General features: G+C 30.6%; 4 protein-coding genes and 1 non-coding gene across 6 annotated transcripts; 2 read left to right on the forward strand and 3 right to left on the reverse strand.

Moving 5' to 3' along the window:
- Positions 1-9056: 9056 nt before the first annotated feature.
- On the reverse strand, positions 9057-9600 carry LOC130935983 (uncharacterized). The gene has a single exon (XM_057865941.1). It carries the CDS (start codon positions 9551-9553, stop codon positions 9353-9355), a length of 201 nt encoding a protein of 66 aa, XP_057721924.1. The 5' UTR covers positions 9554-9600; the 3' UTR covers positions 9057-9352.
- A 5603-nt stretch (positions 9601-15203) lies between these two features.
- Positions 15204-19765, forward strand: LOC130936064 (probable glycosyltransferase At5g03795). Of its 2 annotated transcripts, XM_057866042.1 has the most exons (6): positions 15204-15447; positions 15898-16018; positions 16370-17228; positions 17336-17466; positions 17777-18125; positions 18821-19765. In XM_057866042.1, the coding sequence occupies exons 3-6, from the start codon at positions 16422-16424 to the stop codon at positions 19481-19483; spliced, it is 1950 nt and encodes a 649-aa protein (XP_057722025.1). In that variant the 5' UTR covers positions 15204-15447; positions 15898-16018; positions 16370-16421; the 3' UTR covers positions 19484-19765. The 2 variants fall into 2 exon arrangements, with proteins under 2 accessions (XP_057722025.1, XP_057722024.1); XM_057866041.1 differs by lacking the exon at positions 15898-16018.
- A 626-nt stretch (positions 19766-20391) lies between these two features.
- On the reverse strand, positions 20392-21759 carry LOC130934767 (uncharacterized). Its single transcript, XM_057864303.1, has one exon. It carries the CDS (start codon positions 21757-21759, stop codon positions 20392-20394), a length of 1368 nt encoding a protein of 455 aa, XP_057720286.1.
- A 5332-nt stretch (positions 21760-27091) lies between these two features.
- Positions 27092-28512, forward strand: LOC130934768 (uncharacterized). Its single transcript, XM_057864305.1, has 3 exons — positions 27092-27251; positions 27692-27903; positions 28009-28512. The coding sequence occupies exons 1-3, from the start codon at positions 27092-27094 to the stop codon at positions 28510-28512; spliced, it is 876 nt and encodes a 291-aa protein (XP_057720288.1).
- A 7788-nt stretch (positions 28513-36300) lies between these two features.
- On the reverse strand, positions 36301-36409 carry LOC130938525 (small nucleolar RNA R71). Its single transcript, XR_009069689.1, has one exon. It is a non-coding gene; the product is annotated as a small nucleolar RNA R71 (small nucleolar RNA).
- Positions 36410-57482: the final 21073 nt, after the last annotated feature.

Raw genomic sequence — 57482 nt, forward strand, 5'->3', positions numbered from 1 at the left:
AGAGAAGAATACTATATATTCATCAAAAACTATTTTCTGCAATTCAAATTTTCACTAGCAACACTTTCAGGTTTCTTTCTCTCTCTCAAAAACTTTTTTCTTTTTTTGTTGGTTTAGGGGATTATGTTTGTGAGCATAATGATTTAATAGTAGGTTAGTTAATTGATGAATTAATATTGAATTTCAGGGAAGAGTTTGAGACAGGGGAGTGTGAAACAAGGGATTCATGTAGTGATACCTTGAGCGATGAGAGTGAGTGTGAGAAGTTATGGAGTTGGGATGGGAGTTCCTCAGAAGAAGGTGGAATGAATAATGTAGAACAAGATTCTCATCAATTGCATTTTAATGATAGATTAGGCCATATCTTACTTCAACTTCAACAACTTTATTATGTTTGTTTATTGTTACTACTACTTCCTTGGAGTTTAATGGATAAGGTAATTTAATTTAATATTCAGGACATGTCTTGTAGCTTATTCTCCTCATTAAACCAAATTTTATTGATTTATTCTAATTATTTAAATGTGGTCTTGTTTGACAGTTGACTGAACAAAAATTGACAAGAAAGGAAGGTATAAGCTTTTCTTGTTTGAGGTTACTTGCTAAGATTAAAGCCTCGCTATCTTTCACTTGAAATTTCTGAAGGTTTTGATAAATTTTACCACCAATAGAAGCAGGAGGCTAATCTGATTTAATCTGCTCTTATTGTCAATTATCTCTATTTCCATCTCAATGTGTTCCTGTCCTAAATAACATTGTTCATCTTTTGTTGTTTAGGAAGCTTGCAGACAAGATTGTTGCTTCTGGTTACTATGTGGTTGTTTCGGACTTCTTTTATGGTGAATCCTATGATCCTCAAAATATTAATAGACCTTTAGGAGAGTGGTTAAAAGATCATGGAACGGTTAGTTCTTTTTAATGATTCAACATTATTTCTTTATTCATAATGATTCAACATTATTTCCCCATGATCCAAACCACAAGCTGCAAATCCACCATATCCTCTCTCATCCTATCCTCTTTCTCCAATGAAACCTCTCAGTTCCTGCTGTGATTCGATCCTCTGCTGATTGGAAGAACACTAGGAAGAACAAGAAGTGCAGAAAGAGGAACACTGAAAAAAGCAACATAACATGTCACCATAAACATGCTTTTTCTTCTTCTTTTCAGGATGTATGGTGTGGCCCTGGAATTGGATTCACATCAGATCATGCTTCTGCTTCTGTGGATTGTGTGGTGGCAAGGAAGAATGCTTCTTCAAGAAGGAACCTTGATGCTGTTGAGAGAGCAACACATAGGGAAGAGGTATTCTTCTTTCTCCATCATCATCTTCTACTTCAATTCTTACTGTTTTCTTTTCTATTTATTTAATTGATTCATTTATGTTGTTTTCTCTTCAAACACTGCATTTTCATGTTCATATAATTGTTGTGAATTGAAGCCTCTTCTCTTCCTCAACTCAATGACAGTTCTTGATTGCTTAATTGATCAAAGACTTGTATAAAATATCCAGTCACTGAATTGAATCTGAATCACTTGCTTTTAGACTTGTTTTGGTTTATTGTATTGTGTGCATTACATGTTTTAAATCTGCTATTGCTATTTGGCAGCGTCCATGATCTTTAAAAAGAACTAACCCTGAGAAATCTATGAAAGAGTTCCGAATTGTTGCAGGCAGATACTTGAAATTTAATCAAAAGTAACTGCAATGGTAACAACTCCTTTTTGGTTATTTTTTCTAATAATTGCCTTATTTGTTGTCTAAGTGTAGATCGGATATAGTAAGGTAGACATCCTCTGCTCAGAAAGTGGGAAGTAGCGAATAATTTTGACGGACCAAGAATCTCAAGAAGCAAGTATATTGCCATCATCACTAAGAAGCTCAAGAAAGAATGAAGCTATCCATAAATTAGGATATTGAATCTTGATGAGTCCACTAATAGTTATTTGTCATCTAGTGTATTTAGATTGTATTATTGCATGGAAATAATTGCTTCTTATTATAAAGAAAGCGTTTTGTACTTACTGGTGTGTTTTTCTATTTATACCATTAATAAAAATTTGTATTTATTAAATTTATATTTATTTTGTATGAAAATAAATTTATTTTGTAATTAGAAAAATAAAAGAAATTCTATTTTACCTTACTGACGGATTTACAGACGAATTTTCTGTCTGTAATTAGAGTGGAAGATGATTTTTCAAAGTTCAAATTACAGATGAAAAATCTGTCGGAAAATCTGTCTGTAATTACAGATGGAAAATCTGTCGAAAAATCCGTCTGTAATTACAGATGGAAAATCTGTCTGAAAATCCGTCTGTAATTACAAACGGAAAATCCGTCAAAAAATTCGTCGCCTTTGGAAAATTGATAGAAAATTTACAGACGGAAAATCCGTCGATAACTGGTAAAAATCTGTATGTAATTTTTCGACGGAAAAAAATTCGTCGGTAAATAATTTCCGACGAAACTTTTACAGAGAGACAAAATCCATCGGTAATTTCGTCGATAACTAAAAATCCATCTGTAACAAAAACTAAATTCGTTTATAAATCTGTATGTATTAATCCATTTTCTAGTTGTTAGTGTCAATTAAACTTTATTCTAAACTATAACATCAACTCTTTTCATAAACTTACATCAATAAAATTTTAAACATTATAAGCCTTTTAGTGACTAAAGATTATCTCCCATTTTTTTTTAGTTTTCATTGATTTGAAAATCTCATTACTATAGCTACAATTAATTTTGATCTTTTAAAATAAAAAATTGATAAAATAGTAAAATAAAGAGTTAATCACTATTAATTTTAAATTTGTATACCCCACTATTTAAGTTTAAAAGTGATTAAGTTCTCCCTTTATCAATTTACCAACTTTATTACTTTAATAGATCTTGATTCAACTATAATAATCCAACATGAGAACTTTTTTAATTCTTATTATTTCTCTAACAAAAACTCTATTATTTAACAATATTTTTAATAAGAACACTCACAAACTCTTTAAAAAAATTATTCTAATACATTATTCTTGAACTCTTCATTCATTAGCGTTAAATTGAATTTACCTTTCAAGTAAACAACTTACTCTTTAGTTTAAATTATTTTTTCTACGTAATTATTCTTATTTCTAATATTTATAAAGTAGTACTTTCTATTTATAAAATTCAAATTGATTAAAACTTTAAATTAATAACTGAATATACTTCAACTTGTTAAAAATATTAATTTTTTTAATTTTTTATTTTTATTAATATTGATAAATTCAATTTAAACTTTTATTTCACACTTAAATCTAAGTTACCATATTAAAACTAATTTGATCGCCAATTTGTTTACATAATTTTACCTGTTGTTATCTTACGGGTTTGTGATGAACATGTAGTATTATTACCAGTCAAAAAACATGATCATATATAATTATATACTATGCATATTCTATATATCTCTAAATTTTTCTGCTAACACAAATTTTATCATTTTAAAATTTTGATATGACTCTCAAATAAACTTCCTAATTTTTTTTCTCGCTTAACTTATATTTGACACAAATATATCTTTAAATTTTTCTGTATATACTTAAATTTGCAGGCAGGATTTTAAATTTTAGGAACCAGAGTATATATAATTGACAAATTAAAAACAAAATGAAAAAAAGTGTTGAGTAAATAAAGATCATTAGATTGATTTTTTTTAGAGAGATATTTATCTTTATATTTAATTGTTATAGTATGGATGATAATATTTTTTTAAAATATAATAAAACTAATGAATTTTTTAATTAATAATAATAAACTCTTAACTCTCTTAAATAAGAAAATTAAAAACACTTTTTATTTATTTTTTTGTTGCACACTTCAAATTAACACAGGATTAGTATTCATATATATATATATATATATATATATATATATATATATATATATATATATATTATTATATCTCGCATAGATAGTAATCAAAAGTCACATAATTATTTAATGGTGGTGACTTTTTTTAATGGATTTTAAATTTAACAAACATGTCTTATCAATGTATATATTGTTTTTTTTTATGAAACACACTCAAAAACATCATTTTGTCAAATAATACAATAGTTCAATACACAAAATATTACTGTTATTATTTGTCGTACCATGCTAAACGATTAATTAATAACCATTAATTACTTCATTATTATTAAAAATAATATTAATAATAATATTAATAATAATTTTATAAATTTATAAATATTTTTTAATCTCTCACTATTTACAAAATTTAAATGTCATACAAGTGTATGCATAAAGAATGTGTCACTAAGATTAAACATTTTTTAATGTAAATTTTAAAGTTTTAACGAAATAATAGGTGTTTAATTGATTAAGTCTATATTTCATATATTAGTACCAAAAATCACACACATTACTTATACCTTCAAAGTTCAAAAAATTATAATGTTAAACACTTATATGACCTTGTACTCATCCTGATTTCATAAATATTTACGAGAATAAACTTCTAAAATTTTTTATTAGAGCAGCACCACTCATATATTCATATAGGTAGAATCTTTTAATAAATAAAAATTTATCATTCCATTAAGAGTTTTAACTCTCTCTTAATTTATTATAAATAACACTAAATCCTATACTTTAGTGCTCCAATTACTAAATAACTTGTTATTACCCATTAAACCTTGAAACTAGTGGTCTACTAAAATAAGGTTGGCTTCCTACCATTTAAGAACAATAGGTTTTAATCCTATTTTAACAGTAGTCTCTTTGATTTTATCCTTTGACAAACCTTTAGTCAAATGGTCTGTTAAATTTTCTTGAGATCTTACATATATAAGTTATGGTAATTACACCATCATTTATTAGTTGCTTCACAAACTCATGTCTCAAACTTATATGTCTAGAATTTTTGTTACGAACCTTATTATATGCTCGAGACATAGTTGATTCATTATCACAGAAGATTGAAATGACGGTCATCTGTTGTGGCCACAACTTTATATCATATAACAATTTTTTTAACCATTTCGCTTCTTTATCTGCGGCTGATAAAACTACGATCTCAATTTTCATAGTAAAATTTGTAATACATGTTTGTTTTTCTGAGGTCCAACTTATTGTTCCACCACTTAGGGTGAAAATCTATCCTAAAGTGGTATCACTAAGATTTGTAATCCAACTTGCGTCGGAATAACATTCTAAAACTGCGGGATAATTACTATAATGCAATCCTAAGTTTATGGTTTTCTTAAGATAATTAAGAACTCTTATAATAACTTTTCAATGTTGATTGCTAGATTTTCTTGTAAACCTTGATAATTTGCACAAAACAAATGTTATATCAGGCCTGGTACAATAATTGCAAACATTAAACTTTCTATAGCACTAACATATTCTAATTATGCTATAGGTCTTCCTGTGTTTTTTTCTAATTTAAAATTAGGATCATAGGGTGTACTGAATTCTTTAATTGTGAGATGATCAAACTTTTATAATATCTTTTTGATATAATGAGATTGACTTAAAATAAAGCCAACTTAATTCTTACGCACCTTTATGCCTAATATTATATCAATTTTATTTAAATCCTTCATCTTGAATTTAGAAATTAAATACTCATTTGTTACACGAATTTATTCTAAATTTGTTCTAATGATTAATATATCATCAACATATAGACAAATAATTACTCCATAATCTTTACTCAATTTTAGATAAATATATTTATTCACACTATTATGTAAGAAGTCATTTGATAACACAACTAAATCAAACTTCTCATGTCATTATTTAAGTGCTTGTTTTAAGTCATACAAAAATTTAATTAATTTACAAACTTTTTTTTTTCATTTTCAGATAGTACATAGCCTTTCGATTGCTCCATATAAATTTCTTCATTAAGATTTTCATTTAGAAAAGCTGTTTTATCATCCATTTGATGTATATAAAGCTTATAAATGGATGCTTATAAGCGTTCTAATAGAAGTCATTCTTACTACATGTGTGTAGGTATCAAAATAGTCTAAACTTTTTTGTTGTCTAAATTTCTTAGCCACTAACCTTACTTTAAAGGTTTGTAATGAACCATTAGTGTTATATTTTCTTCTAAATGCCCACTTACATCCTATAGGCTTTGATCTTGGAGACAAAACAACCAAAACTCAAGTATTGTTTGATAATATTGAGTCAATTTCATCATTTGTTACTTCTTTCTAAAAAGCAAAATCCCTCGTAGCCTCTTTGAACATTTGAGGATCACCTCTATGTTCATCACAATAGGAATGTTATTTGTTACAGAATCTCTAGTTCCTTTGGTATAATCCGAGAAGAAATAAAATTTAGACCTAAGTCTTTTTTCTTTTCTCACTCTCAAGCTCTTCCTTGGTTCAATCAATTTTTTATCGCTTGGACATTTAATATTTTAATTATTTATTTCTTGTGAAACACTAGTATCATTTTGAGGATATTGTGAATTAGAAGTTAAATCATTGGTAAATTTATTTTTAATAAATTCTATCTCTCTTGATTTAACAACTACATTAGACACTAAATCTAATATTCTATATGCTTTAGAATTTTGAATATATCTTATGAAAGTGCCTTTTATGACTCTTAGCCCTAATTTAGTTCTCTTTTAATCAGAAACTCAATAAAAAGCTAAACACCCTCACACTTTCAGATAATTTAAATTAGGTTTTCTTTCTTCTCAAATTTTATAAGAAAAAATATTTCTATGTCTTGATGATATCTTATTATGAATATGATATGATGTCGATAATGCTTCATCGCACAAATTGTAAAGCAATTTTATATTTAGTAATATTGAATTAACCATATCCACTAAGGTACAGTTTTTTCTTTCGGCCAAATTATTTTGTTTTAGAGCATACGGAGTGAAAGATTCATGCACAATATCATATAGTTTACATAAATTATCAAATTCATTAGAAAAATATTTTCCACTTCAATCACTACGAATAATTTTATTTTCTTGTCATACATATTTTCTACTTCTATTTTATATTTTTTAAATATTTCAAAAGCTTCATCTTTATTTCTAAGTAAATATACATAAGTAAATTTAGAACAATTATCAATAAAAATTATAAAATATCTTTTTTTCTTTAGTAATATTACCATTTAATTCACAAATATCATTATGAAACAATTCTAATAAAGGTGTATTTCTTTGAACTTTAGAAAAAAAATTTTAGTAATTTTAGATTGTATGTAAATATCAAATTTTCTATTAAAATCTTTGTTACTAAGATCAATATGGTTATTTTTATACATATATTCAATTAATTTGTAATTTAAGTGCGCTAATCTACTATGCTATAAATCACAAGAATCAATAACATATAAAGAAACATCCACTTTATTAATACTAAGTTTAAACTTACTTTTACTACAATATCCTTTTTTTATGAATACATCATTCTTAAACAAGATCACTTTATGAGATTCTACCACAATTTTAAATCTTTTTTACACAAGAGACTAATAGAAATTAAATTTTTCTCAAATCTAGAATATGATAAATACATTTATTAAACTTAATTTCTTTTCAGATGTAAAATTCAATTCCACAGTTCCTTGACCACAAATTTTAACTGAGTTGTCATTGCCCATCAAGACTTCTCTATTATTCACTTTTTTATATATTTTAAATTAGTTGGGCCATTACAAATGTGAACAGTAGTCTCAAAATCTAACCACCACTAAAATGATTTTTCTTATGTTGCCATGTTGAGTTCTGTAACCATACCAATATGCATATTTTATACTTTTTCTATAACCATAGAATTAGAATTAGATCCTTTTTTTTTTTCACTAAGTTGGAATTCTGGTGCTTCTTTTTTTAAATCTACAATTTTTGATGTAATGTCCTTTCTTATGACAATGATAACACTTTCTTTATCTCTTCTTGTCTTACTTTAAATCTTTTGAGAATTTTTTTTCTTCTTATTGGTATTTTTACCAATATAATTTAATTAGAATTTTAAAAAATACACAATATCAAGTTTTTGAGTTTACTCTTCTATACGTATATACTTTAGTAATTTTTCAATTGCGAAGCTCTTACCAAAATGTAAAAATTTCTTCCTTTAATCATTACTTAAAATAATTGCTCCAACTTATAATGATTCAAGGATTACTACTTGTAGATTATAAAGTCTATTTACAGGAATTTGTAATTCATAAATTTAATCCACAACAAGCATAATATCATTCATAACAAATTTAAAATATTTTTTCATAATAAACTCATCTGTTCTTTGTTGTTCAATATTATACTTTTCTTCCAAAGACTTCCAAATCTCCAATAGTGATTAAATTGACATATAGAGAATATAGAGTCGGTCGGATAAAATATTGAGAATATAACTTTGATATGTAAAAATATCTTCATTACGTTTCTTCTTCAATTAATAATCTTTTTTCTCTTCTAGTGTAAAATTTTTAATAGTAATTACTGTAGTTTTTAAGTCAATTACATATACAAAATTGAAAACCAAAAAAAATATATTTTGTCTTTCTAACGGTTGAAATTTATTCTATCAAAGCGATGTAACATGACAAATTCTTGATTCATAATAATCTTGTGTCATATTCAAGTAACATCTCTCTAAAATTATTGAGTATATATAGTTTCAAGACATGACTTGATCGCTTTTTTTTAGAGAAATTTATCCCTACACTTAGTTATTATAAAATTGACGATAATACTCTCTTAAAATACAATAAAACTAATAAATTTCTTAATTAACAATAATAAAAATTCTTAACTTTCTCGAATAAAAAAATTAAAAACACACTTTTTATTTTCTTTTATTACACACTTCAAATAATGAATTAGTATTATTTGAATTAGTATTCAAATAATGAATAGTAATAAAAAATCACATAACTATTTAATAGTTATAAGTTTTTTAATGAATTTTAAAATTAACAAATATATCTTATCGATATATATATATATTGTTTCTTTTATGACACACTAAAAAATATTTTTTTATCAAATATTATACTATACTAAACGGTTAATAACCGTTAATTACTTCATTATAATTAAAAATAATATTAATAATAATATTACAAATGTGTAAATATCGTCCAAAGGTAAACTAAAATTATGGCTAATTCAAACAAGAAAACAATTTACAACTCACTATACTTTGTTATATATACAGAGACTTGTGAACAAAACTGGAAGCCCGTGCTAGTACCTAACATAATGACTTCTACTTAGTCTATTAACAGGGTAGGTCCTCTGTCAATGAATCAATACAAAAAAAAAAATCAAAATCATAAAAAGATGCAAAAAATGAATAAGTTGTAGTCTTGTAGAATCTATTGGATCTGGAGTGTTCTAGTACAGATGGTGCAATAATATCTGCGCTTGGTTTTAAAGTAGATAGGAAGAAAACAGAAACGCCATTGCTTCTGAACGTCCGTTGCTTGCACCATGCCTCCACAGTACGGACACGCCCCTGGCGCTGGTTGCCTCGCTAAAACCCTCTCGTCCTCGTCGCACACAAATACCAGACACATGGTGATGATGAAAGTAGCGTGTTATGTGAGTCTTTGAGAAAGAAGGGTTGTTTTAAGGGGGTATTTATAGATGGAATTTGAGTTTGTGGCGTGTGAGGAAGAGTATGGTTTCTTCTGGAAGAGTGAGTGGCAGCTGGTCAACGGCAGAGCGCGTATCTAGAAAATTCTACATTTTATTTTATATCGCAAAACTCTTTATGTAAAATTGATCGTAAAAAATTATTAAATAATTTAATAAATTTAATTAAATTATTACCTAATTTTAATAATTAATAATTATTAATTTCACACAAAAACATATAAATTTTCACCATACTACCAACTTAAATTATTATGTGAGACAGTGAGAGCTTAGTTTTATATAGACAAATGCAAATTCGTCTTACTATTATAAATAAAAAAATAAAAACAAAAAATAAAATATTTAAACTTTAAATTTTATATAAAATATAATAAATAAAAAATTAAAATTTGTTAAATTAATAAAATATATAACATTTTTATTTAATAAAAAAGATGATTTTTTTTATATGTATATTTTCATTTGTGGACTGTAGTTGCAGCCCATTACCCTTTTCCAAGCTTAACTAACCACCAAATAGTGTTTCATGTCCATGAAAAAAAAAGACCAAATAATGAAAATCGCCCAACAAAACCCCAATCACCATGACCTTTTTTTTTATTTGTTCGTTTATAATTTATAACTTCTATAAATTATTATACCAAAAACAAAAAGACTTCTATATGTATTTATACATTAAGAATAAAATTAACATCAAGGTTGATTTTATTTCTATTCCGACCCAACTCAACGCGATTCACGCACAGTTCAACAAACGGACGCTTGTCCCATTCCGTACGGATAAATGTCTTTTGCATAATACGAACAATGAGAGATTCGATAGCTGGCAAAAGCTATGAAAGGGGTTGGGTCCTAACGAGACAAAGGCCCATCCGGACGAATGAGCATAAAGAAGAGGGATCTACCTCTCTATAGGTACATCTAGGGGTAGCAAAACGGGTTGAACCCGTCAGGCCAACCTGTTAAATCCGCTAAAAAGGGCGGGTCGGGCTAGGATTTAGAGCCCGTCGAATAAAAAAAAATCCGCCAAATTGGCGGGTTTTGGCAGGACGGGACGGTTCGCCGGGCCGAACATTTTTATTTTTCTTTTTCTTTTTATTAAATAAAAGAGTAATTACTATTATAAAATTAATAATTATAGAATTTTTAAATTTTTTTTGTTTTTGTTTTTATTCTTCTTTTAGTTATTAATTTTATTTATTTTATTTTATAATTTCATATATTTGTTCAAATTATGTGACTTATTTTTTAAAATAAAGATGGTTCTATTGACAAATATTATTTTGAATAATTTTATTAAAGTTAAAAAAGATAGTAAAAAAATTATATTATAATTTGACTATTTTTTATTTGTATTTAATTTTTTAATTATTATTTTTTAGTTAATTTTAATGAATTTTATTTTTCAAAAAAAAAAAGAGTCAAGCGGGCTAGCCCGCCGACCTGCCAATCCGCCATAAAACGGAAGGACTAGCATTTTGAACCCATCTTAGTTGGTGGGGCAGGTCGACCCGTCCCGTTTATAGGACGGGCCTAGGTGGGGCGGGGCGGGCCGGCCCGCTTTGCCACCCCTAGGTACGTCACCATAACCCTAACTTAGTCACCTTATTGTATGAACATTTACTTTGGCATCGAAGTGTTTTTGTAGGTGGTCCCATCTACCGTCTAACCGACAAATCGCACACACAGCTCCTTCCATCCGAAGTTCACGTTCAGATTCTCATCAACATTCTAAGCACTTCGTCACCAATCAACTATCCGAACTCACGAACGATTTCCAAAAATGTGTTTGTTCTTTTTACGTTTTTACAATTTATTTAACTGCAAAATAGAAACAAATCTCATATATATTCCTCTTTTTCTCCTTTAAAATTAGTGTATGGAGCACGTGATATACATAAAAGAGTAAATAATTATTTTTAACCATGAAAGATTGAAGCGCTAAAAAATCTACCCGTTAAAGAACAAAATTAATGTTGTACCCATTAAAAATAAATTTTAGTTGACAAAACTAATCAAAACCTAAAAAATTATTTAGAATTTTTAAATTAACCGTTTTTAACATTTCACCGTCACCCTTACACAACCACACAATCTTTCTTTTTCCCCTTCCATCGCCATAACACCCACTTCTGATACCACAATCTTGGAATAAGAATAAGAACCTCCTCTCCCAAACTAAAAAATAGAAAATCCTAGCATGTCATTCCTCTCATTTGGCCATTGCTTTCTCCCTTTCTCATCGTTCATCATCTCGTTGTCAGCAAAGTTGTGTTGTTGACACATTGTTTCGCTCGTCAAAGAAGAAGTTCGTGAACCAATTGATCCTTCTCACGAGTTATTCGATGTTGTCATGAGAGATTTATCACCAAAGATGGTTAAAGACAATTTTTTTTACAACATTTTCTTTTGAGGTTTAGATTTTGGCCGTGTAGTTTTAGTTTTTTAGAGCACTAATTTTGCTGTTGCTTTCTTGGTTTATTTTTTTGTTAGAAATCTCTTATAATTTTTATTTTGTGATGGTTAACTTTGGTTTGAATTTTATGGTTTCTTACTATGATAGTGTTGTTATTAGTTTATCACCTCTATGTTTATTGATTTATTTTTATCTACCATATACTCGCTATAATGTTTGAAATATATGTCACATAATACACGCTATTTTTTTGCATCCAATATCATCAATATAATTATTTAAGAAAGAAAGAAGTGGGTATTACGGTGGCAGTGAAAGGGGAAGAAGAAATGTCGCGTGATTGTGTGGGAGTGATGGTGAAATGTTAATAAGGATAATTTAAAAACTTTGAATAGTGTTTTAGGTTTTGGTTAATTTTATCAACTAAAATCTATCTTTTATGGATACAGTATTAATTTTATTTTTTTATAGATAAATTTGTTAACACTTAAATCTTTTATAGTTAAAAATAATTATTTATTATACATAAAGGATTTTTATTAAAGAAAATTAAGTAAATATATTAATTATTACTATAAATATTTTACAAAATTATAACTAAAATCAAAGTTTAACCATTTCAATGTTAAAAACATTAAAAATAAATAGTATCACATTAAATTTTAAATCCTAAATGATGCTCTAATTCGCAATAGATTAATTTTTGCGATAGATTACTCTTCGATCTACCGAATTGAAAAATACTGCAGTTCATATTTATTAATATAATATTCATTCTTAAAATAAAAAATAATATGCTTAATGTTAGGGATAGAGCTAGATTACACTTTAGGGAAGAACAAAAATTAATTTTATAATATAGAAGAGACTGAACTAAATATTTTAGGGAGGCTAACTTCAAATTTCTATATACTTTAAAAAAAAATTAAAATTTAGAGGTGCTTGACATGAGGCTCTGCCTCTGCTTAATGCTAATACCTGTTAAAATTTTATATTTTATGATATAATTTTTAAGTTTTTAAACTGATAGACTTATGTCATTCCAAAAATTATTAGATTAGTTAATATATATTCTTTGGTAATATTTGTTGAACACTATCGTTGAGTATTTGTGTAAAGAAAAACTATGATAACTTTTGTTATTTAATAATTTATTCTATTGCTTGAAAATAAATTATTACCCCTTTGATTGGTAAATATATTTTTTTCTAATTTTTTTACAGTATTTTATTCTATAATATTACTATTAAAAAAATAAATGACCACAATATTTTATAACATGATGTATAAAATAATTTTTTATTTTAAAATTAATTTTGATTAATGAAATAAAATTTAAAATAATTTTTTATTTTCTTATTCAAATTTAAATTTGAATTTAGAATTGATTAACAATTCGCTATCTTTTAAATTTTAATAACAAAAATAAAATTAATTAAGTGTAAAATATTCAATATTTAATAATTTCAATCATCTAAATTTTAATTACCAAAAATTGAGTTAAAAATTAATTATAACTTAAACATTGATAAGATATATATATATATATATATATTAGTACGTAAAAATAATAATATCTAATATATAATTTATTGATAGTTATTTTATGATTCAAATTTTGTTTTGTGAATTTTGTAGTATGTAAAAATAGTAACTTTATTTTTTATTATTTAACAAATTATCTATAATGTTTTATTACGTAATTAACTTAATTAATAATTTTTATTATTAATTTTTTACCAAAAAATATCAATTTATATTTTTTTATATACTAATAATTATTAAGTAGGTATTTATGCTATTATATTTATTATCTTAGACAATGACTTAAATTACTTATTTTATATGTTAAATAATATAAATAACATCTTGTATGATTGTATCATAAATTTATTAATTTATCCATATGTAGAGAAAAAATTATGCAATAAATTATATGTTACAAAAATTAGTTAATTTACACATAAATTAACTATATGATCATTACAAAAAATTTATTTATCATATATAATCATCTTTGATATATGTAGTGTCATGTATATATTAGTATGATGTATTTTAATTATGTGAGTGATTATTATTATTATTTTTATATTTTTATTACATTAATAAATAATATTTAAAACTAAAAGAAAAAATAATTAAACTTTTTAAAATTTGAAATAAAAAATTTCTTGTAAGTATATCCAACTTTTATATATGCTAAATGTTATAATATTTAAATATTTAATAATATAGTATTTATTACAACAATAACTCAAAATATTAATCCAATATATATTTAGTCTGAATAAGATTCCAAGCATGCAAAATCAACTCAGGCCCATGGTTAGAGTTCTAAATCCATCTTAGGTTCATTATCTTAAGGCTCAATGTGATAAAGTACATGTGTCCCTTCTCAAATCGTCTTAGATTGGATCTTCGTTGCTAGTTATAATGGTAATAGAAAATCGTAAAGTATAACAGATTTCTTTCTCTGTCTCTCAATCCCATTTAAAAAAGATGTCCGTCCCTCTCTGATTTTTGTCGAAAATCCATATTTAATTATCTTTTCAGAAAACTCAAAAACTCATGGATATTTATGGATATTCTCTGAAAATTTTTGAAAAAAAAATAACAAAAAAATCGTAATATAATAATTATAAAATAATCAATTTAATATAATTTAACACCGTTTATAATGTATTTATTATGAAAATAATATTTTAAAAGAAAAAAAAATATAAAAACATCTTCTAACATAATAACATAACATATATAACTTTTTGGAATGAGACTGAGTGATGTAGTAATTTAATTTGATTTATTGAATTAAAAAATTAAAAAATAATTAATCAAATTAATTATTTAATATAATTAAATTATTATAGTTAATGAAAGTTAATAAATTAAAAATAAATAAAAAGATTCTCTCATAAATATGTTACGTTAGCTGTATTATTAAATGTAAAAAATTAATTTTAATATAATATAATAAATAATAGATATAGATAATTGATCAAATGAAGGAAAAAAATTTAGTACCTATGGAAATTATACCTAATTTATCTAAAAGTAGAAATAGAATTGGTGAATAGTGAATAGTGAATACTACGTTTTTATGTTTAAATTTTACGAGTGAAACTAGTAAAATCACCGACGAAAAACAGACACCATAGAAAATGAAAGTAAAATCAAGCTCTGCTGCTGACACCGGTTTTATGGTGGTGTTTTTCAAAGCAGCGTAACGTGTTTTCTATCTTCTGTGTCAGCTTCAGCTTCAGCTTCATCACTCTGATATTAAGTTTGTGAGAGACAAATTAATGTTGTCACGTTTATCATAGTTCATGTGTTAGAACTTAGAAGAGCTTCAAGAACTCTGTGGTAGTTCCAATGTAAGAGTCAATGCCAAGTAAGGTACTAAATATTATAATTCTCTTTTTTTTTTCTTTTTAATTGAAAATTCCCCAAGCAACTCATGTTGGTGTTTGTTTCTGGATATGCATGCAAAAAGGTAAAATCTTGGAACCTCCTAGGAGGTCCAAGTTGACTAAATTAAATTTTTTTATGATATTCAATTTAAATGGAATCTTTTGTATCTTATCTTCTTTTTCTCATAGAAGAGTCGCATATTGTTGTTTTCTCTGTTCATGAAGTTAAACTGTTCTTAAGTCCTTTTCATTTTTTCTTTTTTCGTTTTGTTTCTTCTGTTATTGGTTCTTTTTGTTCTTGATTATTTTCATGCCTTCAAGAACTGTTTGATGTTGTGGTTGTAGTTCGGAGTAAAAAATTGAGGGTTGAATTTCATTTCTTGCTTGGTGGATATGGTATCATCAAAATTGAACCTTTTCTTGTTGCATGTCACAGTAAACGACTAGTTTGTGGTTTGGTCAATGGTAGTTTCAAATTTTGGTTGGTTTTGACTTTTAAGTTTCAATCTTTCCCCTGTTTCTGGATTTTGATTTCTGCCTCCAAAGGAGAAGAAAAGGTGAGTTTCTCTTCCATTTTTTCATTTTGCTTCTTTGAGTTTCTAACTCAATTTTGTTTCAGTAGAATTTAATTTCCTGAATCATATGACAATAAAATTTGCTTTTTGAGCATATATATTATTTATTTGAAAATTCATAAACTGGTTTTGTAGAATTGAATTTATGTGTGGAACTCAGCAGTCAGAATCTTGGTCTATCTATTCAACAACTATGCTTGAATTTGAACAAAAAATAAAAATTTCTGGTGTCAACTTTCTATGATTTTTTTGCATTTCAATTTGAGTTTATGTTTAGCTACATGTGAGACTTTATTTTTATTTTTAAAGTTTTTGTGGTGTATTATTCCGCAGAGATGCTATGGTCATTCTAGACAACTGATAATTGTTGAAGAATTTTAGCAAAATGGGTCAAGAATTCTCTTCCTTCTTTCGGTTCGAGTCGAAGAGGTTGCTATGGTTCATTGGCATTACTTTTGCAACAATTGTAGCTTTCCAGTATCTTGAGCTTCCATATGGTAATGTTCTGCTCTCTCTATTCTCTGCCGGCAATATACCTACATCAGGAAGTAATAAAATCCAGGGCAAAGATCCTCCTCCGGTGCCGGAAGCTATTAACAATGTAACCATTTTCAATCAAGGAAATGTGACTGTTGAAAGTTCCCTTGAGACAGATAATAGAACTAGAGTGTCAGGGGCAAATGATAGTTCTCCGATTTTCGACTTGGAACCAAGAAACCAAGCAAACAGTTCTCTAGGACTTGGCGAATCTAACAAAAGTCCGACGGTAGAGGGTATTGAGAAAACAGGTAATGTATCTGTGGGATGGAAGGAAGAAAATCTTAGGCCTAGCAGTTATAACAATTCTATGGGTTTGGATCTTTTGACAAATCATTCTGGAGAAGAAAACGTTTCAAGACCAGAACATGAGTCTGCTAGCCTTGATGCTAATTCTACTCCATCTATGACAAATGTGAGCCCGAGAATTTCGACTAAGGGGACTTCGAATGATTCAAACATACCTTTATTTCAGAAAGACAAAAAGTCTAATTCCATGAAAGAAGAGAATGAAGGCAATACACAAGCTAAGAATTCTGCTACAGTCAGCATGCCTAAGGAGAATCACAATTCTCATGTGGCAGTTCCGGAAGTGACAACAGTGTCTGAAATGAACAAGTTATTTCTTCAAAGTCACGCTTCATATCGTTCTATGGTATGTGACTAAGAACTGTGAGAATTAAGCTTTATATTCATGACATTAGTATATATATTTGCATTCTAATATTCTCATGCTGTCTTGTGCCATTAATTGGTTGCTAGAGGCCAAAGTGGTCTTCAGGAGTTGATCAGGAGTTACTATGGGCGAGATCAGAGATCGAACATGCACCAATTGTAAAGAACGATCCAGATTTATATGGTCCTATTTATCACAATGTATCCATGTTCAAGAGGTAATTTTTTAAATTAAGATTCCGATGAAACCGGTTCACACTGATATCATCTCAGATTCCAATAACAATATTTTATCCAAGTTCTTTTCCTTAAATTAGACTATAGTTAATATATTTTTTTAATGACAACATGAACTAAATAGGGACCATTAATATTGTCTATAGTCCACTCAAACAAAACTTAGTACACATGAAATGAACTTCGTTTGGAAAATTTGTGCTTTCACCAGATGTATAGTAGGTTGGAAAATGTTTATTGATGTTTTTGAGCCTATATTTGTTAATTGCCATGTAACTGTTTAATTCTCAGGAGCTATGAATTAATGGAACAGATGCTGAAAGTGTATGTATACCGAGAAGGAGCTAGACCCATCTTACATACACCATTTCTCACCGGAATTTATGCTTCCGAGGGATGGTTCATGAAGCTAATGGAAGCAAATACAAGATTCATTACTAATGACCCGAAGACGGCACACCTGTTTTACTTACCTTTCAGTTCTCGGAAGCTAGAGGAAGCCTTGTATGTACAAGGTTCACATAGTCATAAAAACTTGATTCAGTATCTGCATAACTACGTAGAATTGATAGCGGGCAAACATCCTTTTTGGAACAGAACCAGAGGTGCTGATCACTTTCTTGTTGGTTGCCATGATTGGGTATGCTATCTGAACTTTAGTTATTGATGCATTCTATGGTGGCTACAATTACCATGACTGAGGTTTTGGCAACAGTTAAAAAGTGCAACTAAAATTAAGGTCATACTCTTTTACTATTTGAAAATCCTTTGTAATTAAAAAAAAAAAAAGATAGTCCAATGCACAAAAATCCTGCATCCGCAAAATTTAGTGGCAGTTTCCACAATTTAAACCCGTGACCTTGAAGTCACAGAGATAACTCAAACATTGCTTGAAAGTTCCTCTTCAATCATTTATAATTTAAAAAATAAAAAATAAAAAGTGTGAAACTAAATGTGTTGTCAAATAGTAAATAAGTATGACTTTAATTTTAGTCACACTTTTTAAGAGTTGTCAAGTTTTATAACCACTGCATCCACCATAATCATAGTCACCATAGTTTCTCTGTCAATTGCACTAGTCCTTAACTCTTTCTATTTTCTACAGTTTGTTACCAATCCTAGATAATGAAAGTAACCATTTTATGAATTTTCACATGGATAAATTATGTGACTATTGGCTTGGTCGTTGGCCGTAAGCAATGCGATTTATACCTAGATCATGCTGCTGCATGTGATTTTTCTGATTCAATCCGGCCGACTAGAGAAAAAGATTTTTTTTTTTGTATTACTTTCAAGTCTCAACCATTCTACATATGACACTTTTCCACTATGCAGGCCCCTTCCGAAACAAAGGTGGACATGTCTAACTGCATAAGAGCCCTTTGCAATGCTGATGTAAAAGAAGGATTTGTCTTTGGGAAGGATGTTTCACTTCCTGAAACACATGTCCGCAATGGCCTAAATCCCACTAGAGATCTCGGTGGAAAATCGCCGTCCAAGAGGAACATTCTGGCATTCTTCGCCGGCAAAATGCATGGTTATGTTAGGCCAATTCTGTTGCAGCACTGGGAAAACAAAGATCCTGACATGAAAATCTTCGGCAAGTTGCCAAAGTCCAAAGGTGACAGGAACTACATTCAATACATGAAGAGTAGTAAGTACTGCATTTGTGCAAAAGGCTATGAAGTGAACAGCCCGCGAGTCGTGGAGGCGATATTCTACGAGTGCGTTCCGGTGATCATATCGGACAACTTTGTGCCGCCGTTTCTCGAGGCTCTGAATTGGGAGACCTTTTCTGTCATTGTTTTGGAGAAGGATATTCCAAATTTGAAGAGTATACTTCTTTCTATCCCACAGAAGAGGTATCTTAGATTGCAGATGAGAGTCAAAAAGGTACAAAAGCATTTCCTTTGGCACAAGAATCCTGTTAAGTATGATATATTTCATATGATACTTCATTCTGTTTGGTATAACAGAGTTTTCTCTGCAATAACTTAGATTGATACAATTTTCTTCATCTTTGCCTTTGTGGTTGGTAGTTTGGGGAATATTTGTAACCAAATAAAAGGTTGATAAGGTCATTTATTGTGATTAGCTCTGTAGGTTTGGTCTTTAGTAAATAAAATAAATTTGTTTCCTATTTTGTACATCTACAAATGAGTGTATGTTAGACCCTCAAGGGGATAACAATTTCATTATAGTGGTGGTGTGTATTTAAATGAACACCTATTTTTTTATGTACAAATAACAATTTTTGTATAAATGTATGTGTTTAACTCATTTTAATACATTTTTATATTTTAACGTATATTTTATATGAAAGTTGATTTTGTGAGTGAATTTTTTGTGTAAGCATAACATTCTTGTGCTTTAAATATGATAGAGTTTAATAAATAATGAGAGGATCAATATGATTTATATTCTTCCAAATAAACCGGGTGTTGGAAATTAAATCGATCAAAGACAGAGTAATGTGCGTACTTTACAATGGTGGTGTTACTTACACGAGATAATGAAACAAATTACACAAATGAACTAACCCTAGAGCTTGAAATTAATAACCAAGCTTAAAGGCAACACCTCTTAATTCAAGTTTGTAACGTATAAATAAATTTGCATAAACTTCTTTTACATGCACAATAATAATACATGTCCATCTCACATGAAAATAGGTGTTGTTGCCATAGTTTTAAATTGTGCTACAATGCCAAATTTGTGGGAAATACTTATGTGCAACTGTCACAATTGCTATTATGACCCCAAAAGTTGTGTGAGAACTTGGATTGATATTTTTGGATTTTGTTAAAAGCTTGAGAGATGATGATGATTGAACAGAATATGCAATGGTAATATTGTAGCTGCAATTGGGTTGTGAATCACAATTTAAAACCCCTTACTCTGTTAGATCACTTTTTCCTGGCGGTTTGATTATCTATGACAGTTTGGAATGCACCCGCCAATGCCCTAACCTTGTTCATTTCCTCCATCAACTTGGTAGCAGTTTCTTCAATCACTTCGTTTGATAATTGAGATTCTTTCCTTCCATGCCCGCTTACTATTATTTCCCTTATGTGTTGTTGTTGTTGTTGTTGTTGTTCTTTTTTGTGTGGTTTTGGTTCTTCTTCTTTGATCACTTCAACTGCTTCTTCTTCACTTTCACTTGCTCCTCCCTGAATTAGTAGTTTCATGTTCTTCTCTTCCAATTTCCTTTCCTCCTCGTTTGTCTCGCTTTCTTGATCTTCTTCTATCACTCCAAGTTCCTTTTCAGGTTCTTCCATAACCACAACCACCGCCTCCTTCGTGGCTGAAGAAGAATCTTCTTCAGCCACGAAGACATGAGGATCTTCTTGATCATTATCATTCTTGTTTGTGTTCTCTTCCTCTTGTGGTGGTGATGACTCTTCCTTGAGTTCTTCAGACACCGTAGAAATCACCCTCTCATCATCACCAAAATCATCTAGGTCAGGGGCACCACCTTCTAGAATCTGCTCCTCTTCATTTTGAAGAACATCTGGATGATCAGGTAGAAGAAGAAGCTCATCAACCTCAACATCATCATGATTCTCCTGTTTAACTACTTCAACCAGTTCTTTAACTTCCTCTGCTTCAACATCAGACACCTCCGAAGAAGCTTCAGCAGAAACAACCTTCCCAGGCTTGGGCTTAACAGAAGAACCACCACTCTTCGTCAAAACCGGCTTCTGTTTAACATCTCTAGGAATATTCCTAGAGGATGTTTTATCAGAAGCCGGTCTTGGCGAAGGGATACTAGTACTTTTTGAAGTACTAGTATCCCTAGGACGGCCGGGAGAAACAAGTGCTTTCTGAACTCTAGTAGTAGTGCTCGAAACTTGTAGTTTGGCCGGACTGGACGATGGCGAAGAGGTAGGTGTCAGTCTAGGTTCAAAAGATCTTCTTCGAGTAATTGCGTCAGATTTATTAGGACCAAGAGGACTACTACCATCCTTGAATGTGGAAGCATAATCAAGGCTTGAGCGAAATGTTGCCTTAGGATAAACCAAGCTACTACTATTGCTGCTGCTGTTGCTACTGCCAACGGATTTGTTTCTCTCTAATGTTGAAGGCGTGGCGGTTGTGGTGGTAGTAGTGGTGGTGGTCTTGTTGGCCGTAGTAGTGGTGGTGGTGGTGGTCTTGTTTGTTGTGGCGGTTGCTGTTGCCGTGGATGATTTTGTGGTTCTTCTGAAGCTTGAAATTAGAGAAGATGTCTTCTTCTCCTTCCCAGCAGCAGTTACCGGTTTTGCTTTTGTTGCCATGTTATTCAGATTCTTCCTTAGCCAACAAATTCTTCGGAAGAATCTGCATGTTCCATCAAAGAAAAATGTTATTTTAATCAGCTTGTACATATTTTAATTGAAAATTCAAAAAATACCACACCAGATTTTTCTTAATAGTTTCATTAAATATTTTTAGGCGAAGACTCACATGCAGTTCTCTTTATATGAAGTTGTTAGTTGAGAATCGTTAGATAATAATTTAGTCAAATATATCAAATTATCTAACTATTTTTAATTAGTAAACTCACGTGAAGATAATTGCAGTTAAATTTTCACTATATTTTTATTATTTAACATTTTTTTTTTGTTCTAGTTAAGAAATATATACTAAAAAATTATATTTTATAACAATAATTGAAAAAAAATTAAGAGAATATGTTTTTATATAAACCAGTATTATGCAGAATTTTCATATATAAATCATTACATATTGTATTCTTTTTATGATTTTATATCAAAATATATACTATTGCCACTTCATAAAAGAATCATTATATATTATATCCTTTTATTTCAAAATAAATAATATGTTGCTACTCCTGCTTTTTGCTGCATTTTCTTTTGTTTTTTTTTTTTTTTACGATTGATTTTTCTGTTTGAAATTTGCATGTAATTTAGTGCTTGAGTGTATTAAAAAATTATTGACCCCCTAAGTCCATCTTATACATATCTGAGAAAAGTGCAAGTTTGTTTTTTTCTGCTTTTAACATTAAAGTTGAGAGAAAATATTAAGAATATTATTCAATTATTTCTTCACATTAGATACTTGTTGGACAAGCAGAAGAAAACATGATCTTTCTTTTTTCTTGAAAATAATTTTTTTCTCCATGCATGGGGATTTAATGACCCATACACCCATTTTGCTTTAAAAAAAAAAATCACGTTTTATCAATTCACTTAAAACTCATCAATTATCAATATATTATTCTGAAATCTTATTTTATTACTCATATATAAATTAAAAAAAAATACAAGGAAAAGATGAAGCAAGAAATCATAATGCATGCAATTATATCAAAGAAAAGATAGATAACATCATAGCAAAATATAACCCTAAAAAAAATATAACCTTTTAATATCCAAAGAAAATAACATCATATCAACCAAATGAATCAAATTAACCGAAAAGCAAGTAATGTCACGTTTAATTTAGATAACATACCTAGATAAATGAAAGACCTTAGAAGAATGATTCTTGGGCAATGCAACAAAAGTATATGAAATTACTCAAGGAAGATGGAATTTTCCTCAGAAAGAGGAATTGAAGAGCAAAAGAAGAAGAAAAAAAAAACAAAGGGAAAAGAGGGGGGAATTTTTTTCAGAAAGGGGTTTTGACTTTTAATGAGAGGCCTAATAATAATAAGAAAATAATAAAGTAATTAGGCGCAAATTTTGCAAAACTCAGAGGTGATGCAATGAATTGAAGGGAATGAAATTGATGCAAACCCTGTCTTATATTTTTGAAAACGAGCTGTGAATAACCGCGATAAAATGGGATGCCTAGTTGACATTTTCCATTCTCGGAAAGTAAATCCAACTCAGATGATCTTTTCCAGCTACATATATCTTCATTTTTGGTTGTTTTTTTGCCACTAATTTTGTCCAATTATTATATATGTTTATGGTATACACAAAAAAAAATCATCAAATCAATCATTTTTATAAAAATATATATTAAATATAAAATATATATTAAAAATAAATTAAATAATATATATTTACATACAAATATATAATAACTGATTTATTTAGTAACTAATTTTTTATATAAAGATAACGTTTTTGTTTATCAATAATGAGAAATATTGAAATATTTTAAACCGTATTTAATTTCTGCTGTTATGAAATTCATCTAGTAACACAATAATCTTTCTGTAGATAATCTGCTTTTTAATGAATATTTTTTACTCTAAATAAAAATAATTATTTTAGTTAAATATTTTTTTATAATAATTAATCATTAAGAAGTATATATATAATTTTAAAGGTATTCTTGATGATATTACTTTGTAAAGAAAATTCTATTAACACTTATTTTTTATTGTTAGTAGTCATTAAATATATAAAAAATTATATTGGCAGAAATATTTTTGTGAAGATTATTTTGATGGTTACGCTACATTTTGGACACTTTTTATTCGTAATTGTTTAATAATTTAATTTGTATGCACTGATGTAATTTTATATATGTATTTAATTATATAATATTATATATGTATAAATATCTATATTTTATGTTGATTATGTGAATAGTCATCTAAAAAATAAATATAATTATATAGTTGTATAAAATATTTTACCTTATTTAATAACGATAAAAAACCTTATATCTTAAGGACATGATACTAAAATATAGACATAAATATACAAAATTGTATTTAGTAAATGAGATATAAATAAAAATATTATATCATTAAATTAGTATATTTTGTGTCTTTTTAATAAAAAAGACATATAGACACTATATATGTAGACATAACTTTTTTTCATTATTATCACTATCAAATTTTCATACTTATATTTTTTATTCTAAATTTTATGTAAAAAAAATAAATTAAATTTTTTATTATTTATTCTATGTTATATTTAATTTGTTATTAAATAAAATATAAAAATAATATTTTTGTGTTTCAATTCTTTTGTGTTCTCTTTTCCGTATCTTAATTGTCTGGTCTTTTCGGTATCTTAATACTAGCGGGATTCCTTCTTTAAACGCATGATTTTAGCTTAGAAGGGTGTTTACAGTTACAATAAAAAGGGAAAAAAATGTTATATATAGGAGAATTAATTAAGCATCGCATTTCTTTTAAAATCATCAACGATAAACTGAAAATTGTCGCAGAGCATTGTAGAGATATTCGCAATTTGGAGGGGTCTTTGTTTGGCTTGGAAAAGTGGTCACAGGGAGGTAATTTGCGAAACAGATTATCTAGAAGCTTATCTCTTGATTAAAAAAGATCCATACCAGATGCGGAGAGAATACATAGACCTTCTTTTGAAGATTTCTGAGATCCTGCAGCGTAATTGGGTGGTTCAAGTTCAATTGATTCAACGAACAGCAAATTCGGTAGCTGACCGTTTAGCTAAGACAGCGGCTAGGCATTCTCGTCCTTACACTGAATTTTTGATTCTTTGTAGTGTTATTGATCAGATCATTAAGAAGGAGATGATATCTCCATCCTAGTTGCTTTTTGTTTCTTGTTTTATCAGACATAAAAAAAAAGAGCATTGTAGAGAACTAAACTAAATTATTAAAGGAAGGAGTAGTTGGAAAAAAATTATAAACTAAAATGATGAGAGTGTACCAGAAATTAATCATCACATAATTTTTTTTATATTTATGCGTGTTTTACATTTTTTTAATAAAATAATCAACTATTAAAATAATTAAATTTTTCACAACAAAATAATAAAACATTTCCTGAATACGTCACTATTATATTTTTGCACTTTTGTTTTTATTTTGATTATAAACGTGAATCTAATTTTATTATTACATTATGTATGGAGTTTTATTATTATACATATGAATACGAAGTCATTCAATATTCTTATATGAGTAGTTGATTAATGATCGGCATTTAGTGTTTACGTAGTATAGTTAAAAAGAAAAAAAAAATGAACTTTTAAGTTTTAACTAAAACAGAAAAATACACAAAACATTACTAAACTTCCTTTTCATTTGTCTAGTAGATTATGAATAACATAAACGTTGGTTACTTTGGAATGGCTAGAAGAATTTTTTGATACAAGGCTACAAGATGGTCTAAGAAGGTTATTGGATTATTGTCCAGTGGTGATGGAAGCTGCAAGGGTCGAAAGGAGGCCGAGACTTTTTCGAAGTCTTGATTCATGGTTCACTCATGAAGAATTTTTGAGGATGGTGAAGGAGGAGTGGAGAAGCCTAGAGGAGGTACGGTTCCTGAACAAATTAAAGGCCATGACGATTCCTTTGGGCAGATGGCATAGAGAGAATTTTGAGTCTATGGACATGAGAATTAAAAAATTTGAGGAGGAGATCAAGAAAGTAAATGATATGGTCAGTAATGGAGTGCATGATGGAACCTTGGAAGCAAGAAGGAAGGCACTGGTAAGCTCTTGTAAGAGGTGGTATATCAGGAAGAAGGTACATTGGAAACAGATGTCAAGATCCAAGCATGTAAAAGAGATGGACAAAAATACTCGGTACTATTATAATTTAGCCTCATCTCGAAGGAGGAACAACCGGATTGATGCTTTAATGATTCATGGAAGAGTAGTGAGGAATCAAGCCAGGATTAAGGTGGCTATAAGAGATTTCTACAAGGATTTGTACCAACAGGAGGTGTCACCTAACGTAGGCTTTCGGGATGGGTTAGTAATGCAGATAGATGTGGAAGAGGCAACAGAACTGGAGTTGATACCATCTGTTGAAGAGATAAAGGAGGCAGTATGGGATTGCAAGTCAACAAAAGCACCAGAAAGTGACGGATATAATATGAATTTCATCAAGAAGTGCTGGGAAGAAGTTGGGCAGGAGTTTACTAGAGCAGTCTTGGATTTTTTTCGGTCTTCTAGGTTACCTAGAAATTCGAATATCACTTGGGTGGCGCTGGCATCGAAGTTTGTTGGGGCTAAAGAAATAAAAGACATCAGGCCGATTAGTATGGTGGGTTGTATATATAAGGTCATATCTAAGGTATTGGTTCGGAGAATAAGGAAGGTCATGCCAGGGTTAATAGGAGAGACACATAGTGCGTTTGTGAAGGGCAGGAAAATTCATGATGGGGCATTGATAGCCTGTGAGACCGTGCAGTGGTTGAAGGCTAGGAAGAAGAGTGTTGCGATTATTAAACTTAATTTTCAAAAGGCATACGACCGGGTCAAATGGAGCTTTGTGGATATTGTTTTGCAGAAGATGGGCTTCGGCCATATATGGAGGGGGTGGATTAAGGAGTGTGTCTGCTCTGCGTCTATGTCAGTTTTGATAAATGGGTCCCCCGCTAAGCCTTTCAAAATGGAAAGGGGACTACGGCAAGGAAAACCTTTATCGCCATTTCTGTTTGTGCTAGTTGTTGATGTGCTACATAGGATGATTAGGGAGGCAGTGAGGAATGACCGCATCTATCCACTTTTGGTTGGAAGGGATAACATTGAGTTGTCGTACTTATAGTTTGCAGATGATACCATTCTCTTCTGTCCTACTGAGGAAGAGACTATCAGGAACTACAAGCGATTGTTACGTTGCTTTGAGCTGATGTCAGAGTTGAGTATCAATTTTGAGAAGTCTAGCTTCATTCCGGTTAACAGTGATCGGTATTAGGGGCGTAAAATGTGTCAGTTGCTGGGATGCAAGGAGGAATCTCTACCAGTCCGATATCTTGGCATTTCTCTTGGAGTAAACCTGAGGTTTGTGAAGACTTGGAAACTGGTGATTGATAAGGTGGAAGACAAGTTAAGTCTGTGGAAAGCAAAGACCCTAAACAAAGTGGGTAAGCTGGTTCTTATTAAGTTTGTTCTGAATAGTTTGCCTATCTACTATCTTAGCCTATACAAAATGCCGAAGGCAGTAGCGGAGAAGTTGATCTCACTCTAAAGGCGCTTCTTGTGGAGTAAAGAGAATGGTAGAAATGGGATACCACTAGTAAAATGGGAAGTGGTGATGGCTCCAAAAAGGCAGGTGGTCTGGGAATTGCAAATGCAGTAATTCGGAATACAACTTTGCTCTTTAAGTGTTGGTGGAGGTTCTCGAAAGAGGATTGTCCCCTGTGAAAGAAATTCATCTGCTCCTGTAATAACTTGAATCCGAATGAGATGCTGTGTGGTCAGCCTGTACCTACAAAGGGGGGTCCTTAGAAGGATATTTTCCAGTTACAAATCAGTGAGCCACATATGAGAGAAAAAATAATCAGGGGTTTGTATATGGATGTAGGGAATGGCAGAACAGTACGATTTTGGGAGGATATCTGGTTACCTCACGGTGTTCTTAAAGAGTTGTTTCCAAGGCTTTTCTCGATCTCAAACCTCAAAGGTTCTGTTATTGGGGATTGCGGGTTTTGGGATGGGCTAGAGTGGATATGGAATTTTCAATGGAGGAGAGAACTTTTTCAATGGGAGTTGGCACTAGTAAACCAACTCCATCAGGTTTTACAGTCTGTTCAACTAACATCTGAGAGGGAGGACAGAGTGGTCTGGAAATTTGATAGATCTGGTATTTATTCGACTAACTCATTTGTGTCGGTGTTGCAGGAAGCGATTCTCTTGGAGGAAATAACAAGCTATAGCTTCACAAGTGCAATTTGGAAGGGTTTTGTTCCACCAAGGATCGAGTTATTCTCTTGGTTTGTGTTGGTGGGAAGGGTGAATACTAAGGACAAACTGCGTAGACTAGGTGTAATTAACCCAAATGATCGTACATGTGTCTTATGTGGTAAGTCTGTGGAGTCTGCTTTTCATTTGTTTGTTGGTTGTGAGATTTCCTGGCAGGTGTGGTGTGCTTGGCTATTCGCTCTTAGAAGGAAAAGGATCATGCCTGGTACACTCAAACAACACTTTGAAAGCTGGACGAATGCTGCAGCAAGAAGAGGTGAGAGGAGGAGGTGGGTGATTGGCTTCTTTGCTGTTATCTGGACAGTTTGGCTAGAACGGAATGATAGAATCTTTAGGAATCAAAGTTCACGTGTGGTAGATATTATTAGTAAATCATTCTTGCTCTCCGATGAGTGGAGTGGTGGTGAACCCTATGGTTGTTGATGGAAATGCCGAAGATAATTAGGGATTGTCATGACTAGAGTTGTCAGGTTGTTCTTCATTATTTTATATGCTCCACCTTGTTGTGTTGAGCTTTTTCCTTCAAAAAAAAAATCCTTTTTAATTATTATGAGTTTATCTTTGAAACATATAATTATAATTTAAAATAAAGTTTTGCATTGTTAATTTTGTCTATAGGAAAGGCTAATGCGACAGAGATGATAATACTTGAGATTTATAATTTGTTTAGGTGAGCTTTAAAACAAAAATTGAATTATTTGCTTTTTAAAAAAATTTAAAAAAATAAAAATAATTTATTTAGATATTTATTAAAAATATTTTTTATTTATTAATTATATTTAGATATAATAATATAAAAATATTTTTTATTTATTTATTATATAAAAATATATTTTTAAAGTAAAAAAATATTTTTAAAAAAGACATAAATTGTAATTTATTTTTTTAATATTTTTATTTTTATTATTAAAAATTTGTCAACCACATTAAAATAATAAAAAAGAGATATTCTTCATTTAAAAGAAAATCTCTTTTTAACAATTTAATGATACACACACAAGCTCTTATTTTGGTAAATATTCTATTTTTTCGAAAGTAGTTTATTAACATTATCTTTTGAAAAATAGTTTTTTTTTTAATTGTAGTATCTATATTTAGTAAATTAAATTAAAAATAATTTTTAATAAATATAAGTAATAATAATTGTATTTGATAAATTTATTTTTTTAAAAAATAAATACTTTAAATTAGTTTAAAAGATACAACCATAAATTATATTACAAGTAAAGTGACAATTTAGTTTATAAAAATTTTTGCATCAGACAAATTAGTCCTTAAACAATAAAAAGTACTAAATTAGTTTCTGTAGTTAGCTTTCATCGGACATTGTGAATCCTTTTGTTAATTAGTCGGTGAATGTCATCAAACGATGTCGTATTAAGAAGGCATGCTGGACAAAAAACAAGCGTTCATGGAAGGAGAGATACCAACGTTGTTGATTTCATATCAAGTGATAGTGAAATTTGTAAACCTAATCCCAATTGCATTGTAGATAGATGAGTGATTGAAAAGCATGAACATCAAATGATATGGAACGAAATTTAGGATAAGATGAAAATTTAAAGAAAAAGATTTATTTATTTCAATTTTATTTTTTGATACAACAATTAAGAAAATTATTCTATCTTTCTTATTTACACTTAAGTTTCTCAAAAAATCTAAAAAAAAAGTCATTCATTAAAAATCAAGAAAAAAAAGTGACTACTAGATTTTAGAAGTTTTATATCTCTTAAATTAAAAATCCTAACTCATAAGTCCGCCAAAATAAAAATGGGACAAATCATAATTGGGACTAAAACAAACAAAATAAAATAAAATAAATATAAAATAAGTCTTAAAAAAATACTAAGAAAGTGATGCCTATTTGATTCAACTTGACTAATGAGAGTTTTCAACGCAACTTGTAAATAGTAAGACGTTTGACTTTCCATAATCGTTAACCATTATCTTGTTCAATTCTTGATGCATCTTTTGAACAAATGATTTAGTCATGGTTGCAAAACCTTCTTTCATTCTCTTATTTGTTACTCCTGTAATTAAACTAATTGGCATATGACGGTTCTCAGTTTGTCTCACAAAACTTGTATCATTCCCTCCCTCCTGAAAAATAGTCGTTCTTAAATCTGCATCAAAATCAAAAGGAGATAGGTCAGAGACATTAAAAGTAGCTGACACATTATACTCACTTGGAATGTCAATCTTGTAAGCATTGTTATTGATCCTTTCAAGCACCTGAAATGAATCATCACCCCTAGGGTTTAATTTGGATTTTCTTTGAGCAGAAAACCTCTTCTTTCTCAAATGAATCCATACTTAGTCACCAGGTTCGACGAGTTATCTTCGACCTTTATTCACCCTTTGAGCTGTCAACCTTTTTTTTCAATCAATTCACGTGCTTTCAAGTGCATTGTTTTAACTTTTTCAGTTTTACCTTCTACATCCAAGCTAACAAGATCACTCAAAAACAAAGGTAATAAGTCCAAAATAGTTAAATGATTATAAGCAAACTCAACAAAAGATAAACAATTTTTCCAAGTTTTCAGATTCTTACCAACAACAGCACGTAATAAGGTCCCTAATGTTCAGTTTACTACTTCAATTTGACCATCATTCTAAAAATGACAAGTAGTAGAGTATAATAATTTTGTGCCCAATTATCCCATAACACTTTTAAAAAATAACTTAAAAATTTTATGTCATGATCAGAAACAATAGTTTGGAGAACACCACACAAGCACAACCTTTCTAAAGAACAGATCAGTAATGTTTATGTTGCATCATCAATTTTATGGCATATAATAAAATGAGCCATTTTACTAAATCTATATACCACAACAAAAATACTATCTCTACATTTTCTAGTTCAAGGCAAACAAAAAACAAAATCCATAGAAATATCAACCCATAAATGCACAAGAACAGGTAAGCAAGTATACAAATCATGTGGTAAAGACTTAGATTTAATGTATTTATATACAATACACTTAGCACAAAATTTGTTAACATCTCTACGCATATGTGGCTAATAAAAATATTCAGATAACACATCTAATATCTTATGCACACCAAAATGACCTATCAAATTCTATTATGTAATTCCAGAACAAGTAAGTCCCTAATAGAACAAGTAAACACACAAATTCTATTACCATAAAACAGAAAACCTTCATGTGTATAAAATTTGTTAAATGCACTATGTTCACAAGAGACATAAATAGCAGAAAAGTAAGAATCAGTTACATACAACTCCTTTAAAAACTCAAATTCTAACAACTTAGAAGTAAGTGTAGTAATCAAAGCATACCTCCTAGATAAAGTATTCACAACTACATTTTCTTTGTCTTGTTTAAAGGCAATCACATATGAAAATATATCGATAAATTCCACCTATTTAGCATATCTTTTATCAAATTTACCTTGCCCCTTTAGGTGCTTCAAAGCTTCATGATCCGTGTGAATCACAAACTCCTTAGGTAAGAAGTAGTGTTGTCAAACCTCTAAAACTTGAACCAAAGCATATAATTATTTGTCATAAGTTGAATATTTTTGCTGAGCTAGATTTAATTTTTCACTGAAGAAAACAATAGCTCATTTTTCCTGCATCAAAACAACATCTATTTCAATCCCAAAAGCATCATATTCGATCTCAAAGATTTTAAAAAGTTAGGTAAAACAAGAATAGAGATAGAACGCAAACAATCTTTTAGGGTATGAAATGAAATTTCTTGTTCCTTTTTCCATTTAAACTCAACATCTTTTTTGATAACCTATGTGAGAGACACATTAATGGTAGAAATTTTTTTCACAAAGCTCCTATAAAATCCAGCTAAATCATGAAAACTTCTTATCTTAGAAGCATTCTTAGGCGTTGGCCATTCATAAATAGCCTTCACTTTATTTCTCATCGACCTCAATTTCACTCACATCCACAACAAAACCAAGAAATACAACTCTATCAATACAAAATGTGCACTTTTTAAGATTGGCATATAATTTTTCTTTTCGAAGCACTTCCAAAATAGTTGAAACATATGATAAGTGATCATCTAAACAAGTGATATAAATGAGAATATCATCGAAATAAACAACAATAAAGTTACCCAAAAATTCTAGTAAAACATGGTTCATTAGACGCATAAAAATACTAGGTACATTAGTTAACACAAAAGACATTACTAACCACTCATATAACCATGTTTGGTTTTAAATGCAGTCTTTTATTCATCTCCGGATTTCATTCTAATTTGATGATACTCACTTTTCAAATTAATTTTAGTGAATATGCATGCACCATATAATTCATCAACCATATCATCTAACCTAGGGATAGGATAACGATACTTTATCGAAATCTTATTTACTGCACGACAATCCACATACATCCGTCAAATACTATCCTTCTTTGGAACCAACAAAAATGGTATATCACATGGATTCATGCTCTTCCTGATGTGACCTTTGGCTAGTAATTCATCTTCTTGCCTTTGAAGCTCCTTTGTCTTCTCAGAGTAACTCCTATAGGTTGATCTATTAGAAATACTAGCACCAGGAATAAAATCAATTTGGTGCTCAATCCCTCGTAATGGAGGCAAACCACTTAGCACGCTAATAGGAAAGACATCTGCAAATTTCTGCAACAAAAAGACAAGCTATTTGTCAAATTTGGGTTAAGTTCAGTGTCAGATAATAAAATATCCCTAAATCAAACCATAATCATGACTCTCTTGCCTATTAAAGCACTCTTAAATCTCTCTCTTTTGCAAAGAAACATAATTTTCTCTCAACTCTCTCATTTTTTCTCTGTATTCGCACTAATCTCATGACATGTATTCATTTCTTTCTTTTCATTCACTTTTAAGCCTTTTTTCTATATTCTTTTCTCTCAGATTTTTCTTTAACCTCACATCCCAATTTTTTCTTATTATCCTATTGAAGTTTCAACTGATCAAGGTAAACCTCCTTAGGTGGTAATAGAACAATAGTGATCTTACGATTATTAAAATCAAAGGAGAATCGATTCGTGTAACTATCATGGAATGCTTGACGGTCGAATCACCAAGGTCTGCCTAATAATAATTGACAACCTTGTATTGGCACCACCTCACACAATGCCTCATCAACATACTTTTCAATAGAAAATATAATTGTCACCTGCTTATCAACATTGATCTCACCACTGTCATTCAACCGCTGCAATGTATATGGTTTAGGATGTTGAACACATGCCAAATCCAATTTTTTTTACCATAAATGTACTAGCCACATTAGTCCAACTCCCACCATCAATAATCAGACTTCACACCTTTTCACCTACCAAGCATCTAGTATGAAAAAGATTTTGGTGTTGCTCTAAACTATCTTCTTTCACTTGCAAATTCAAAGCACGTCTAACAACAAGAGATTCACCATGGACTGCATACTCAATATCACCATCAGAACGATCCTCCAAAGATTGCATACTATTATGATTAGAATCATCAACAAGATCAGAATCAAACACAATCTCATCCCCTCTGATAACCATCATCCTCATGTTTGGGCAATCACTAGCATAATGACCCATACCATGACACTTGAAGTATTTAATGTCTCTGCGTTTAGAAGTAGCAGAAGAAGAGTTAGAATTACCTTTCTTCTTTATAGCATCAAACAACTCCTTGGATTCAGCACTCTTAGTCTTTGTTGTGTCAGCACTACGAGACTTCCACTTTAAATTAGTATGAGACAATTCTCTTGGTGCTTTTTTTTGTTGTTGCCTCTCCACCTTTATTGCCATACTGACTAAATCTCCCATCTTCACATAATGATGTAACTCCACCACATCAGCAATCGCTCTATTCAAATCTCCTATAAATCATGCCATAGTAATCTCAGTATCCTCTTCTATGTTGGAAGTGATCTCAATTTTCTTATGGTAATCTTTGATGCGTGATCATGTTGTCTATCTTTTCCTAGTGAATTTGCACTTAAATTGTTGAGTTTAATAAAGAATTAATTATATTTTAGCCACTATGGATGCTATTTTGAGTCTTGGAAAATTTTATCTATTTCAGGTAGCATTCGGTGGAATTTGACGGAGTTTCTGAAGCACAAGAATCAAAGGAGATAGCTGCGAGGAGTGACGCACACGCGTGCCTGACGCGTGCGCGTGATCTGGAAGTCTCCATGGCGACGCGTACGCGTGACTGACGCATATGGGTGATTTGAAGATTTGCTCAGCAACGCGTTCGCATGACCGACGCGTCTGCGTGACTTGCGAAGAAGCCCAGCGACACGTGCGCGATCTGCAGAATTTACAGAAATCACTGGCGTGGATTTTGGGCCACATTTTGACTCAGTTTTCAGTCCAAAAAATACAGATTAAAAGCCGCAGAATGGACAATTCAGGTGGTCCCCACCCATTAGCGGAAAACTTGTTAATTAATTCGAATTTAAATTCAAATCTTATTTTTAGGAAAAGATATTATTTTTAGATAATTATATTTTAAATTTATTAGGATTAGTTATAAATAGGAACTCTGTACATTTAGACAAGGGGAAAACATATTGTTACCAGAACCCTTATTTTTCTTCTCTGAACCATGAGCAACTAATCCTCCATTGTTAAGGTTAGGAGCTCTGTCTATTTTCATGGATTGATTCGTTTGATCTTTTTAATTTAATTCATGTCTTGATTTATATTTCGATAATTGTTTTCGTTCTTTATTTTATGAATATGGGTGGAACGGAAGTATGACCCATGTTCTAATTGAGTTCTTGTAAAACTTGGAAAAGCTCTTTACTTGAACAACAGCTTGAAAACATATTATACTGATTTTTTAATTATTTGTATTTAAAGGGATACGTGACATATAATCCCCTTATTTGTGGATAATTAGGATTCTTTTGGCATATAAACTAGAAATTGATCATCATCCTCTAATTGGAATTAATTGACCAAAGAATTGGCAATTAATGAATTTTAGAGGAGATTAGGAAGGTCTAAGAAATTAGGGTCTAGTCACATATAGTTTGCCATAAAATTAAATCTTGCATGACTAAATTAATTAGTAATAAAAGTTAATTCGGAAAATAGATAACTCTAAAACCTTAACTGCTTTCTCAATACTTTATTCTCAACTTATTTATCTGCATGTCTTTTCCAAATTTGCTGTTTAATGCTCTTTGAATATATCAAAACCATTTTCTGCTCACCTAACTAAGTTAATCCTATCAAACACTATTGTTGCTTGATCCATCAATCCTCGTGGGATCGACCCTTACTCACGTAAGGTATTACTTGGTACGATCCGGTGCACTTGCCGGTTAGTAGTGTGGGTTATAAATACCGCACCAAGTTTTTGGCGCCGTTGCCGGGGATTGATAGTGATTAACAACTATCAGTTGTTTGATTGCTTAGATTATGCATTTTATTTTTAATTTTATTAAAATCTATTTTTTAAAAAATTAATAAATAAATAAATAAAAATAAAAAAATTTCGAAAATATTTTTAATAAATAAATAGCACCAATATTTTTCTTAATTTCTGAAATTAAGTTTGGTGTTAACTATTTATTATTTTTTTCTATTTATTTTATTCAATATTTTTATCTCTTTACATAGGTTACCTCACTGGGAATTCTCTGCACTCTAACGTAGAGATTCCCACTCTTTCTTGTTTTCTGTTTGTTTATGCGCAGGAATAGAGACAAAGAACATTTCTTAGGCTTTGATTCTAAACCTAAAAGGACTTTCAGGCGGCGTTTACAACAAGCAAGACTTTACAAGGCTGCAGAATCCACTATGGATCCGACTAATACTGAGAATACCAATGCGGCAAACCCGAATGGAAATGAGCAACAAAGGATAGTGCTTGGCTCTTACTCTTTTCCTACTGCAGATCTCTATGGAAAGAGCATCGTGGTGCCTCCTATTATTGTGAACAACTTTGAGTTGAAGCCCAACTGGTCACTCTGGTGCAACAAAACTGCCAGTATTATGGTCTTCCCCACGAAGACCCAAATCAATTTATTTCTAGTTTTCTGCAAATTTGTGATACTGTGAAGACAAATGGAGTAAACCCAGATGTGTACAAACTCATGCTCTTCCCGTTTGCTATAAGGGATGGAGCAAAGCTATGGCTAGATTCCCAACCCAAGGAGAGTTTTAACACTTGGAACAAGGTGGTTACTGAGTTTCTCACAAAATTTTTCCCACCAAAGAAGCTGACTAAGCTTAGGATGGAGATTTAGACCTTCAGGCAAAAGGATGGTGAGACTCTGTATGAAGCTTGGGAGAGATACAAGCTACTGACTAGGCAATGCCCTCCGAACATGTTCTCCAAATGGACTCAACTAGACATCTTTTATGAAGGCTTGGGTGAAATGTCCAAGATATGCCTAGATAATTCTATAGGAGGTTCATTGCACAAGAAGAAGACACCAGAGAAGACTATTGAGCTTATTGAATTGGTTGCTAGCAACCAATATTTATACTCATTTAACAGAAATCCTGTGAACTCTAAGGCTCCTCAGAAGAAGGGTGTCATGGAAGTGGAAGCTCTTAATGCTATTCTTGTTCAGAACAAGCTTATGTCTCAGCAAATAAATCTGCTTACTCAACACATGGGTGGCATGCAAGTCTCAGCTATCAACACACCTCAAGAGATCTCTTATGACATGGCAGGACACTTAGTGCAAAATGACAACTATGATTATGCTCAATCCTCTTCTGAACAGGTTAATTACATGGGAAGCGGTTCTAAAAATCCCAATAATGACCCCTATTCTCAGACATACAATCAAGGATGGAGAAATCACCCAAATTTTGGGTGGATGGACCAATCCCAGAGACCTCAGAATTTTAACAATAACTCTCAGGGCGGTTTCCAATAGAATAGTTACAATAACCGCCAATCTCAACCTCAGCAGGCTAACTCTAAATCCAAGAAAGATTCTAATTGGGAGATGATGAGGAGTTTTATGCAGAAAATCAGAGCCTCCATTAGAAACTTGGAAGTACAAATGGACCAGTGGTGAACCCAAGAAAAGACTGCAAGGTTATTCAATTGAGAAGTGGTAAAATAGCTGGCTCTGAGACAAGGGCCAATGAAGAGCTAGTTGAAAAGAAAGCTCCAAAGGAGAAAAAGGAAGAAATGGAGCACGCCCCCCCCCCAAAGCGTGCAGACAACCCATTCCCTGACTCTCTAGACACGTATCCTACATTGCCAAAGGCCCCTGAATACAAGCCAAAAATGCCATATCCTCAGAGACTTCAGAAGGCTTCAAAAGAAAAGCAATTCTCTAAATTTTTAGATGTCTTCAAGAAGCTACAGATCAACATTCCCTTTGCAGAGGCTCTTGAGCAAATGCCTCTCTATGCTAAATTTATGAAAGAATTGTTGACCCACAAGAGGAACTGGAAGGAACAAGAAACAGTGGTGTTAACCAAAGAATGCAGTGCCATTATTCAACACAACCTTTCTGAGAAGATGCCAGACCCAGGGAGCTTTGTCATTCCTTGCACCATTAGAGGTGTCACCATTCAGAGAGCTTTATGTGACCTTGGAGCCAGCATCAATCTCATGCCACTTTCAGTGATGAAAAAGCTTCAAATTGAGGAGGTAAAACCCACTCGTATTTCTCTTCAACTTGCTGATCTTTCTATTAAATTACATGTGGGTGTTGTTGAGGATTTACTTGTTAAAGTATGACCATTCATCTTTTCTGTTGATTTTGTTATATTAGACATGGAAGAGGAGGTGAAATCCTCTATTATACTTGGTAGACCCTTTTTAGCTACAGGTAGAGCACTGATTGATGTACAAAATGGTGAAATAACCCTGAGGGTCAATAAAGAACAGGTGGTCCTTCATGTTTTTGAAGCTCTCAAGCACCCTAATGATTCTGACGGGTGTATGAAAATAGATGTTATTGAACCACTTGTTCAAGAGGTACTAAAGGCTGAGGTGCTGGATGACATTATGGATCCTATCTCTGAGTATGAATTAGTTGAAATTGATAACTCACCACCCCAGAAAGCTATGGTTCACACGCCTAAAACAGAGGAGGAAGCCCCCAAGCTTGAGCTCAAATCCTTACCCCCTTCTCTGAAATATATGTTCTTGGGTGAGAATGACTCATATCCAATGATTATTAGCTCTTCCCTTAAGCTTGAAGAGGAAGAGGCGCTTATTTCAGTACTCAAGAGTCATAAAACAGCTCTTGGGTGGACCATTAGTGACTTGAAGGGGATTAGTCCAACCAAGTGTATGCACAAGATCCTCCTTGAAGATGATGCTAAACTAGTTGTGCAACCACAAAGGAGACTCAATCCAACCATAAAAGAGGTGGTCCAAAAAGAGGTAATGAAACTATGAGAAGCAGAAATTATTTATCCTATTTCTAACAGTCCTTGGGTAAGTCCTGTGCAGGTAATTCCCAAGAAAGGAGGGATGACAGTGATCAAAAACGAAATGAATGAGCTTATTCCCACAAGAACCGTCACGGGATGGAGAATATGTATAGACTACAAGAGGCTCAACACTGCTACAATGAAGGATCATTTCCCCCTGCCTTTCATTGATCAGATGCTTGAGAGGTTAGCTGGTCATGCATTTTATTGTTTTCTAGATGGATATTCTGGATATAATCAAATTGCAGTGGATCCTCAAGATTAGGAGAAGACAGCATTCACATGCCCTTTTGGAGTATTTGCCTACAGAAGAATATCTTTTGGACTTTGCAATGCTCCAGCAACTTTTCAGAGGTGTATGCTTTCAATCTTTTCTGATATGGTTGAAAAGTTTATTGAGGTATTTATGGATGACTTTTCTGTTTTTGGTAATTCTTTTGAATCCTGCCTTAAGCATTTATCTCTTGTCTTGAAACGGTGTCAAGAATCAAACCTTGTTTTAAATTGAAAAAAATGTCATTTTATGGTTACAGAAGGTATTGTTCTTGGACACCGGATTTCAAGTAAGGGAATTGAGGTTGATAGAGCAAAAGTAGAGGTAATTGAAAAATTACCACCACCAACTAATGTTAAGGCAGTCAGGAGTTTCTTGGGTCATGCAGGATTTTATAGAAGATTTATAAAGGATTTTTCTAAAATAGCTAAGCCTCTAAGCAACCTCTTGGTTGCTGATGTTCCTTTTGCCTTTGATTCTGATTGTTTACATGCTTTTGAAACTCTAAAAGCTAACCTTACCTCTGCCCCCGTTATAGCTCCCCCTGACTGGGATCTACCATTTGAATTAATGTGTGATGCTAGTGATTTTACTATAGGAACTGTTTTAGGACAGAGGTATGGTAAGCTTGTACATGTCATTTACTATGCCCGTCGTGTGTTAAATGATGCCCAAAATAATTACACAACTACAGAAAATGAATTATTAGCTGTTGTGTACGCTGTTGATAAATTTAGGTCCTATTTACTTGGTTCTAAGGTTATTATTTATACTGATCATGCTACCTTGAAGTACCTTCTAACCAAACAGGATTCTAAACCAAGATTAATCAGATGGGTGTTGCTCCTTCAGGAGTTTGACATTGAGATAAAAGATAGAAAAGGGTCAGAGAATCAAGTAGCTGACCATCTCTCCAGAATTGAACCGGAAGCAGGAGTACAACCACCCACAGCTGTGACTGAGACGTTCCCAAATGAGCAATTATTCCTCATTCAGCAAGCACCATGGTTTGCAGACATTGCAAATTATAAGGCCATGAATTTTATCCCCAAGGGAGTACAGTAGGCAACAGGTGTAGAAACTACTGACTGATGCAAAGTACTACATTTGGGAAGAACCATACCTTTTTAAAAGGTGCTCAAATGGAATAATCCGAAGATGCGTCCCGGATGAGGAAAAATAGCAGATTCTTTGGCACTGTCATGGGTCTGATTATGGAGGCCACTTTCGTGGTGAAAGGACAGCTACAAAAGTTCTTCAGAACGGGTTTTACTGGCTGACTTTCTTCAGGGACTCAAGGGCATTCGTGAAGCACTGTAGCAGATGTGAAAAAGCTGCAAATCTCCCTGCCAACCATGAAATGCCACAGCAGGGAATTCTTGAGGTTGAGTTGTTTGATGTGTGGGGTATTGATTTCATGGGATCTTTTCCACCCTCACATTCAAACAACTATATTCTAGTGGCAGTTGACTATGTATCTAAATGAGTGAAAGCTGTGGCTTTGCCCACCAATGATGCCAAAGTGGTAATGAGCTTTCTTCAGAGATATATCTTTAGCCGGTTTGGTGTCCCACGGACACTCATTAGTGATGGAGGAAGCCATTTCTGCAACAGACAGCTGGACTCTCTTCTGCTGAGATATGGAGTCCATCATAAAGTGGCAACCCCCTATCACCCTCAGACAAGTGGACAGGTTGAAGTTTCCAACAGGGAACTTAAGAGGATTCTAGAGAAGACCGTCAGTATTTCCAAAAAGGACTGGTCTAGGAAGCTTGATGATGCTCTCTGGGCATACCGGACAGCGTACAAGACTCCCATTGGCATGTCCCCTTATCAGTTGGTCTATGGCAAAGCCTGTCACTTGCCAGTTGAGCTGGAGCATAAAGCTTACTGGGCAATCAGGTATCTGAATCTTGATTCGGAAGCTGCAGGAATCAAATGAATGCTTCAGTTGAATGAGCTTGATGAATTCAGATATTCAGCCTATGAGAATGCCAAGCTCTATAAGGAAAGAACCAGGCTACTGCATGACAAAAAGATTGCCATCAGAGTCTTTGAGCCATGACAAATAGTGCTTTTATATAATTCAAGGCTCAAATTCTTTCTCAGAAAGCTGAAATCCCGATGGTCAGGACCGTTTGTGGTTACCAGAGCTTCACCATATGGTCATGTGGAAATACAGGAAGAGAACTCTGACAGGAAATTTACAGTGAATGGCTAGAGGTTGAAGCACTATCTTGGAGGCGAGATTGATCGCCAGAGGTCCACTCATCTGTTGAATTAGCAGAACTAACCGTCAAACTAATGATGATAAAGAAGCGCTTGTTGGGAGGCAACCCGATGATTTCGTATCCTTAGTCATTTTTTGTAGTAGTAGTTTCCTACTTGTTTGATTTTTACTGAGTTCTTACTAATTTTCTGATCATGCAGCTATTTTATCTCAGGAACCAAACACCTCAAGATATATATATATATATATATATATTTCAAAAAAAAAAGAGAGAAAGAGCACACGACGCGCAAGCGGCACTGACGCGAACGCGTCGATCATGTGTGCGTGAAAAACAATAATTAACAGAGAGTTGCGCAGGAATGGTGCTGGACTCAAGCTTGACGCACAAACATGACCATGCGTACGCGTACCCCACGCATGCGCGTCATTTGCATTTATCGCCATCCACGCGTGCGCGTCACTGACGCGAACGCATGACCTGCAAGATCGACGTAAAGGAGTGTTTGGGCAGAGAGTTGTGCTGGCTTGGGGTAGGAAGTGAGCTAAAAGCACAAATTTGGGCACGCAGACGCATGACTGACGCGTCCTCATCAGTTGCACATATGGCCATCTACGCGAGCGCGTGCATGACGCGAAGGCGTCGTATGAATAATTGGCTCCCAAGCCATGTGAACAGAGAGTCACGCGGGCACGCGGCCGGCTTCGTGCGAATCGTACAAAATCTAGGGCACACGAACGCGTGCCTGACGCTAACGCGTCATTATGAAGAATGCGCAACCCACACGTTCGCGTGCCGTACGCGTACGCGTCACTTGCGTCACCCAATTTTCTTTCTCTTTCTCCCAATCCTAAATTCTCTCTTATTCTTTTATCCTCTTCTCTTTCTCTCCTCATAATATTTGTTTCTTCTATTTTCAGTTCTTCTTTGCTTGAGAACAAGCAAACCTTTAAGTTTGGTGTTGACGCTGCGCTTATTGGTTTTTTCTGGCACAAAAGGGAGGCGAATCATCTTCACTGAGGAACGCAACCTAAAGAATAAAGTGACCGCTAGGATACCTAAGGTGGTTGAGTTCCTTTAATTTTTATTCCTCCCCTCTTTTTCTATGTTATGTTCCGGTTTTCTGCTATTTTACTTTGTCTGTTGCATGATCCTTTATTAGTTAGAATCCTAGGACTAGTTTAGTTTTTTTTTTTAATTACTTTAATGCTGAAAAGATGTTTCATGTACCACTCACTGAACTTGAATCTAAAAAGAAAAGAAAAAGAAGTGATGTATTGCATGAGAAATTGAGTTAATTTTAAGAATAGTCCTATTTACTTAAAGGTGGTGGTATTTTTTGTGATTTTTGAATGCATGATATGAACAGTGCATATTTGAATTTGAATCAAGTGATGTTAATGTATAAGGAACAGGAATCTAGAGAATTATTATGACTTCTCTGAAATAAACAAAAATTTAATCCTTGAAGCAAAAGAAAAATAAAATTTATAATAATTAATAAATAAAAGCAAGGTCCAAGGCTCTGAGCATCAATGACTAGGGAGGTCAGACATGATTAAAAGCTTTGAGTTGTTTCCCTAGTCATATGCTTGTGGTGTGATTGTGTCAAGTAATCCTTGAGACAGAACACTTAGAGTCGAGACCAAGTACATTTAACAGAGTATGCCAAAGGCTTTGAGCACCACTATCTGGGAGTACCTGAAAGAAAAATCAGGACTCAAAGAGAGTCCCCCAGTTAAGTGCTTGTGGTGTTTCTGTGTCAAGTAATCCTTGAGACAAAACATTTAAAGTCACGGCTAGGCTCAAGGTGCAAAGCACCAAAGGAAAATAAATTAAAGTAAATTTCGCTGTGTTCAAGGATTAAATTGAAATATAAAAGATCAGAGACTTCATAATATTATCCGGATTCTAATTCCGAATAACATTAACATTCTTCTGATTCAAAGGAGAGTGAGATGCCAAACCTATTCAGGATTGCAGTTGTAAACCCCACTATAAGAAGAGACACGAGCTTAATCGAACTCTCATTCTCATGCAAATTCACATCCTAAGCTTATATTAGTTTTGGTTTCTTGAGGACAAGCAACAGTTTAAGTTTGGTGTTGTGATGCGTGAGCATCTTGTCTATCTTTTCCTAGTGAATTTGTACTTAAATTGTTGAGTTTAATTAAGAATTAATTATATTTTAGCCACTATGGATGCTATTTTGAGTCTTGGGCAATTTTATCTATTTCAGGTAGCATTCGGCGGAATTTGACGGAGTTTCTGCAGCACAAGAATCAAAGGAGATAGCTGCGAGGAGCGATGCGCAAGCGTGCCTGACGCGTGCGCGTGATCTGGAAGTCTCCACGGCGACGCGTACGCGTGACTGACGTGTACGGGTGATTTGAAGATTTGCTCAGCGACGCGTTCGCATGACCGATGCGTCCGCGTGACTTGCGAAGAAGCCCAGCGACGCGTACGCGTGACGTGCGTGATCTGCAGAATTTACAGAAATCGCTGGCGTGGATTTTGGGCTGCATTTTGACTCAGTTTTCAGCCCAAAAAATACATATTAGAAGCTGCAGAATGGACAATTCAGGTGGTCCCCACCCATCAGCAGAAGACTTGTTAATTAATTCAAATTTAAATTCAAATCTTATTTTTAGGAAAAGATATTATTTTTAGATAATTAGATTTTAAATTTATTAGGATTAGTTATAAATAGGAACTCTGTACATTTAGACAAGGGGAAAACATATTGTTACCAGAACCCTTATTTTTCTTCTCTGAACCATGAGCAACTAATCCTCCATTGTTAAGGTTAGGAGCTCTGTCTATTTTCATGGATTGATTCGTTTGATCTTTTTAATTTAATTCATGTCTTGATTTATATTTCGATAATTGTTTTCGTTTTTTATTTTATGAATATGGGTGGAACGGAAGTATGACCCATGTTCTAATTGAGTTCTTGTAAAACTTGGAAAAGCTCTTTACTTGAATAATAGCTTGAAAACATATTATACTGAATTTTTAATTATTTGTATTTAAAGGGATACGTGACATATAATCCCCTTATTTGTGGATAATTAGGATTCTTTTGGCATATAAACTAGAAATTGATCATCATCCTCTAATTGGAATTAATTGACCAAGGAATTGGCAATTAATGAATTTTAGAAGAGACTAAGAAGGTCTAAGGAATTAGGGTCTAGTCACATATAGTTTGCCATGAAATTAAATCTTGCATGACTAAATTAATTAGTAATAAAAGTTAATTCGGAAAATAGATAACTCTGAAACCTTAACTGCTTTCTCAATACTTTATTCTCAACTTATTTATCTGCATGTCTTTTCCAAATTTGCTGTTTAATACTCTTTGAATATCTCAAAACCATTTTCTGCTCGCCTAACTAAGTTAATCCTATCAAACACTATTGTTGCTTGATCAATCAATCCTCGTGGGATCGACCCTTACTCACGTAAGGTATTACTTGGTACGACCCGGTGCACTTGCCGGTTAGTAGTGTGGGTTATAAATACCGCACCAATCTTCAACGGACTTGGAATCTTAAGTCAAATGATGTAACTTCTGATGCATTTTCCTGTAGTAGTGCGAAGGCACAAATTTCTTCTTTATGAGTCGCTTCATAAGATTTCAAGTCTCTATAGAGTGATCGTCATTCCGCCGTCTTGTATTCACTAGTTCATTCCACCAAAGTAAGGCATAGTCAGAGAACACAACTGCTGCCAAAAAAACATTCTTTGTCTCAGAGTAATTATGACAAGCAAAAATTCTTTCTACCTTATGTTCCCACTCCAAATAAATTTTAGGATCGTTTCTCCCTTTGAATGGTGGTATTTGTATCTTGATGGCATTGATATTGCTATCTTGACTTCTGTATCGAGGTGTTGTAGCCACATCAAAGTCATCATCAGAAGGTATATAATTCTAATGCTGATTCCGAAAAGTTTCTTGTTTAGTATTCTTGGACAATGTATGTGTCACCTCTTGCCTCCATTCTTCCAATTTATTTAAGCGATTAGCTAAGTGTTGAATGACCTTTTGCATCATTTCCATGTTAACTAGAATTTCTTCTGAGTGGCTCGTCATAACAATGAACCTGCAAAAATATTATAGAAAGGATCTCGCAATCATTCCCTCACGTGTTTCATTCAAGAATGAACACTCGTGTTTACTCTCAAAATTGATTTTTACCCTCTATCAAATTCATCACTTTTGTCTTTTATCACTCTTAAATCTCTTTGGCTGTTGTATTTTAGAAATCAAATAAAAACAAGAAAAAGTAGAAAAAATCTGACGCAATAATAAGAGAAAAAAGATTGAAATAAAAGATAAAAGATAAAGAGTACAAGGAGATAAAAAATAATAAAATTTTCTAAAGTTTTTTTTTGATATATTTTTTTAAGATGACACAAATTTTGTGTGTTTGATTTTTTTTTGTGAAACCTAAATGCTATTGGACAATATTTTTGTTGTTATTTTTGTTTTGTTTTTTTTAAGAAACCTAAACTGTATGAAACAATAAGAAAAAAAAGAAAAGGCACCAAAGAACACAATCAGAAAGAAGGAAAACAAGGCACTAAAGAAGGCACCAACGACGAACGCAAGTTGGCACAGATGGATGAGGGTCTGTGTCCCTTAACCATCTCTCCTGAGTTCGATACTCACTGGAGGATGGGAATGGAGCTTGCTTGTTTGGGAGGATCGCCCACTTTGTGTGCCTCTGCAGTACCCGAGGGATTAGTCATTGGGCTTCCGGCTTGATGGATACCCTGGTGCAAACCAAAGAAAGAAGGCACCAACGAGAAACAATGAACTGACGCAGTAATGACGACGACCACTTAGGTAAAATTTTTGTATGAACAAGGTTAAGGAAGAACAAATATAAATTAATAAAGATTAATTTAATACTAGAATTCTGATACCAAATAATATGGAACGGAATTCAGGATAAGATGAAAATTTAAAAAAAGAACTTTTTTTTTTATCTCAATTTGATTTTCTAATGCAACAATTAAAGGAATCACTCTACTTCTCATATTCACACCTAAATTTCTCAAAAAAATTCAAAGAAATTTTTATTCATAAAAAATTCAGGAAAAAAAGTGGCTACTAGATTTTAGAGGCTTTTATACTTCTTAAGTTTAAAACCCTAACTTATAAGTTCACTGAAATAAAAATGGGTCAACTCATAATTGAGTTTAAAACAAACAAAATAAAATAAATATAAAATAAGTCTTAAAATAAGTATTAAGAAAATGATGTCTATTTGATTTAACTTGACAGACGAGAGTCTTCAATGTAACTTGTAAATAGTAAGATGTTTGACTTTCCATAATCATTAACCATTGTCTTGTCCAATTCTTAATGTATCTACTCAACAAAATGATTTAGCCATGTTTGCAAAACCTTCTTTTATTCTTAGTTATCGCTCTTATAATGGTACTAATAGGCATATGACGATTTTCAGTTTGTCGCACAGAGTTCATATAAACAACGAAAGCTCTAGCTTTAGTCAATGAAGAAGAGGGGCGACAGACTGCTCAAATTGGAGCGGTGCAAGTGTTGGTGGAAAGGAAAGAGGATCAAGCATCGTTCTTGCTCCGAAGCAATGTATATGCGACACTCTACAAGTCAGGCACCAGGGAGAACATGAGCAGATTATTCTTTAGGTGCCTATATTACAGGGTAAGAATCAATAACTTTTACATGATTAGCTGCCATTTAGGTTCATATATTCTCATCTATTATTTTCTGTTTTTTATTCTTTATAAGAGAAGCCGCGATACTGTAAGTTTTTTAAATGGTTTGATGAAGTTATTGGTGAGTGGTGACCATCGTGAAGAGAAGGCCAGGTAAGTGGTTCAGGCGAGATTGTTGGAATTGGAAGAAAGGATGAAAAAATTGAAGGCCAAAGTTAAAGAAAAAGAAAGAACAACTGTCAGTGTAGCTAGATCTAAGTGTGAAATAGTTGGTTCTGAGTGACTTGTGTTGTTAGTTGTAATTGCAATGACATTTTTAGTTGGAAGGTTTGGCTGAATTATTGTAGTTACTAGTTGATTATAAATTTATGATTATGATATGGATGTCCTGTTTTTGTTACAAGAGAATAATGGCAATAATAAGTGGTACCTTGATTCGAAGATCAATTAACTTGTTTAAGCATTAAAGTGCATACACAAACCAGGAAAGACATAAACCATTTCTCTGAAGTTTTTTAATCACTAAAGTGCATATAACAAGGAAATACATAATCATATCAGACTCATTTACAGTTTTGGTTTCCCCTCAAAAGCCCCAACAAATGGATTGCAAACACATCCATCTAAAAAGTGCATAAAATTACAATTAAATAAACAATGTTTTTCATGTCCATTGTTACAACTCTTTCTGTATTGTTCCATTTTACACTACCAATGCAACTGTTTACAAACCATGACTGACAAACATTTCAAATTTTTTTATTATTTTAACAACAATGCAGAAATAGTAACCTCTGAAAGAAGTTGGAATCACTAACCTCACAAGTTTGCACGTGCTGGAAAAATCTCCAGCAGGTCGTCTTCCTCACTGTAGGCCTTTATGAACAATGGATGGTTGAGTTTTGGAGTGAAGTCGTAGTGTCTTTGAGTGTAATTAGTTTGAGTGTAATTAGAGGTAAAAAAAAAAAAAAAAAGACAGGCAGCTTGTCTAGGTCTACGTACAGTATGGTCTATATTTAACTTAGTCTGTTATAAAATAAGTACAAACTCATATTTTTATAAAAGTCTTAATATGTTAATAGATTAAATCCATGACTAATTAGTTTTATTAGTCTGTCAGCCATATCTGAACTTATTAAAACATAATTAAATATATAAATAATTTTTTTGTTATTAACATAATTATGAGATGTTTTAAATTTATTATATTTTATTATAAATATTTTTGTATATTTTAAATATTTTAAAAATTTAAAATTCTTATAAATATTAAATATGATATATTGCGTATAAATATTTTTATTAAAAAATATTTTTTAAATAATATTTTTATTTTTATAAAAAAAATTATTGTTTTTTAACTATTGTTCTAAAAACCGAACCAGACCGACCGGTTCGACTAGATTAACCGAAAACCGGTCAGTTAATCAGTCCGGTCAATGTCTAAAATCGGCCTGCAAAAAAGGTAAAAAAACCGGCCGAATCGGTAGTTAACCGGTGAACCGAACAAACCGGCCAGTTTTTTTTAAAATCCGGTTTTTTCCTTAAACACCAAACGGCGTCGTTTTGGTTTAATTAAAAAAAAAAAACAGAATACGCATAGCCCAAATGCCCCCAATCCCTTCTCCCTTCTCTCACTCTCAGTGTCACCAACACCAAAATCAAAATCCCTAATTCAAAGATTCTCTGGAGAGCAGCAGAAGAATGAGGCTTGTCGGAGCACAGCAGCGGCAGAGGAAGGAGGCGGTGGAGCTGTGGTTGATGTGCATGGCTTACCGAGCTTCTCTGCTTCTCTCTTCTCTCTTCTCTCTCACTCTCAGTCTCACCAAAATGGCAAAATCCCCCAATCTATGTCGCTCTTAGTCTCAGACGCTGCCAGTCTTCTCTGTCATCCCCGTCGTCGGCCGCCTCTTTCTCGTCGTCAAAAATGCCTCTGTCTCCAAGACATCTCTCCTCTGTCTATGTCGAGCACCTCTCTGTCTGAAGTGCGAACGTACCTGTGCCGCCGTGGGCTCTTCGCCGTTGCCCGTGAGTTCTTCAATTTTCATCGTCCCTCAACATCTTTGTGGTCTTGTTTATTTTCACTGATTTCTTTCCTCTGTTGTGTTTGTTAATTTTATTTATTCTGATTTCTGACTTGCTTCACTTGTTTGTTGCTGATTTGTTTGATTCTCAGTTGATGGTGTTATGATGGATTGCTTCACTACATTGTTTATGTTGAAATTTTTTTTGGTTTTTGTTTTTTTCAATTAATTTTTTATTCAGTGAGGAATTTAGGGCAAATTTGAGTTTATAACTTCAGATGCAGAGTATTTGTTTTGAGTTCATCTGCTTTTCAATTTTTTTATTTTGTTAATTATATGAATTAATCATTTTGTAATTCTGAATTTTACCGAATATAAAATTTTGATAAAAGTTTAATTTTGGGACTCTGGTTTTTTAATAACTTCATTATCGTATCATCTGAATTTATCAAGTTTGAATTTTATCTAATTTTGGTGCATTTTATGTGCTTGATTTTTGTTATATTGTGTTGGTGGTGAAAGTATCTGAAAGGGATGCTTCTGAACCTGCCAGGAGGATGTCCCTCATGCATCTCCACCTAAAGATTTTAGAGAGAATGGTGAATGTGAAGATGGGAATGGAATGGCTCTTGATGAACCGTGCAACACAGCAGAGGAGCAAGTCAAGAGCAATGAAGAATGCAACAGGGCAGGGGAGTCAATGAGTGATGCAGATGGAAAAGTTCACAGAGAACTGAAGCCACTAAGAGCTCAAGAGGTTATAGTTTGTTTTTTAAGTTTGTGTTCCATTTGCAAAATTCATTTGGTATAGGCATCATCATGTACTCATCATCATTGTACATTTAATAGCTATTGGATAATTTCCTCTTCAATGCATTAAGGAACTCGTATTGTGTTTCATGTGTTTATATACTAAATTTTTAATAATTTTATTTAATATTTAATTAAACCGGTTGAACTCCGGTTAAATTCCGATTGAACCAATAAACCAGTGAACCAGTCACTTTACCGGTTCATTGACCGGTCCGATTCTGGCAACCTTGCTTTTAACAGATTTCAGGTTAAGCCAAACTGGATAATAGGTTAGGTTTAATATTTAAAAAAAAAATCTATAATAGATTACAGGTCAAGACAGATCAGACAGGTTAAAAGAAAAGTTTGGCCTGTCCTAATCTGTTTCTACTCCTAAGTGTAATTATGCAAGTCTAGGTCTGAGATAAATAGAAACACAAGCAATGCTCACCTTTTATAAAACGTAAGTATTTTGTGCCTCTTCAATATGACGTCGTTTAATATCGATCACTAACCGCGTTAACCGAAGGACTAACGATGTTTGACGGAAGTTAAGGGACTAATTTTGTACTTTTTATTACTTAAGGACTAATTTATCTAATACGAAATTTTTTAGGAACTAAGTTATCACTTTATTCTTATATTATTTTTTTGGTGTATGTTATGGTGTCTATATATACTTGCCTAACTTACTAAAAAGAGATAAAAGTTAATATTTAAATTAAAAAATATAAAAATAAATATTTTTTTAATATTTAAAACTTACAATAAAAAGCAAGCTCGACAATTTTGACACTAAAATTATAGGCACCACAGAATTTGTCCATTTTTTTTCAAATATGACATAAGATATCTTTTTGTAATATGTTACAAGGTTTGTTTGGTTAAGTTTCTAAAAAAAGATTTTTTTTTCAAGTTATCTTTTTTTTTTAAGATGTTATGGCTAAGTAAAAGTAATTTAATGTTTGGATATCTCTTGCAAAATAATCTTTTTATTTATCAATTATATATTTGGGTATAACAATATAAAAATATTTTTTTGTTTATTTATTTTATTATGTAAAAAAAATTTAAGGAAAAAAGATCTTTTAAAAAAAATGTAACTTGTAACTTATCAAAAAAGATGTTTTTTTAGAGATATTTAATATTTTAAAGATTAAATTAAAGATAAACAATCTTTTAAAATTTATTTTAGCTAGGGAGATTCTATGGTACTAAAAGGTAAAATTTTTATCAACCATGTCATCATCTTACAGTGGATGTAACTTCATCATTTTCTTTAATATTTCATTGCATGTGGTGTCTCGTTATAAAAAAACGATATGATTATCAAAAAAATAATATTTGTAACAAAAAAATTGTTACAAAAAATCGAAGTTTTGTAACAAAAAAGAGGCCATTGCAGTATGTCTCGTTATAAAAAAATTTTGTAATTATTATAATTTAAAGTAATATTTTGTAATAAATTTGTCTGATACAAAAAATCAAATGTTGTTATAAAAGTGATAACAAAATTTTGATCTTAAAATATTTTTGATGATAATATAATTTTTTTTCTATCATAAAATTTTGTTACAAAATATAACTTAATTTTGTAACATTTTTTTCTTTAGTTACAAAACACTTTATTTTGTAATAATCTTTTTAATACAAATTACACGCATAATTTGCCAAATTATATTATTTTTTAATTAATTAACATATTAACTAATTTACTCAACAAGTCAACATTCATATAATATATAATAACATAGATAGTTTAAATTGTTAATGTTGCAAGTATGAGGAGTGTTGAAGTTAGTCCCACATCAAAGAAAGCAAGAAAGAGTGAGGAGTTTATAAGATAAGAGATCCATTAACTTACTACCGTAAGGTTTTGAGTTAGATGTGGTGTCTTCTCATCTTATGTTCTTGAGAGTTTTACCAATATCAACAATTCTGCTGAAATTCAAAATCCTATTGCATTACCAATCAAAGGCATAAATACATGCTTATCAAAACTTCAACATCCTTATAACAGAAAATATACATTCATCCTAAATTTTTAATTCAACAAAAAATCAGTGAAAAATCAGTGTGTTTAAACCTCCTTATTATTATTATTATTATTATTATTATTATTATAAATAATTTTATAAAATTTGAAAATTTTTTAGAAGATTTTATTAGTACTATAAAAATTTGTAAGTCAATTTATGTAAATCGATTCAAGATACTTTTTATAATACTCATGGCATCTTTTAAGAAAATTTTATAAAAATTTTTTATTGTAATTATTTATTTTGTAACAGAGTACAACTAAAATTTTAATAACAATTTTTAAATTAAACATTGTTATGATGAGTATTATAAAAATTTGCAATGTACTTTTTTACTAACCTATCACATAATAAAAAATTTTAAACTTTATAAAATACAATTTTTTTATAGACTCGTATTATCAAACTAATTGAATTCGATTTAACATTGCCTCCATATAGATATAATTGTTGTGTATTAAAATAATTGCATAGATTAGATTTATGTCATGGAATTCATGTGGGTGGCTTGATAATTCGAAGCAGCCAACTTCGAACATACTCATGCACAATTTCAAATTATATATATATAATTCGAAGGAGTTAGAGTCAAACTACACTTTGAATTAGTTTCCTCATAATTCGAATCAGTGTGATTCGAACTACCCTAAGTCAACCTGCATGCGTAATTCGAACCTGGTTGACTCGAACTACCTATAACTTATTGCATGCATAATTCGAATGGATCGAATTACACTTCCCTATTAATTCGAATTGATGTGATTCGAATTACTCTTGGTTTTCTAGTTCGAAATAGCTTGATTCGAATTATATAAAAATATGCTTTTGGTTTATTCATGTTATGTTTTTGGCTTTGATTGAATCACGTAATTTCTCCTCCACTCTGGTTTAATAGTGTGATTTGCTCTAATTTCTATGAGTTCAAATTAATTATGATAGAATTTATTTAAATTAAATTATATAATTCTTTCTAATTTTTCAATTACCAAAATTATAATTTTAATTATACCAAATATCCAATAAAGATGATATAAAAATTCTAATTAATTTAAACTCTAATCATTATAAAAATTACATATAACTCCTAATTACTTTTAAATTTAAAGTATCATAAACCTTTATTTAATTTCTTTCGGTAAAATAATTTTCTTAAAATAAAATTTTCAATAAATATAATAAATTTAATTATAAAAAAACTTGGAATATTATAGTTGAATTATGGTGGGTTTAGAACTAGTAGAGAGAAAGAAAAATCAGAGCTCTATGTTTTATTCTTAAGGGAGTTTTTTAAAATTTTATTTAAATGGACGAGGACGACAAACAGCAGAATAAAAAATAACGGTGAAGAGTAGAATTAGAATTTTTACTTTTTATATTTGTTTTTATTTTTAAATTTTAATTATTTTTATTTATGTTTAATAATTAATTTTTTTAATTTAAAAAATTAATTTTCAATCAACATTTAAAACTTAATTATTAGTAAAATTATATATTAATTTTATAAAAAAATATAAAATAATATATATCATTTTTAAAAATAAATCATTTAATCTTTAATTTTTTTTATAAAAAATAATTAATTAACACAAATAATATTTTAAAAAATAAAATTTTAAAAATAAAATAAAATTATCTTAAAGATTTTAACATTTTAAAATAATTTTTTTTAGTTACAAAAATTCTTATATTTTGTGACAAATAAATAACTTGTTACAAATAATATTGAATTTTGTGACAAATTAATTTTTTGTTACAAAATAATTAGAGTTTTTGAAACAAATGGATATTTTGTTATAAAATATTTTAAACTTTTGCAACAACTTCATCTTTTATTACAAAATATTTTAAAATTTTGCAACAAAACACTGGTTCGTTACAAAAGTCAATATAATTTATAAAAAAAAATCAAATTGTTACAAAATATCAAAACATTTTGTAACAAATTGTATTATTGTTACAAAACATTATTATTATGTAACAATTACTAATTTTTGTTAGAAAAAAATAATTTTTTGTAACAATTTTAAATTTGTTACAAAATTTTTGTTACAAATATTCCATTTTCTTGTAGGAAAGTCTCTTGTGATTGTCTAATTAGTTTATATAATTGCTATTTAAACAAAATAGATAAAACATATTTTTACAAACAAATCAAAATCCAACTCATTAAGCCATTTGAATAATAAAAATCTCACTGCCATAAACATTTATCTCATTATTAATAAATACTACCCATGAAAATTAATACACTTAAATTTCTCAATTACATGACAATGCTATAATAGATTTTGACCATTCCTAACAAAAATCAGAACACAACTTCACCCAAAACAACATAACCTCGAGAAGCCAGAATTGTGAGCATGTAAATCAGAAAGAAGAGGACAGCAGACGCCGCAAGAAGCATGAAACCTGGGCCATAATTCGTGCCTGGCGACAAAATTGCAGCCTTTGCACTCTGATTATGTTGGTAGTATGGGACTCACATAGTGTCGAGGAGACCATTTCTCAACAGGGGTAGATGGAATATGTTGAGAAGATGGAGTAGAAATTAAGAGTAGTTTTTTTTTTGTATCAGGAGGAATTATGTGTTTGAATTTTTCTCTCTCACTCTCTAAATTTCATTTGTGTTTGAATTTCATTTGTGTTTGGATTTGGTTCTACTCACTTGCTTCATTAACAAACTATAAGTCTATAATGACCAGTATAACTTGAATTTATTTTCCTGACTTTCTAACAAGTAATTTTCATTGTGAAGTTCGTTTCTGTTTATGCTGCCACATCGTGCAACTAGATATAACAATCAATTTATGTCTTAAATGCGCGTCTAACCCAATATCGTAACACTGCAATATACTTATTTGTTCGTTTGCAATACATTTGATACGCGTCCAACCCAGCATCGTGATACGCGTCTAACCTAGTAGGTGTTAAAAGTTTTATCTTACAGCACCATAGAATCCCCTTTTTAACTATTAACAAGTGTAATTACACGTGCCATGCACGTGATAAGATTGAAATTATAATTTTAAATTATTTTTTAAAATTAATTTAAATTATAATAATTTGATTAATAAAAAATTAATATGTTATGCATTGTTTGTTTTTTTTTAAATTTAGTATTAATTGTATTAACTCTAAAATAGTTATTAATCGATTTTAATAATTTACTTTCTTCAATAAATCAGACATATATATTGAATGTGATTATAAATAATATAGTAATAGTTAAATCAACCAACAAATATATTGGCTATTATCACACTCTAAAACAAATTAAATATAAAGGCTATTAGCACGCACTTATAAATCTATAAAATCGCACTGTCTTTAATTCGTGCAAGGGTTTATTTATCAAATAAACTTAAAATATAAACAAAAAATATTTATAAAATGGACCTAGCATCACTTGAAAGAATCATGGAAAATAATCAATTTACCTTATCACCCATAAGAACCATTTCTATGTAAGTCGTGTTGTTCTTGTCAAATTTGGATGAGACTTTTCATAACCTTATAATTCTTGCCTTTATTTTTCAAACTTTTTCATTACATAATCTATCATAGGTAATATTGTTGATAGAATCGTAGTTAGTATCCTTTAGGTATGAAAAATAATAAACAGAAAAAGTTCTATGTCTAAGGTACGGATTTTCTAGATGATAAATAATTGTAACAATTCACTATTCATCCTTATGTATATACACACACACTAAGTATACACGGTAATAGTTAACAAATATTTTCAATGGAGATACTTACTCAATATATATGTTATCGACATTAATTATATGCCAATATTTTAGGAAAGAGCTAAAAGAGGAAATATATAAATATATATAATATTATTACTATATAGGAAACATACATAAATTGCTACATTTTTTATTATGTTATACAACTTAAAATTATACTATCATGTTATTATTAATCCTAGATACTTGCTATAATTATATCAAATTTAATTATGAATCTAAATAAATAAAATAGATAACATTCAATATTATTTTTTTTTACATTCAATATTACTGTAAATATAAAAAGTAAAATAATTAATGAAAAAATATGAGCAGAAAATAAAATATATTAATTAAAATTTAATTTGTTATCTAATTAATCTTGTGTCCATACGATATAATTTTACAAAAATGTTATGAATCACAATCTTTTTTATTCTACAAAAAAGAAAAACACTATATGTAACATTTAGCAGTACAAAAAATAATTATAAAAATTAATTATTGATATTGATATTAATCATAATTGATTATTAATACTCTAATTTTTTAAAATATATTTTACCTTTTTAAAATATAATGCATGTATCGTGTAGACTTTATTATTATTATTATTATTATTATTATTATTATTATTATTATTATTATTATTATTATTATTATTATTATTATTATTATCCACTAATTGATATCAAATTAAATGGGTCACTATTAATGTGTGCATTAATTATCTCCTAATAAAATTATTGCACTTGAATGAGAATTAGAACTATATCAATTGATATAATTAGAATGATTAAAAATATCGATAATTTATAAGTAGTTTAATAACGCATTAAATATTAATTTGATATAATTATAATGAAGATATTTTCTTAAAATAATATAATCATGCATTATTCATGAGCTAATTGTAATATAATTAAAATAAATTTATTTGAGAAAAAAATTCATGTATAATTTTTAGAAATTATAATAATTTTTTTATTTATATATACGTATATATTAATTTTGTTAAATAATTATATATATATATAATTATATACATATATATAAATAAAAAAATATATGAATTATATTTTGTTAAACTCCATGTTACAACTATTAAAAATATTTAAATCACATGTATTAATTTTTTTGTTATAATTATTTCGTTTTATATATATGATTATTTTTTATTCTACAATCGTGCAATAATATTTTTTATAATATTATTGTTATATATGAAACAACTTTATATTACTATAATTATATCAAATTTAATTATGACTATAAATAAATAAAATAGAAAACAATCAAAACTAATTTTTTTATAGTCAAAATTTACTGTAAATATAAAAGATAAAATCACTAATGATTAAAAATTTGAGTAGAAAATAAAAATCTATAAGCTAAATTCAATTTGTTAACTAATTAATTTTATGTCTATATAATATTATTATTATTATATATTGATTAAAACTGTGAATACATACTAATAAAATTATTACATATGAATGAAAATTAGAACTATATCAATTATATTAATTATATAAATTCAAAATTATTATTATTATTATTATTATTATTATTATTATTATTATTATTATTATTATTATTGAGTAATGATGATAATTCATGTGATAATGAATATTACCTATAAAACATCTAAAATTAAATAATATTCAAGTATAATGATGTGACAATTATAATTCAAAACTTACTATATATGAAGTCAAGTGAATTATTATTATAATTGATATAATAATTGCTATAATTGCTACATATTCTCAATCTTATCGATTGTATCAATTTAACTATATCAATTATATTCAAATTAGTAGTCAATTTTTTTATGAAAATTTTTGCTATAATCAGGTTATACTTATGAGATTATCTTGTATTAATCGTTATAATTAATTTAATAAAGATATTTATTAAGTATATATGTTATCTATATTAATTATATGCCAATATTTGTAAGAATGAGTTTAAAAAAGTGATATATAAATATATATAATATTATTGTTATATAAAAATAGATTTAAATAATATATTAAATATTAATTTGATATAATTATAATAAAAATATTTTCCTAAAATAATATAATCATACATTATTCATGAGCTAATTATAATGCAATTAAATGTATAATATTATTCTATATTATTTATTTACCGTCATGATTTGATTTGATTGTTTTCTAGTTTATTT

This window comes from Arachis stenosperma, chromosome 6 (genome assembly GCF_014773155.1).
Source record: "Arachis stenosperma cultivar V10309 chromosome 6, arast.V10309.gnm1.PFL2, whole genome shotgun sequence".
Lineage (NCBI taxonomy): Eukaryota > Viridiplantae > Streptophyta > Magnoliopsida > Fabales > Fabaceae > Arachis > Arachis stenosperma.

Coding starts and splice junctions, on each gene's coding strand:
- LOC130935983 (XM_057865941.1), bottom strand. CDS start 9,553: ATGTGTCTGGTATTTGTGTGCGACGAGGACGAGAGGGTTTTAGCGAGG.
- LOC130936064 (XM_057866042.1), top strand. CDS start 16,422: ATGGGTCAAGAATTCTCTTCCTTCTTTCGGTTCGAGTCGAAGAGGTTG. Junction 17,229..17,335: donor ACGCTTCATATCGTTCTATG/GTATGTGACTAA, acceptor ATTGGTTGCTAG/AGGCCAAAGTGGTCTTCAGG. Junction 18,126..18,820: donor TTGTTGGTTGCCATGATTGG/GTATGCTATCTG, acceptor TCCACTATGCAG/GCCCCTTCCGAAACAAAGGT.
- LOC130934767 (XM_057864303.1), bottom strand. CDS start 21,759: ATGGCAACAAAAGCAAAACCGGTAACTGCTGCTGGGAAGGAGAAGAAG.
- LOC130934768 (XM_057864305.1), top strand. CDS start 27,092: ATGTGTCAGTTGCTGGGATGCAAGGAGGAATCTCTACCAGTCCGATAT. Junction 27,252..27,691: donor AAAGACCCTAAACAAAGTGG/GTAAGCTGGTTC, acceptor ATATGGATGTAG/GGAATGGCAGAACAGTACGA. Junction 27,904..28,008: donor TAGTAAACCAACTCCATCAG/GTTTTACAGTCT, acceptor TCGGTGTTGCAG/GAAGCGATTCTCTTGGAGGA.